General features: G+C 40.9%; 1 protein-coding gene and 1 long non-coding RNA gene across 2 annotated transcripts; both read left to right on the forward strand.

Moving 5' to 3' along the window:
• The first annotated feature begins 17,878 nt into the window (after positions 1 to 17,878).
• Positions 17,879 to 37,852, forward strand: LOC135245112 (uncharacterized). Its single transcript, XR_010327150.1, has 2 exons — positions 17,879 to 18,158; positions 36,670 to 37,852. It is a non-coding gene; the product is annotated as an uncharacterized LOC135245112 (long non-coding RNA).
• On the forward strand, positions 26,499 to 28,082 carry LOC135245004 (uncharacterized). Its single transcript, XM_064317745.1, has 3 exons — positions 26,499 to 26,595; positions 26,671 to 26,922; positions 27,116 to 28,082. The coding sequence occupies exons 2-3, from the start codon at positions 26,860 to 26,862 to the stop codon at positions 27,917 to 27,919; spliced, it is 867 nt and encodes a 288-aa protein (XP_064173815.1). The 5' UTR covers positions 26,499 to 26,595; positions 26,671 to 26,859; the 3' UTR covers positions 27,920 to 28,082.
• Positions 37,853 to 60,948: the final 23,096 nt, after the last annotated feature.

Consider the following 60,948-nt stretch of genomic DNA (forward strand, 5'->3'; position numbering starts at 1 on the left):
ACAAACTCCTCCTGGTTCTTCATGTGTTCTTTTTTCCTTTTCCCTTTTCAAATAAAGGCCCACAACTCTCTAGCACAGCTGCTTTGAGAGGAGTGGGCTTGGGGCTGAGGGCATGTTTGGTTGCAGACTATCAGTGCCCCCTGCTGGTCTGGCAGTCCAAAGGCCTGGAGACATCTGCCCTGTGACCCACCCTTAGAGCATGTGATATATAGACAGCGATGCCAATAGAAACCTATGGGGAACAATTCTGCCACACGGGCCACCAGGAAGCATAATAGTTTAGCTGTTCGTGATTGCTCACTTGTGTCCTTGGTCACATGCCTAGTCACATGCGCAATAAGGAAAAGGCGGCACAATGATGTGTAGACAAGGCGCTCAGACTTTCGGTCAGGTTAGTGTAAAACATTATATTAGCGTACAAAAATGTTTTTTTTTCCTCTTTCCAATGAGTGTTCGTTTTGTATTGTTGAGTTACAAATTTGACACCGAACAAAGCTAATGTGAGAACTCTAACTACGGTTAGCTGATGTGCACAGTGTTGGCCAATCAAGGGTTTCAATATTAGAATAAGCCATAAACTCTTTGAAAGTGGTCAAAATACTAGATTGATACAAATAAAAATAAAATTGCAAGGCACTTTTCTTCAATTTTCATATTAAATTACATAGCAATCTCCACGTAACTAGATGACCACGGAGAGAGGGCTGATATCTGTTGACTGTCAGTTTTAATCCTTGAAAGGTCTACATGTGTACAGATGTGAGTGGAAAGATGACTGCTCAAAGAACACCTACTAACGTGATACAACCATGAAATTTTATTGAAAGCAAACTCAGAAATTCTTGAGATCTATACAATCTGTCAAATTGCAGCATGTATTGCAATGAATCGCAGGTGCTCTTGAAAGCAGGGAGATTTAGATTGTTACCATGGGGGGTGGAGGAATAACCCCAACACTGCAAGCCCAGTGGCAACAGTGGGACAGGTTTATGCCTTGCATATAGTCAGATCAAACGGTTACTGTGTTTTAACTGCTGAATTAATGGGGTGGCAAGGGGGGCAATAAATTGATCATATAACTGCTGAACATACTTACCAGAACAATTAAAGTGACGCTATAGGAAAAAGAGGACCAATGAATCCCGGACTAAAGAGCTGAGTTGCCATCTTACATCTGCAAGACGATGACACATCTGCCCTCTGGGCCTCCCAGCGAACCAGATGTCTCTGTGCTTGATGTCAGTTGTGATGAACCCACAGATTGTGTTGCATCATACGCGGGGAGGCTTACCCCTCTGTTACCATGGAAACAGGGTCACAGTGTCATAGCTACGTACTGCAGTACACTCATAGGTGAGGTATTAGGAGGCTCTCTTCTTCAATCATATTGAAATGGTACTGATTTACTTTAACTAGCCTTCATTGATATTAATTTTATGTCAATCATGTAGAGTCTCTTTTAATGTCATCAGAAGCGCCTCTCGCTAAATACCAGTGGCTATTCTTTCAGTTATTGTTGTCACTGTTCATAATAATGTTGCACTACAGTTGAAACAAGTAATTTCATGGATTTATTATCCAATTTATTTATACTAGACAAAAAATAAGAAATGAGGGCTGTCTCAAGAGCATGTTCCATTGACCAATTTCAAAATGTACAAAGTAATTTTCAAAAAATCTTCAAAGTGTATTCTCTTCGAGTTGCTGGACAATCTAGAGTATAATGACTATGTTTCTTAATTATTTCCATTTGTGTAACACTGGCATTCGAGATACAAAAGACGTAATAAGACAGAGAAAAATGACATCGAAGGGCCATAATTAAGATGAAAGGATCCTCTGTAATAGTTAATGAAGATGCCTGCCCATATTTCTCAAACACAATGCTAATTAGAGACCAAGACACTATTAACAGTCCATGAATTATTAAGCTCTATTAACCCATGAAGACTAAAAAAAAAAAAAGTTAACATTACTGTGTGGGCATTCTGGATCAGGTAAAATACAATAATATTGTTAAATTATGCTGAACCAAAAATATAATACTTAAGTGAATGTACTGTTCACTATCACTGGTAAGCTCGGGTGTACCAAGAAAAGTCCAATCAAAATCATGTGTAGACCTTTACCTTACCTTTACCTTACATGTCAACAATGGCAGCATTATGGCTGTTAATGTCCATAAATGTAAGCAAAAAAATAAAAGAAAATTGGAAAAATAGGGACAATAAGTAGCAACACTAGTTCTATTTTATGTGAAGGTAGGAGGATTGCCCTGTTATCTCCATGTAGTGTATTCATTTAGCTCTCAACATTTTCAAAAAACTCATGCAGGTATAATAATGTAATAATTTGTAATTCAGTGATGTGTGAATATAAAAAAATGGAGGTATTCAGGGACCAGAAATAATTCCCTCTTAATGATGAATTTTGAAAGAATATATTCAGTACACTCAGTACCACTTTAAAGGCCACTTTAATAGGTACACCTGCTCATTAATGCACATAGTCTGCCCCTCTAAACAGCATATGATTTGGCTGCAACTCAAAGCATGCAGACATGGTGAAGTGGTTTAGTTGTTCAACCAAATATTAGAATGTGTGACCTAAGTGTGATCTAAGCAACTTTGGCCGTGGCATGAGTGTTGGTGCCAGACGTGATGGTTCCAGCATCTCAGAAGCAACTGCCCTCCTGGAATTTTCATGCACGACAGTCTCTAGACTTTAAAAGTGCCTAAACATACAAACTACGAATAAGATGTACAATATATTGCATTCTACAAATGTCCTCTTATGACGTATACGCAATTGCACAAAGCACTTAGACACTCACGCCCTCAGATCGAATAACACGCTAAGCATTTAGCTTCCATTAAGCTCTATTTGTAAACAGACCGTAATGAGGGTCTTTTGTTTTTCTCTGTAATTTCAGAAGCAATATTAATTAAGGTGAGAGGGTTTAAACGCGGGCGATAAACACGAGGCGTGGCGATCGGATGTCTCCCCTGCTACGCGAGGTTTGGATCCAGGGGCAATAACCCTGGGTATTAAAAGATTAATCATTAATGCGGGCCCGGTAATGATCTGGAAATTTGGCATTATTGGTAAATGATAATGGATGACGCCTCAATCGCGCTCCACCTCAAAGAATCAAATTAAGCGGGGAAGGGCACCAGCCAGCGAACAGACACCCCTGGAATAAGAGGAGGATTGATTTTCCTGTTTTCCTTCGGTCGGACTCACCCCGCAGACGGAGTTTTAATTCTGGACGGGACGCTTTATTAAACTCCTTGTTTAACCGTCGCTTCCCAAAAAAAAAAAAAAAAAAGAAAGAAGAAAGGGTGAGGAAGAGAAAAGGCGGTGAGGGGCAGACGCGGCGTTGTGTGGCGCTGAATGGCAGCTGTCGGGCGGTGATTAATGGCCTGCTCCGGCCCACAGGCCCTGCCGCTGTCAGTCAGGTGACAGTCGTTAATCTTCATCGCGGCCCCTGTCAGGTCAGGGTGGGCGGGCGCGCGCGGGACCGGGACCGAGACGCGCCGTCCTCGAGCCGGAGGACGCGGCCCCGACAACAAAACGATATTCTCATTGTCGGCTTAATGCACAATTTGCATAATTTATCACGATTCGCAAATGGTGTCCTCCCCACCGCCATCGGCCCCCCCCCCCCCCCCGCAGTAGCGAGAGGAGGGGCCGGACGGGGGGAGACAGATGGAGTGCAGGCCGGGACTGGCAGCCACGGAGACCCCTCGCGGCGCCCGGCGAGGAGCGGCGCATCCCGGCGAACCAATCAAAAAGCTGGCAGTTCAATTACACAGTAATAAAGGGACATTCATCATTCAATTAGGCATCTGTCACGAATTCACAAAAGGGAAATGTTCTAACCGGGGCCCAGAGAGAGAGGGAAGACAACGCGAGGGAGGGAGAGGAGAGAGGAGAGAGGGAGAGGAGAGAGGGGAGAGGGAGTGAGAGGAAGGTGCTTACAACTGGAAAACAAAAAGGGGGAAAATAAACACTACTCTTAATTACCACACTGTCGCAACAGAGACTCCTGTTCCTGTCCCACTGCAATATGAGGGGAGGGAGTTCGTCCGGAATAGAATCATTAAGATATGAAACTATCTCTTGGTTTTCTTTTGTTTTCAAGCAGAGAAGAACAGGAAAGAGTCAATGCAGGTCTGACCTTGGCCCGCTCTTCTTAATGCACAGGTTACTCTTAACATTTATGGCCTGTCTTTCCTCTGTCAGTTATGAAAGTTCATTGTCCTTGCATCTTTTTGGAGACTCTGGATATTTCTGTATTCCACAAATACATGTCGTTGTACAAAACTGAGAATAATATTTAGAGGAAATTATTCATCGTAAATTTTGGAAATCCAGTAAGCGGCAGCTTAATTCACTGCTGAATATATCTTCACTAGATGAAATGTTTGGGGAAACTGTGCTAATTATTTGTTTACCTATTAAAATAGTCACACCAACTAAACCTCCTTCAATAGTCGCATCTAATTCGGAGTGGCAAAGCAACAGACAATCTAGAGACGGGCCTAGACAATTACTCTGAGCACTTCCCTCTAATTTACCTGGAGAGACAGTGAAGATGTATCAAACCTCCTGCCAACACCCTCCACATCAGCATCTCAGTATGCAGGTGTTTCAGAGGAAGTAGTTTTCAAAATCTCCAGTGATTTTCAACAACCTGGTTTATTGTTTATTTCTGCCTACTAAAGGCACACAAACTTGAGTTATAAAATTAATAAATGAAAAGTTATTCAAATACAGTGCCAAATGCCACCATTCGTCCATTTGCAGAAATCATATTTTTGGACAAGCAGCATTTTGCCAATTTTGTTCACACTTGGGCCTGGAAGCCTGTTTGTTGAGTTTTGTTTGTCCCTCTTTTTCCCATCCCACGCACCCCTCCCTCCAGTCCTTCCCCTTGAAACGAAGAGCAAGGTGCCATGCAGGAGCTGGAGATAAAAGAGGAAGAACAAGACGTAAATTTGGTGAAGCATCCATCTGTTGAGAAAAGTGAAGGGATAACAAGCAGGGGCAGCCTAAATGAGAGAAAACAGATAGAAAGAAAAATAAGAAAGTAAACTATTGGGAGAGAAGACCGAATAAATAATTGATTAGCTTGGAGGCTCTTGTAAAGAATGCTCATTAATATCCTCAAGCAGCTTCATTAAGAAGTGTGCATGGCCTCCTCTCCTGTGATGCACCTTGGTTCTCCACAGACAATGGCAGAAATGGCAGGACTCTGGTCTCCCTTAGTGATGGCAGCTGTCTGACACACACTACAGGCCTGGGACTCCACCCTCCCGGTCTCCCCAACACCCCCCCCCACCCCCTTCCCCACACACACGCACACACACACACACGCAAACACACACACACACACACACGCCGCATAGCACATAGCCTAGGCCCCCCCATCAGGAAAGTGAGACCTCGTAAATAATATATCAAGATAAATGATAATTGCTCTGTCTTTTTGTTCGCCTCCTTTAATGAGTCCCATAAATAAAAAATGAAAACAGCAGCAGAGTGTTTGCAAGAAAACACTGATACGGCTAAGAAGAAAAAAACATTCTAAGTGATACAGAACAACACAGTTGTTCAGACACTATAAAAATGACCGCAGAACTGTGTCACGCATATTCCATCGAATATGTGCAGTCAGTACAGAGAGGAGAGAAAAACAGGATATGAAGTGTTTGGGGAGGTAGCCATTTTCTGACCGAGCAGCAAAGCATTCTAACTGTCCCTCAGGACAATTAAGAAGGAGCTCAATTTTAAAAGTCAACTTGAAGAATTGAGTTCAGTCATAAATGAATCATAAATGCAATAGGTAATACATGAAGGGATTTCCAGTTTTACAGACTTTTTCAGCACTTAATTTCACTGCAGATATCTCAGGCATACAAAACTTTCAGCAGTAAAATGTTTCAATAACTGAAGTATGCTAGTTCCAAAACAGCATGTGAGTCTCTATGTAATTTAATTTAAGTCAATTTAGAGGACTCCTATTCTGGCTCTCATTTCTCATGAGATCACAGTAAACCCACATATAAACCTCAGCCTGATTGTAGGCCAATCACTGACAAATTACGGCCAATTGAATCTGTCTTAAGGACCTGAGCGGTCTGTGTATTCTCACTCTTGTGTATTCTGTACTCTGACCAACCATAGTAACTGAAAATGCAGTACTTCACGACATTCATGAAAGTTGCAGATTACATTTCTTCAAATATCAAGTATATGAATTCCCACCAGAATACACTCTGAAAACTATGCTGACTTGTCAAGGATAGATAACTTTCTTAAATGATGCATGATTTGATTTATTAAAATAAAAATAAAACCTTATACCAGAAACTAACTCCGGGAACAGATTTTCACTTAGCTCACTCAAAAACGAGCTAAGTAAAATTTTGTAAATATTTCACACAAAGGTTATCACTCTGTTCCATTGTGAGGTGGTAGAGGACTAATTTGCAGATGTCCTAACCTGAAGTCACTAAATTAGCCACATTGTTAAAGAGTGGAATAATCCCTGAAATCCGTAATTAACTGCAGCCTAGCAGCAGAAGCAGAAGGGCTAATTCATGGAAACTGCTGCTCATATACAATTATTGTAGAATTATAGCATTTGGATGAACTATACCTTTATATAGGACTTATTTTGGCATGGGAAAAACTAACGAGAAAAAATTGCGAATCAAATTCTGCATGTTTCTGTCTCCGTTCCTCCATACGCAGGGGTTCAGGAGCCCCGTTCTTAGCACCTGCTTTTCCCAGACATTAAAAAACAGACGCAATTACCTTTGCCCCACCAGCCACCAGCCATGATAAATCAGCTGTAGCAGGTCATATGCATACATTTCCATTCCCTGCTCCCATATGTTTGTGGTCTACTATCATGACGGCATAAAATACATATGCATTAACCAAAACACGCTCATTTTCACTCTGCGCAAACCTCCGATGTGGCACATTAGTAAATATGGACAAGCACTCTTTGTCTCTTTAGCTATAGATACCCTGAAAATTCTTAGTAAATATAGCCCTAAATGTGTTATTATGACATAAGACATGAATAGTATAAACAGGTGGCACTCGTCTGACGCATGCTGGTTTGTTTGACCTTAATACAACACCACTACAAATAACAGGTGTGAGTTACATGTATAATGCTTTATGATCATTGTGCGGGAAAACAAGCAAACTCGGCTCCGACTGGTCCATTCTATTACATTTGCAAAACATGACTATCTGCATCATTCACCATCGTTATTACCCTTATTCTGGTCAGGGTTGCAGGGGGGCTGGAGCTTATCCCAGCATGCATTGGGCGAGAGGCAGGAACCCATCCTGGACAGGCCCCCAATCCATCGCTGGGCATATGCACCATATGCACACAATCCTACCTACGGGCAATTTACACTCTCCATTTAGCTGCATGTTTTTAACCTGCATGTTTTTGGATTTTGGGAGGTAACCGGGGTGCCCAGAGGAAACCCACGTGCATACAGGGAGAACATGCAAACTCCACACTGCAAGGACTGAGCCATGGTTTGAACCGGGGGCATTCTTGCTGTGCGGCAAAAGTGCTACACTTGTGACATAAATAACAAAAAACAAAATAGAATTGTTTTAGCTAATTAGCTGGCTAATTAGCCATTGGCATTATACTGAACTGCTGTGTTTCACAAAGTGTGTGAACTTCTTGCACACTAGCCAGCCAGCCATTGGAATTCTGTAGTAATTTAATAGCCCAGGTAGAACTTGAAATATATAACAGAGATATATATTTATAAAATGCTAATTTTTATTGAACAGCCAAGTAAAACTGGAAAGTATTTTAAACATCTTTAGCTCGTAAACTAACAAACCACATGTTTGTGAGTAATCAGCATCACAGTCATTCAACAGAGTACATTATGGGAGGTGATGTTAAAAGCTTGATATTATTAACTATTTTTGACACTGTAAATTGACTGTTTCAAAAATAAGCTTCCCACTTGAATGCAATAGGGATTTTGTGACAATTGTTATGACACTTCACTGTCTAATAGCTCTATATATGTGTCATGAACAAATACATATGTCATACCATTGTCATGACAACTGTTTAAATGAGTTATGACAGAGGCTGCCTGGTGGCTCATCCTGTTAAGGTCCTGTTCCCATGCATAGTTGGATTTTACCAATGAAGTCAGTGTCCTTACCAGGGGACAGCCACAAGGATCTTCTGTATTTCTTTAATAACCAGAATTTAATCTAAGAATTAAAGGAGGTAATTACATTAAGTCATCTTACCTGGTCACCTTACCTTACCTAAATTAATCTCATTTCAATGAGATCGCAATTGTAGAGGGAGGGGGTAGATGGGGGGGGGGGGGTTGTAGAACAAATTGTCATCGTGGATAAGCAAAACCATAATGATCTGCATTACACTAACTTGCTTAAAGCCAATGACAGGAGGGGGTGGAGGGGAGGTTATTGGGGGAGCAAAAGGACTTGCTGAGAGGGGTGGGCGCCCCCACAAAGCCACCTTCCTGCCCATTGCAATGATCACAAACCTCTCCTTCAATTTTAGACAATGGAAACCAGCCCCCACCCTAAAAAAAGATAAAAAGACGATTAAAACAGACCGAGATATTGTCTGATAAACTCCTTGAAGGCAGTACTGGCTCCCAGCTTCATGTTCTGGGAACTGTATCACCCACAGGTGGACAAATGCCAGCGCTTCCACGCTGTCACTGTCCCTATCAGACTTCAAACAACCTTTGGACATGAATTTGCACAGGGACCCCAGGGAGACAGCTGATTGAATTCTGGCAAGCAGGACTAAACATCTGCTTCAAACAAAAGACATCTGCATATTTCAGATTTGTTTTTCATAAATTAGAGGCACAACCTGCCAGAACACGAGCAGGGGAGAATATACCAGCGCATAATTAGATAAAGTTTACAAGCTTTTGAAAGTTAGAAATTAGCATGAAGCACGAGCTCACCTGGGAGCCCTCCTCTCTGTAAAAATGAACGTTTTCCCCATCTTTACACTCCCTTTGCTGCAGTGGGAGGGGCAACAGGAAAAACAATCTTATCTCATGTCTGTTTAATACTTGGGATGTGCGTGTGTGCGTATGCATGTGTGTGTGCGTATGTGTGTGTGTGTGTGTGTGCATGCAATAATCTGTCATTCCACTGCATTCCTGAATACAGATGTTCATGTCTACATAATTATTATGCAGTGAGTATTGTTGTAATTTACCTTTCCAATTAAAAAAAAAAGATATCTTATTTAAATCTATGAGGAGATGCCCTCATTGTGAAGAAAAAATCCTGAAATTAGATTAGATTAGATAAGTTTTTTTTCCAGAGAAGCACTGGAACATGTATTTGTCATAGTAGTTTAAAGGAACCTTCTGCAAAGAGAACAAGGGAGATTGAAAGACACAGAGAGGTGGGAGTGAGAGAATGATTCAGGGAAAGTGAGATATCTATTCTAATACTATTTTGTAATCATTCAGAATGTGGCATAACCAAGACTAGCTCAATGGGAAAAAATGGCAGCCCTGTACCTTACGTATTGCAAACATTTTTTTTCTGCTCAGCCAGATGCTTGTGATAGTCCCCTTTAATGCCTTCATGAGGTCATACAGCGGCTGTAGTGCTTCTAAAAACTGCTTCAATTATTCAGTGAAGTCAAGCTCTGGTTTATCTCCTCCCTGCTTCTGGGATTGCTTTAGAAAAAAAAAAAAAAAAACGAGAGAGAGGGTGGGAGAGAGAGAGAGAGAGCGCAAGCTTTTGTGTTGTTTGGTCTATTTTGTTATTTATATTGTGAAAACTGACATGCATAAAGGGTACTCAGTAGGTAATAGGGATGTATCCGAATCTGAATACTGTATTCGGGAAAGCACAAATAATGCGATGGAAACAGATATTTCTTCTACCTGAAGTTGCTCGTTATTATTCGGATTCGGGGGGAAAAAAAGTCAGCTCCATGTCGAGTTCTCATAGCCTCTATCTAACGTTACACGGGCAGAGAGAGAGAGTATCTGGAACTCCGGCACATAGCAGCTGCCTCGTGACGGCGAACCTATCATAAAGCTAGCTGGCATTCAAAACCTGTTTCAGAGGGTCTTAGAAAGATGTTATGTCTACACTGCGCGACCACACCATTTAAAAAGCAAGACAGTGCTAGGGAGATTAATTTGATTGACTTATGGTTCCATGCAGGTTTATTAAATAATGTAATGACAAAAAATGCATGGTATACATGGTATAAACTAATTGTATTTTATAAAATGAGAAGGAACTATTTTTTTCTTGATAGAATCATTGTTTTCATAGAATTAACGACCAGAGGTTTTTGCTTAACAACGGTGCAAATAGAACTACCAACCAGAGTTTCTGCATAACGACGGCCCAAATAGAACTACCAACCAGAGTTTTGCTTGACAACGGTAAAATAACATGCCCAAACGCCCGCGGAAGAATATTTCACTTTCAGCTGATTAAATCTATAAAAATCAATAAATATAAAAGTAACCATATATAGTCATTGTTGGTATCACTAACTCACACACACACACACACACACACACACACACCAACAAACTTTGAACCACTGCGCTGCAAAACATTTAATAAATACGTTCTGTGCGTCAGCCATTATGTTTCTTCAAATTGATTCATATCATTGTGGATGATGGCCACAAGATAAAAATGCCCATTCTGTTTGCAACATAGGACTTTGATTTCACTAACTAGTTGTTTAATTTACTACACATTATTGAAAATTGATCGCTATATTCTGTAGTCGCCCCCACCGAGTCAGCGCACAGAAGGCAGCGGGCTGAGAACTGACCATTCCCGGCTATCATTCAGGGAAACTCCCGCATTGAGGAGGCGGAGGTGTCAGGTGTGGGAGCTAGTGAGACAAAAGCCTGGTGTGGCAGCTGGATTTCTTTAAAACCCCCGCAATTTCAGACAGTTCATAAAACTTAATTTAGTTAAAAATAAAAATAGAGAGAGAGAGAGAGAGAGAGAGAGAGAGAGAGATGAAAAGTACAGTATGAGGATGTGTAAATATATTTCATAATTAATTATATGCCAATATTAAATCAATTTGATGCTTTGAAGGCACAAAAATTGCATTGCCAATGAATATTAGGTTAGAAAATACAACATTTGCCCGATTTAACGTGACTTGCGGTATAAACCACGCCCACGTCTGGTCTTCTATCTGAATACAGATACACAGACAGATAATTTTGTTGGTTGAACAGATACAGATACAGATAGTGACATCTCTGCACACCCCTAGTAGGTCATAGTATCTAAAATATATATATTTTGTTTTTTATTTCTTTTCAAAACGTTATATACAGTATTTCAGTATTTTAAAATTAATTTTAATTAGTTTTTTTTTAATCCAAATGTCTAAATTGTGATTCAGGGCCTTCTCCATGAGCCATCATGAGAGTCACTTTTTCGAATGCGTTGACCCCGGAAACGGGTCAAATAAACCTTCCCACCATTTTGGTTAGACTACCTACCACATTCGAAGGACAAAAATCTATAACCCCACCCTCATCAAGATGGCTGACAGCTTCCTCTAAAAACTATGAGCCCCTTTCCTAAAGATTCAACTCGCACAAATCTGTAAAGAAATAAAATTTTAAAATTAAAAAAAAAAAAAAAAAACCCACCCTGCCCCTGTGTAGTATTCTGATTTCTGGGTTCCAGGAAGGCTGAATTTTTCAGCTTTTTCTTTTTATTTTTTGTATTGGCATCCATCTTCAATTACCACGATTGTTCTAAATTAACAGGACACTAATTACTGGAGGGAAAAAAGTATGTGCTGTAATTAAATCTATAAATTTAAGCGACTGTGGCTTCACAGCACAATGTTCACTGTGTCAGCTCAGAGCATGTGATGGTGGCACTGAGAATCAGTGATTTTCACGGGGCTGGGATACCCATCGAATGCACTCTCCGTGTCCCAGGTGATTCGCAGATGTTGCATTGTCCACACTGGAGGGGGTTTGATCTCTGACTGCTGATCAACAGGCACTCCGCACCAGGGAAGCCCAGGATGTTTATGATGCTGATGGTTTGGCCAAAGATGACAGCGCAACGGTTCAAGTTCCACCAAAAAATTAAATCAGGAGATTGGAGCCCCTTGGAAAGGAGTGTGCTGATTTAAAAAAAAAAAAGAAAAAACTGGAGAAGAAAAGAAAGAAGGGGGTGGGAGTATTCTTTGCCCTCCCCAGTTCAGGCTTCACTCAATACAACCACCCCCTTTCCAACCCTGGCCTCTGCAGCGTCTTTGCAGTATGGATGCAGCGCATGATTTACATCCTGTTTAATTAACTGTTTGAGGGCTTGAACAGTAAAAAGAGGGGAAAAAAGAAGGGGTTTTGAACTCAGGTCATGTGACAAATGCAGAACACGTCTCTTTAACCCAACACGGAGGAGGAGGAGGAGGAGAAGAAGGAAGGCGCAGGGGGTGGGGGTGCCCTGGGATTGGCAGGCGGCAGGAAGCAGGAACGGGAACGCGGCCCATCCTGTTGCTGGGCGGGCCCGGCGAGGGTGGCTGCCATATGCTCGTCATTTCCAAGGGAAAAGAAATCGGAGGATAAAAGAGTGAGCAGCGGGGAGAGGGAGCTCCCTTCAATGCGTTCAAAGCCCACATGAAAATGACTGTACACAAGACTTCTACAGGGGCCAATTTTAGATCAAAGACACTCGAGGAGGAGCGGGGGGTGGGGTTGGGGGGTCTGCACATGATGGAGCACACAGAAAATGAAGCAATGGGGTTGTAGTGTACCGAGCTGCACCGACTTTGGCTGTGTTGTCTGCCTAAGAATGTGTCTTGCGTTCTACGATCTATGAATAATCAAAAACAAATCAAAGCCATTATTTCCCCCGTTTGAAAAGAACCGCTTGGTGAAACTGGCACCAAACACGTTTTTTTAGTTTAATAGAACAAGACACTGCATGCTGAGTATATGTCAGAAATGAACACAAAAAACAGTGAACTGGTTGAAAGGAGTATAACTGTCCCTAAAGTAGTTTAAATGCCCCTCTGGACGGAGACAGTTGCCGGACTCCTGTCCCCACCATCTGCTCCGGTCCCTGCCACTCCGTCTCCAGGAAAGGGTGACTTCGACAGGACCGCGGGAGGAGACGGCAGACGGACATTGAGCCATTCTGTGCTCACATACAGATATTACTGTATACAGCACACACCAAGGACCTGGGCAAAGAAGGCTGGCTGATAGGGGAAACATATAGAATCTACAGAAATCATTAAGTGTAGGTTCAAAACACTGTGATTAACACTGTTAATCAAGAATGCCTTTTCATTTTAATTATTTTAAACTATAATTACAGCTATGCCCAATAATGCTAAGAAGCATATTCTCAAAAAAATTTTAAGTCAATAATTATGACAAAAAATACAGAGGAAACACAAATAAAATATCAGCGCAGCTAACCTTTGACTAAAAAAATTATAATTTCAGATTTTAGGAGCTGGAGTCTCGCCATTGGGTCCTCTCCTGTGGCCGCATCAAAGCTTGGCCCACGTTATTTTTTTTTTACTCTGAAAATTTTAAAGCAACAAATTACAGGCGGAAGCAAACGCAGAGCGGATTAATCTGCATGTCCTGCCCGCAGATTGTGTAACGCATAAATAACGCGACTGTCACCGCGGCTTGAATTTATCGGTTTTCCTCTTTTGCAAATGAAGAGTTCTGCTTTATGAATATTTTATCACGTGCTGCGGTGCTCGGGACATTCATCACAGGCCTTTGCTATTATAAAGAGAATAAATGAGCAGTCAACCTGCCAAGCGGCCGGACGGCTCTCCCTCCAGATTAATGGGCCCGGGGCGGTTCTGCCTCCTGCAGGACTGTCCCAGGAAGCTCGGCCTGCGCCGTCTCTCCCCAGCCCTGCTGCAGGGGCCCCTCCCGGGCGAGGCCCCCCGACAACCGCGGGAGAAACAGCAGAGGGGCGGGGGCACCGCTGAATCCCGTCCCCTAATGCCCAGGGCCACATTCACAAAACTTATTCTTACTTTTGTTCATAAAGAAGGTTCCTACGAAAAAACAATATGGGATTCATGACACGTGCAGACCTTTGTTTTTGTGCATATCCCAGGTATATGAGATGATAAATGTTGACTGTTTATAAATTGTATGCGTAATCATGTTCATGTGATTAGCATAAGGAAACAGCCTTGAACAAATACTGATAAGAAAAAATGATGAATGCCGAAATGTTCTTGGAAATGTTCTTGCAAACATTTTACGATCAAATGTGATCGTACACATGTTTTGTGAATAAGGCCCTACTGTCCTCAGAAATCATTACAAAAACTTCTGTGAAAGTTAGAACGTTCTACTTTTTTTTTTTTTTGTTCAAATCAAATATATATCAAACCGTAAATATACAGTATACTTTTAAAAAGAGAATCCACTTGCATACAACTTTGGGGCAGAATAATGTTTGGGGAACTGGGCAGGTAATGCTGCAGCTGTGTGGCACTGCCACTGCACTCTTGAGTAACGGACATCCTGAACCTCTCCAGTTTAAAAATAAAATCCAGCTGTATAAATGAAGAATATGTAAAGCTTAATCTGCTTACATTGCTCTGGATAAGAGCATCTGCTAAATTCCAAAACACAATTCTGACAGGATTTGTAGAATCAGGTGAAACACAGTTTTTAGACTGTTTTAAATGTCTGATTCTCATCTCTTTGTTGTCTGCTCTTCAGTGCAATAACCAGCACAGCTCTTGTTTTCTCTGAAGCTTATATTACAATCCCAGGGTGGTGGGACTGTAACACAGTGCCACAGAAAAACAGCACACAGAACTGTACTGACTCCTACTGAGTCCATCGTGCTGTGTGTTCCTGAGAGATATGGAGGGAAAGGAGGGGAGAGCAAATGAGAGGGGGCGGGAGAGAGTGATAGAGATAGCTTTTTACTGATAAATGTAAGGGGTATGCAATTAAGCACTCGTACTGTTTGCTGTTAAGAGCTTATGTTTCTTGTTATTTTCTGTTTTTGAAATTATTTAGCAACACAGTCCTGTTTATTAAGTGAAATAAAGAGACAGAAAGAGATGGGAGAGAGAGCAGGAGAGAGAGATTTTGGATGGTGGAATTAGAAGAGGAAGTGAAGGTGGCTTCAAGCCCACAGTTTGCTGGAGACTTTCTTTCCCTCCTGCAGGTAAAAAAAAAAAAAAAAGAAAAAAAAAGAAAAGGAAAGAAAAACATATAAAACAAAGCGCTTAATGTGACCCAGTCCTGATTCTGGAATGGTCTCATCCAAAACCAGCCAGCTCTGAGAGCAAGTGCAATCACTTCGCTGGCATGCCCGCGCTCCTGCTTCCTGGATCATTTCCACGTCGCGGAAACCTGCCACATGCTAACTGTTGTACGTGAGCCGCCACTTTGCCCACGGGGGTAGGAGGAGGGGGTTGGGGGGGGGGGCTTCATAAAGAGGGGGGAACCGGTACAGCCCTCTGAGGTGATAATTATTTGAGGGGGAGCGGCTCTGGGCTGGCCCGCGCGGCGGAGCTGGGATCACCTGGCTCTCTCCCAGTACCGCTGGCCCCCGGATCACAGGCACAGAGCAGCGGCCCGCAGGGTCTCGGCGCTTTTCATAAACACCAGCAGCTGCTGCCGCAATTAGCGATACGCTTTATACTTTTACAACAATGCGATCCTCAATGATCTCCACAATTAGTCCCTTAATTGGGTCTAAACAACCAAGGCGGAACAAATAAATAAAGACGCGGGGAAGGACTCCTGCGCGGGTTTCTGGCTATAGGAGGAGTGGCGCGAGAGTAATTTGGCCCCCCCGCCCCAACCCGTGGTTGCGCTGACTTCGCCACACGTTGTCAAGAAGAAAAAAACAACCGACAAAAAGCGCAGAAGCTGGAAATACTGAGTTGCTGCCTCACATTTAAACAGAAAGTGACACATCTGTGCCCTTTATTTAATCATCGAAACCGTCAGCTCTGGGAAATGCTAGCATTTGTGACGACGGAGGCTAACACCTGACTTTTAGACATGCTGTTGAGTGCGACTTCTGGCCTCTCCAAGGCACAACCTGAAAAAATACGTTCGGCAGCCTCATGTGTTAATGACCAGCTGCCGTTCAATTCTGTAACGCAACAGCAGCTAAAAATAATGATAGCAGTTGAGATTAGTGTTACTGGAACACAACTGAAACGGCAGGAACACAGGTTGGTGGCAGTGCATTCTGGGTCCCTGAGTCCATAACAAGCCTCTGTCCTTTTATCGCTAAGTTTCAGCTGCCCTTTAGCAGTCTGCAAAAATCAAAGCAAACAAAGAGCAAAAAGAAGCATTCCTGTTACGAATCTCTTCAAAAGAGTAAAAATAACCATGTCCCAAATTCCAAAACAACAACAACACACACACACACACACACACACACACACACAAACAAACTAAACCACAATTGACCACATCTTTGGAAACTTGTAGGACCAAAACTCCAATTTCAGATGTAACAAAAGTCCAGTAAAGAGAGAAGGTGCCGCTGGCATAAATAACAAAACTGTATAGACAGTAGACACGCACACACACACACACGCACGCACGCACGCACGCCACACACGCACACGCTGTTTCCTTTTACATTTCTGATTGCTGAATGTAGCAGCCGTTGTTTCACTCTAGCGAGGGTTCAGGTGGTGGTGGTGGTGTTGGGGGGACGGGGAGGGGGACGGTGAAACACACTTGAGTCACACCAAATCCTCTTAGCATCAATCCCCCTCTCAGTCACACAAACAAGAAACTACAGAGGAATAGAGGCACCACCTAGTGCTTTATCCAGGCAAATACTCAAAAGCAGCCAAAGCAAAATTCACACATTCCGTCTTCCCTCAGCAAAATGCCCAGTGTCAGAGACAGCACCTTTTACACTAATACAGTAAGATTACCCTTTATACAGTGCGGCCTGTTAACCATGATGTAACTCAGCTCTGATTATGGCTTCACCGTGCATTATCTGTACTGTTGATGTACTGTTCCATGTCTAAGGGTTCAATACAAAAAAGCTGGATATGATAGCTGGATATGTAAAATCTACCTCACCTTCCTGTTTTTGCAAGTTTGTGCAAGTTCGAATTGAATGACTGAAGGAAAGAATGAAACATTGCATTTATTATATATATATATATATATATATATATGTATATATAATATTTATTTTTCAGACACTCAAAGTGATTTACAGTGGTCAGGGGGAAACTCACCTCAGCCACCACCAATGTGTAGCGCCCATCTGGGTGATGCATGGCAGCCATTTTGTTCCAGAACGCTCAGCACACATCAGCTGAGGTGGAGAGGGAGAGAACAATTTAATTACTCAATGAATCATTTTATGTGGGAACTGAAGCAACTCTTCATCCCAGGGTTACAGGGTATAATTCTCAACCTGAAGATTCTGGCTACCACTCCTGACTCCAGGCAGTTCGGTCACCTGGTCAAGTCAATCACATGCAGGGCCATGACTCCACTGTAATAAAGCACCCAGGGTGACATCAGTAGAGATTTCATCTGTTTGATTATTGTTTGGCCATTGCTCTCACGTTTGCACAGGTTTCAGAAACAAATATGAATACAGCACAGAGAGTTGAGGTGCCAAAAGTACAAATATTGTTATGCATTAGTTCACATAACTGCTCAGCAGACCTGGGTCAAATACATATTTGTTTTGGATTCAAATACTTTTCTACACTTTACTGATCTTGCCTGATGTATTGTAACCAATGAAATACTCTCAAAAAGTGCAAACCCCGCCTTCTGGTCACATTGGCAGGCTGAATTACACCAGGCAAGATCAACAGAGCACAGAAAAGTATTTGAATCCAAAACAAAAGCATATTTGACCCAGGTCTGCTGCTGAGTCACGGAGCTCTCTGGCCAATAAGAAGTCCATCCAGGCTCCCTCGGGTGAACGGTACCTCGGAGACGGAAGAAGTGACTCGCAGGACCGCGGTCAGCAGTGAGTGAAATAAATGCCGTGTCATCGGAGGGAATCTCTGTAATCTCTCGCTGTTCTTCCCCCAGGACACATCTGCCATGCCCAGGACACGACCGGCGATGGTGAGTATAGTGCCCCTGCACCTGCCGCAAATCACGTTAGCGGCTGTTTACACGGATCGCTCCTTAAAGCGGATTACTTTAATCAGGTTGTTTACTTGACCCATTAAGCACTTTTCATTAGAACTGGATTCATTACGGGTTGGATAATGAGATGGCTGTTAAATGGGGAGCCCAAGAGGAGAGTTTGCTTAAAAGCTGATGAGTCGCACCGAAGGCCTTGATCCCAACTTCAGTTAATCCATCACAGTGCTTACGTGCTAAGCTAACAGCTAGAAAGATTGTCTTTTTTTGTACAGCATGTGTTTCAGCATATCAACCCCGTTTTTCTGTCACACACAATATTGAAAAGTGTGAATGTACATATAAGTTTGTGCTTGTGCAAGAATGACATATATAAAGTCATATAGCGACATAAAAAATTAATAACATGCAAAAATGGAATATGCTGAGAATATACTGAAATAAATATCAAGCTTTAACAAAATGTCATAATAAACACACTGCTGAATAATACAAAAACATGATTGTTTCGTTAAAAAAAAATTATATCCCATATTTACAACATATTGCCTCATATTCCATTTCTGTAAGGGCAGATACCTCTGCCAGTAGTTATTGTTGTTACAGGCCTAACCTCCTTTCTAACAGAGCCTTATATTCCGCTCTTTCATGATTAACTGAACAGCTGTGAAATGTACAGATCCACGCGTAGCGCATGAGGGGTGAGAGCGATGGAAGCAGAATGCAAACAGGCCAGAAACGCTGAGCTCAGATCTGCGTGCTGCAGCAGCCAGCTGCGGTGCTGAGCAGCTAAACCAAACTACAGGAGGAGTTTCCATGTATCCAGTCCCCTAATCTCTGCTTCATCTGATCTCTGGAGTCCGATGAGGCGGGGGTTAGATTACTGCACTGAACGCTGTAAAGCAGAGGTTTCTTAGCTTAGATTCAAACGCATCATAGCAGGCTTTAATTTAGATTAATATAAAAGTGCCAGTAGTTTCTTTGCTGATTCTCTATAGCATATTTGTCTATCCTTTTAATTAAATAGAACATACTCAGTACCACAAAAACCCTTTCCTGATTTCTTCTATTATTTATTGTAATAATAGTTTCAATGTAATATTCACAAGAACCATAACACAAAAACATTTAATTATTTCATTTATTTAAGTGAATGTTCTGGCCAGCCTCACTCACATTAGACCTTACCATCTGAAAAACTGCCTAAAATGGTACAAAGGCTGTCAGTGGGGCGGTACCCTATAAGTACATAAAATTGTACCCATAGGTTTAATAATTCATTGGTGTGATTTCTATTTGTGAAAGGTACTTACAGTACTAGCACCCAAATAACAGTTTCGTACCTTTCGGGTTACATTTAGGAAATTTGTTCCTTAAAGAACGAAATTGTACCTCCACCTGTACCTTTATTTCTGTGAGTGTACATATACGCTGTATATTATCTCATGAGAGCTTCCAATGCAGGTGTGTGCTGCAGATTTTCTCTCGGCCTCTGGGGATTCCGAGTGTTATGTATCTCCTGCAGAACTGCAGCAGCCTGCAGTCCCAAGCAAAGGCTTCCCAGGTTCAGAGGCCCACAGGTGTGGATACGTAGGCTGGGCAGACAGCACAGAAGTGGCCAGGCCTAACATCGCACAACACAGCCACTGTAAACCGAAACGGCGGCACAATTTAGAAAGTATATGAGCGGTTATTATTATAACAATAATAACTGCGATGACGGTGATGGTAATGATGACGATGATGATGTCGCTGCTGCTGATGATGACTATGATGATGATGATGATGATGGCTACAATTTGCTAAAGCTGTCTGATGAAAATGGTGGGTCCAACAGGTGTCGAACAGGTACAATATTGTACTTGGTGAAGGATTTTGTGGCATAAAACCAGAAAATTGTCTGTGTGCTCAGAGTGGATATTTTCATCAGATTGTACATGCCCCAAGGAATTGCAGTTTCTCAGAATTGAAACAGACCAGACTGAAACAGAGTCTGTATTGTTTGGGGTTTGAACTTTCCCAAGTAGAAAAATAGAATTCCTTTTAAATTATATGTCTCATTCTAACTGGGTTCAATCTTTTTTTCTTTCATTATTATTATTAATATTATTATTATTATTATGAAATACGTATGCAGTACAGTATGATAAAAAAAACACATTTAAAAAATCTTGTTTGGTCTGCCTGACCCCTCAATTCTACTCCAAAGCAAAGTTTGTCCTTAAGTGAAAATGACTTAGTGTTAGGGAATGTTACTTTTATTAATTACTGACAAACCAAAAAATTTAATTGAAATCGTTATTTAAGGTTATGGCCACTTTGCCCTGAGATTGAACTGCCTGTTCAGACTTGCTGATAGGACAAATGCATGACCTTTGACTGTGTGTATTAACTCAATGATAATGATACCATCTGGATGGTTTTTGTTTACATTGCCAGTGCCCGCGTTACGCGAAAAAGAAGGAAGCTTAGGGTAAAAACCAGCAAATCATGGTCGAAGTGTGCTGTACAATTATCTGACCTGTACACCGCAACGATTATTTATGTAGCTTTGGGTTTTTATTGCTATTTCATGTAACAGCACCATCATTCTCAGCTCATCCCCTAAGCCCTTTTATTCTAGCGCTGAACTTTGACAGAGGGTAGCCTCTTGCAGCAGGCTGATTTGATCATTTTGCCGTGCGTTAGGAGATCCTGGAAACAAACCTTGTTTTCATTGCATGTCCCTCGCAGATTACCGCTCTAAGTATGACTAATACATAAAACAGTTTGCAGGGGAGGCAGAGGGGAGGCAGTTGTCATCAAGGTAAATGAACTGTGAATATTTTCACAAGGCATGTCATTAGCAGCTTAGATTTGTTTCAACACAGCTTACCCAAGCGTTCCCCTGATGAGCCCACAGGTATGACCAGAAAAAAGGAAACGGTTTAACACTACATTATTTATTTTCAGATGCTTTTATCCAAGTAAAAAAAAAAGAAAATAAGAAAAATAATTCTCACAGGTTATCCACAGTGGGCTATCTATAGAAATTCCCTTAAAGAAACAGGATTTACTATTAAATTGAATATCTATGAATGAATACCTTGTGCTAAGGTACTGAGACAGTCATTTTATTGGATAAATAAAATTAATCTGCAACATCCTGGTTCTGATTCCAGTTTCCTATGAACTTCAGCAGTTCAGCCTTATATTATCAGACCTTCATACCATTTCCTTGCAGCTTTTTGAGACAGGTTCAAAAGATTTGGAAAATAAATACCTCACCTGCTGCCAAAACTCAGCCAGTGTTTTGCTTAATCTCTGTTCTGCTATGCCTTTCTAGGTAATTCTTTGTTGTACACACTCATAAAAAATATCCGCAAGAAATAACGACGTAAAGTTTGCCTCATTTCATTTGCTGATGGAAAGAACGCAGCTACAGGAGAAACCAGCCTTACTCGCGTAAAAAGGGATGCCGTCCTGCACCAAACCTAATATGTGAACACTACCCTGGCCAACCATGGAACGATAAAGATATGAAATAATGGATTATTGATTATGCTCTTAACATAAACAAAAAAAATGACTGTATACATTACAGCAAGTTGAAAATAGATTAGAATAAGCCAAATCATATGTGATTGGAGAAGTTTGAGCCATCGGTTGATTTTACTGGTATACCCCTGTACCAGTATGGCCTGTGGAGTACGCCATGTCAGTTTCCCAATCTCTTCCTTCCACCCACTCCCTCCCCGCTGGCCACATTTAACTAGAGAATGGAGCAACTCCACCCTCTCTCCTCATCGCACTTTGTGTTAAAATCTTATCGAGCCCTTCCATCATCTCTCGCTATTAAGGCCTACTGATAGGAACCCACACATTAAATTGTTTTTAAAGGAGGATCTACGAGGGGTGAACTCTGCTAAATAAATACCCGTGTAGCAACATTCCATTTCCTTGTGTCTGCCAACACCTTTGTGCTGCAATGCCTCTTGTGTTTTTCCGTCTCATAACACGGCAATGTGGGCCACAGTGGGCCGTTGACAGATTTGGTCTGAGGTAATTTTGAGACATTTCACAGCTCGGAGCAAAAACCTGCCCTCGCGGGTGGGCGGTGAGGGTGAAATGTTGGCTGTAACAGTCACAATTAGTGTGTGTAGGGGGGGGTAGTAGAATTAACAAAATACAACCAGCCACAATAAAACAGTGAATATTGCTACTTTAATGAGGGCTTTCAAATGACTGTATACAGTGTTGCAGGGCTGGGGATGACCATGGACGGCATCCCGTGGTGAACAGACAGACACAAAAAGGTGGATAATAATCTGATTGCTGTTCATTTGGCCTGGAACTCAAATAACAAAAATACTCATCAAAATAATAAGTGGGAAACCAAGAATCAAAAATGGCATGATCCAAACAACTCCAAGCAGTTTCTCAAGAAAAGGTCATTTTAGGCCTGTGAGCAAGGCACTTTTATCCAGACCACAGCTTAGGCATTGGGTAACAGCTGAGCTCATTGGAATGAGCCTCAGCTGCTACCCTGCCTATGTGTAGGGCACATGCTGTCCACCAGTTGCATTTTTCGATCGATTTTGTACTATATGTACATTTTTGAACGTAGAAGCTTTAAAAAAAAAAAAAACAAGTAACTGAAATGGCACAAATGAGGCATTTGTTGCTGTGCTGTAGTGGATTTCATTCTGTGCCCTGACTGCTTAAAGGACCTGGCACGAGTGAAATTCCATCTGCTCGTGTTTCTGTGGTGAACATACACCCCGTGGAAGACTGAAGGGAGGCCACAGCATGGCCTCCCAGTCCAGCATGCCGAGCAAACAACCCAATGTCAGCTGACCCTCTCCCACCCAAAAGCTGGGGTGCTGTCCCGGCCTCTCATGGAAACCATCCTTGAGTCTGCCCCTCTGACCCCCATCTCTGGGTAGTACGTGTTCAGGGACCCTTTCCCCTCTAACAGCCATTGCTAATGACTGGATTTGTTATTGTCAGCTCATCTGGCTTTCATTTAGCCAGTGCATCCAGCCTCGCCGCCCCACACTGCCTTGTAGCCAGAATTTATGAACCAGAACATGTATAAGTCTACCTGTTTTATATATGAGATCCCTCGGTGTTTCATTTCAAACTAAAAAAGAACAACTTCATTTTTGCATTTTCATCAAGATAATGTGGCACTGATATAAATAAAGTAACTGTGGTATTTAAACCATTTTGCAAGCATTTTGTTATGTTCACATCTGGAGGTATAAAGCCTTAAATGGAAAACTACCTAAATGGGTGAGGATTGGTCAGATTTGGCGTCTTTCACAAAGGGGTTAATGTTTATTGCTCTTGGCGTTCTGCCAAAAGTTTGCATGAATGGATGTGGTTAATTAATCCTGAAGGGCCAAATGCAGAAGCATGTATGGAGAAGAGAAGAACAGCCAACAGACATAAAGAGGTGAAAAATCTGCTGCTATGTGAAGGCTTTATTGACCAGAGGATTGGGACACCCCTGTTGAGTTTCATAAGCTGCTGAAAAAATCCAACATGCATTAGCAAATATAGAAAAAACTAAAATACATTGTTCTCATTGTGGGACTACTGAGGGAATGAACATATGTACATTTGGAGTACACATTAAAGTACCTGCTCCAGAGCTTGTAGACTCAGGAGGAACATAGTCAGAAACCGAGAGATCTCTGAGCCAAAATGGAGATTTTACCTCAAATGAGAGCAGCTTCCATGCTGTAATGAGTGTTATAAATAACCTGCTTAAAACTGACTCAGCTACTGACTGCAGTGCTGCTGTATCTGGAACATAAAACTGATGGAATTTATTATTCCTCTGCAACATGACCAAGTGTGCGTATTTACATTTAACATTAAAGTGTGGCCTCTGATTTACTGTATGCCATTTCCAAACAAGTAGCTGAGGTATAATTCATAGGTAGTAAAAGACTTTATGATGTATTATTAAATTGTCATTTTTAAACCTCCTACATAGACTTGTTAAGAGTGAACTGTGAGATGGCTCTGATTTCAGAATATTTGTGGTTGACAAAACTCATCACTGCAATACATGAGGGAAAGAAATAAAAAAGTCTAAACTGTTACTTTTAACAATTGGGATTTGTATAAGATCAGTGTTAAATAAAAGGATTAACATCTCAATTCATGGTTAGATTTCACTATCTTCTGCTTTTCTAAGCATTTCAAGAGAACTCAGAACAATAGGCATCTTGTCTTTCTTTTGATGTTAAATCACCATACAGTACTATGACAACAACTCGCTGGATTAGTTACTTTTTTATGTTTTTGGCAGTCAGGAAAGTGAGTCAAGTTACCAGCAAAACCTGAGTTTTAACTTTAGGTAGCAATGGAAATTTCTTCTTATTCTATAGAAATTTTGTATGATGAAACAAAATTTTTGCCTTAGTTTCTTTAAATTAGTCGTCTTTGCTTGTTGCGTCGTCATATTAGTGATTTGTAGCCAGCTGTTTTTACCGGTTAAACTCCTAGTCTTGATTGATTGTCAGCTGTGCAATATTGGTAGTAATTAGTATCGCGTAAGTCTTTGATCGGTAACTTTGTTTCATCCCCGTTTTATCTGCGCAGCTGTTTTGGTTCAAGGTATTGTAAATTGCTTGTATTTGATCCGTTTAGAGCCGCTTATCGCTACATTATTTGAGTAATTACGCGGCACTTCAAATAGTGTTTCTGAGCGACGCTAGCGTCGCTCCTCCTCAGTTTTATGCAAGCTCTTCCCATCTCTGTCTGCTCTCTGCCCTACAGCACCCGGTTCCAAAGACGTGGCCCCCTAAGCGACGGAACCCAGCTAACCTCTCCTACCCCCAGCTGTCTCCCTGCAATAACTGCACAGTTGCTGGAGGACTTTGGAACTGCCAGTCTGCTTCAAAGAAGGCTGATTTCATCTCAGCCTATGCCTCCCTGCTCTCCCTTGATTTCCTTGCCCTCACTGAGACATGGATCACCCCAGAGAACACTGCAACCCCTGCTGCCCTCTCCTCTTTCTTTTCATTCTCCCACACTCCCCGACCATCAGGCCGTGGTGGTGGCACTGGTCTCCTAATCTCTCCCTCCTGGAAATACTCAGCCCTACCTCTCTCTGACCTACCCCGATTCAGTTTTGAATACCATTCTGTTTCAATCACCTGTCCAACTAATCTATACATTGTTGTCATTTATCGCCCCCCAGGTCCACTGGGAAACTTCATCGATGAGCTGGATATCCTACTCAGCTCTTTCCCTGAGGACGGCACCCCACTGATCCTGCTTGGAGATTTCAACCTCCACCTGGAAACATCCCAGTCTTCAGCTGTCCTACATCTCCTCCACTCCTTTGACCTCTCCCTACAGTCATCTCCCCCTACCCACAAGGCGGGCAACCTCCTCGACCTGGTTTTTCTGAGGAATAGCCCTTGCACCGATATCACTGTAACCCCTCTGCACACCTCTGACCACCACTTCGTTTCCTTCTCCCTCCCCCTTGCTCCCTCTCACCCACCTTCTCCCCCCACACCCACTGTATCTGTCCGCCGCAATCTCTGCTCCCTCTCAACCTCCTCTCTTGCTTCATCTGTCACTGCTGCCCTCCCTCCTCTCGAATCCTTCACTACCCTCCCCACTGATTCTGCATCCACCTCCCTACTTTCCTCCCTTACGTCTGCTCTTGACTCCCTCTGCCCCACTGTCTCTAGGCCAACACGTCCATCTCCTCCCCGCCCGTGGATGTCCAATGCCATACGCACCTCCAGGGTTGGACTCCGTGCAGCAGAGAGGAAGTGGAGGACATCCAGAGATGCTTCAGACCTCTCTGCCTACCAATCCCTCCTTGCAGCGTTCTCCTCCACGGTGACTGCTGCCAAGGTAAACTACTATCAAACCAAAATCCATAACTACCGTTCTAACCCTCGGCAACTGTTTTCTGTCTTTTCCTCTCTCCTCAGCCAGCCATCTGCACGCCCTCAGTCCTCGCTCACTGCTGACGACTTTGCAACCTTCTTTGACGAGAAGATTGCAGTCATCCGCAACTCCTTCTGCACTCCACCTCACCCTATGCTCCCCTCCCTTGTCTCTCCACTCCTCTGCTTACGGTCACTGGCTCCCAACTCCCCACCCCTCAACCTGTACTCTCCCTCCTCCCTCACCATTTCCCCTTGTTTCTCCGACTTCTCTCCCTCACCGATTCTGAGGTTTCACAACTCCTACTCTCCCATCGCCCCACAACCTGTGCCCTTGACCCCATTCCCTCACCACTCCTCCAGGCAATCTCACCCGAGATTCTCCCATTCATCACCTCCCTGGTTAACTCCTCCTGACATCCGGCTGCTTCCCGTCAACCTTCAAGAAGGCCCTCATCTCCCCCCTCCTGAAAAAGACCACACTAGACCCCTCCATCATTGGGAACTACAGACCGGTATCTCTCCTTCCATTTCTGTCAAAAACCATTGAACGTGCTGCATCAAATCAACTCTCTGTGTTTCTTTCACAGAATGAGCTCCTCGATCCCCATCAGTCTGGATTCAGACCAGGCCACTCGACAGAGACCGCACTCCTCTCTGTCAACGAAGCTCTCCACGCAGCCCGAGCAGCCTCCCTCTCCTCCGTCTTATTACTTCTGGACCTATCGGCAGCCTTCGACACAGTCGACCACCCCACCCTCCTGTCCTCCCTATCTGCAATGGGGATCTGTGGCACAGTCCTCAATTGGATTGAGTCTTACCTCTCAGATCGCTCCTTCCAGGTAGCCTGGGCTGGTAAAGTATCTGCGCCACACCCCCTCATCACCGGAGTCCCACAGGGCTCGGTCCTTGGTCCTCTCCTCTTCTCTCTACACCCAGTCCCTTGGCCCTGTCATCACAGCTCATGGTATGTCTTACCATTGCTATGCTGATGACACACAACTGTTTCTCTCCTTCCCACCCTCTGACACACAGGTCTCAGCCCGCATCACTGCCTGCCTGAGTGATATTCAGAGCTGGATGGTCCGCCACCATCTCAAGCTCAATCCAGGTAAGACAGAGCTCATTTATATTCCGGCTCTTAACTCCCCTCTCTCTGATCTCTCTATCTCCCTAGGTAATACCATCCTCACACCATCACCCTCAACTAGAAACCTTGGCGTGGTGATGGACAACAGACTGTCCCTCACCGAGCACATTTCAGCAGTGACACGTTCATGCAGGTTCTTCCTGTATAACATCCGGAGGATCCGCCCCTTCCTCACAACTTACTCGACCCAACTCCTCGTCCAGGCAGTGGTCCTGTCCCGCCTGGACTACTGTAACTCCCTGCTTGCTGGCCTCCCAGCATCATCTATCAGACCCCTGCAACTCATCCAGAACGCAGCAGCGCGTCTGGTCTTCAACCTCCCCAGACATTCCCACGTTACCCCCCTGCTCACCACCCTCCACTGGCTCCCCGTGATGGCTCGCATCAAATTTAAAACATTAGTGCTTGCCTTCAAAGCAGCCAGGGGGTCAGCCCCTCCCTATCTACGTCAACTCATCAGACCCTACACCCCAGCTAGACCTCTCCGTTCTGCTGCCACATGTCGCCTGGTCCCTGCCCCGGCTCGCACCAGCACCCGGTCACGCCTCCTGTCTGTTCTAGCCCCACGGTGGTGGAATGACCTTCCTGTGCAAGTCAGAACAGCAGAGACCCTGGCCGTCTTCAAACGTAGACTGAAGACTCACCTCTTCAAGCTACATCTCACCTCATCACCCCCCACTACCCTCTAACATTTTTTTTTTCTAAAAAAAAAAAAAAAAAAAAAAAAAAAAAAAAAAAAAAAAAAAATTAGGGTGTACAATTCACACTTATACCTAAGCAAAGTTATACCTATTGTAGCTCTCTTGCAGGAATGTTGTAAAGCGCTTGTCTCTGAGTTTTGTAATGCACTTCTTGTAAGTCGCTCTGGATAAGAGCGTCTGCTAAGAACCTATAATGTAATGTAATGTAATGTAATGAAACTGTTTCTGGTCCAAAAAGGAAGGTGCTGTGATTTGCACGTGTATAAAGAATAAATGAGACTTTAAAAAACACCTCACACGTGAAAGCTTATCACGTTTGTACGTGCACACGGTTATTAAAATGCATTGTATTTACTATGCCCCATGGCTATTATGGAAAGGACAGACATTTAATTGGCAGCGGTGAATGATAGCTCCAACAGACAACTCCAGGCTTGTTCTTGCGGTCTGGCCACATTTTTACTTTATGCTTTAAATAAAGACTGTTCATTCAGCCGTAAAAAAAGGGAGACAAAGACCAAAAAAAAAAGGCCTGTCAGAGGATGATTGATGATTGGCCATCAAGCCGGGTGTGACACCTACCACTCAGTCTGTACTTTAACTACAAAGTCACCACTGTGTCACCAGTGTGCTTGCTGCAATACATCCGATCAATATGGAGAGCCACTCAAAGCCAGACTCTGATACTGCTGAGTAGAGAGAGGGCTAACCGGCGCTCGTTTTACATGCAGATTAAAATCCTCCAACAGCAACCTTCACAGGGGCAAAGCAAGCCCCCACGTATCCTTCGCATTAATGCGGAAAGAGACTTGAAAGGATTTTCAGTGAAATAGGCATTTTTATACGGTCAAATTTAAAAATTGAATATAACAAAAAATAAATCTTAATTACTAAATGTCTTTGTTCAGAAAAAATTTGTGAACAAAAAGTCATCCATGAATGAATGAGTCACTCCGAACGAAGTCTTTATTTATTACTGTTTAATTATTGTCTGCTTAAAGGCAAATGTTCTTCCTCAGCGTGAACAAAATTTAAGGACAATATTAAATCAGAAATGACAATTTGGCATCAACACAAGGGAAGAGAATAACTCTGTTCTCTTTTTTTTTAAATTGCCAGATCATAAATTGTAATTGTCTGCAGTTCTGTTAGCTCATTTCCTTTCCTCTTATTTCCTTTTTCTGTGATGCCAAGCATTGTGTGTGTGTGTGTGTGTGTGTGCATGCATGTGTGTTGTAATTTTATCACACTGTATTCTGAAATATATGTGTGTGCATGCGTGCATGCGTGTCACAATTTTATCACACTACACCCTGAAATATGTGTGTTCAGTTACCACTGAGGAATGATGGATGACAAGACAACTAATTCAAAGGTTGAGATTCATTCTGAAGATTGTCTTTGTGCATATGTGTGTTTTTGTGTACGTGTGTGTGCATGTGTGTATGTGTCTGAGAGAGAGGCAGAGAGAGAGAGAGAGAGAGGATGAAGGGTAAATCCATTCAGAAAAAATATTAAGACCAAATTGTGCAGCTTATTGTATGACAGCTGTGAATGCTATCCATGCCATATTGATGACCGATTCACTGAAGTATTGATACAAATAAAGTAACGGCACAACCAAGCCCAAATACTTTCACTTAATGATGATATAAACGTACAAGATCTAGATACGTGGAAATGAGTGAAAGCAATGTCAGGAAGAAAGAGAAAAGTTATCTGAACAGGGGCTGGAAGTCTTAGGGAAGCAAGTCAATGCTTACTTTCCATGACTACATTTGAGAAATTTGACTACGAGAGAAAGGTCTCAGACATGCGACTCAATCACGCATAATGTCAGTTCTGCAAAGCTTGTTTGATGTGATGGGGCAGTTGTAAAGGAAATATGGAATGAGCTTAATAGGATGACCAAAGAAAAATGGCCTTGGATTCAGCTCAGGCATGAGTTAAGCACCGATCTGATTTAGCTCCTTGGACTATTCCATTGTTTTTCAGGAAGCTGCATTCAACTGCTATCGATATTCTGCTGCGATATCGGCTAAAGCCCTTGGTTTGAACACAAATGTGGTCTTAGAGGGGGAGAGAATACAACGATAATAATATGTTACTCCTTTAGTTATAAAACTAAACGTCTCAGCTCAGATCAGATCAGCCAATATCACATTATTTGAGGGAGAATTGCACAAAGATAGATCTTCACCTGCATTAGAGAATCTTTTTTGAATAAGCAAGGCGAAATTAACCTAAATAACACGCTTCCAAATAAATTGTAGATAGTCACATTCATACACTACTTCTGAAACCAATTAAGCTTTCTCATTTTTTTTAGGCACAATTAAAATCTTATGGCACAAATTTGTATGCTTTATTTACAATTTATTTACCTGTATCCCATTTAATGTTAACCAGAGTGAAGAGATGCAATGAACATCACAAATGAGGTCTGTGCTGAAATATTCAAGAATGTTACCACCCACTGTATGGGCTGTGAATTAGTACAGATTAGTTTACCTGCATAGCCCTGGACGCAAAGCTGCAGCGCTACCAAACTTGCTGGCGTAAAACATTCTGACTGGATCAAAACACAGATACTGACTTTAGAAAGTAATGCAATATTGTGCTCACAATCAAGAGTCAACAGCAGAAAACCAGTTCATAATTTAAATTTACTCATTTACTTAAATATTCCATTCCACATTTTCAGGGGTATTTGTATTTCATTTTATCCGTTGTCTTTTTCATAGGTTTTACAATGTCTCGGATTCTTTGATCGCACAACCCTAAATCATTGGTTCAGAACGCACTGAAATAACTATGGGACACAAATGGAAAATATGAAGCAATCATCTCTCTAAGACCAGGGGAAAACAAGAGACGACTGAAAGGTGTGCAATATCAAAATAAAGAGTGGCTTGTATTTCAATGTTAAATTCAATAATGTACAGAGGGCAAGTCCACTTCTTCCACAGAGCCCTTTCCCCTCTGGCTCAACGTTTCACAAACAGGAGGAAAAAAACAGATAGTAATGAAAACGGGTTTCAGGTTCAAGTACTAAATGCGGTGCTGCCGTTGAACCCTAGAGCAGGGCATTTAACCCGAATTTCATCAGGAAAATATCGAGCTGCGTGAATGGATAATGCGCAAATCAAATTTCACCCATGTAAGTCACCATGCAGTGGGATATCAGCTAAAGCAAATTGGTACTGTAATGAGAAAATTACATATCCGGGACACTCTTCCTCTCCCGCGTGTCTTCCCTTCGCTGTTCGCCTTGAGAGATTCTATGCGGGATAATCATTTCATCGAGCTACAATAGTGACATCTAGTGTGTCTGTAGATTTCAGAGGCATCCGGAAAGGAGAGGTTAGGCTCTGTGTCCTCTCTGGGCGTACCGCAGAACACAGCGCAGACGATGGGATCGGAAACACAGAGAATGCCGACGTCAGATTAACGCACTGCGCTAATTATGCCTGCTTTACAGTTGATATAATTATTTGAACTGCAACCAGAAAGCTGTCAATCTGAAAATCGCATGGCCGAAGGATCCGTAGCTTCTTTTTCCCCCCTGCTTTCTTTATCTGTCTTTTGGTTTTGTTGTTGGTTTTAAATGAAAGATAATGTAAGAACAGCAATTTTACAAGATAAAAAGGAATGACTAATTTATAGCGGCAAAGGTCCTTTCTTGGAACATAAACTGATATTTTAAAACCCACGAAATGGGCTCCATTCAGATAAGTCATGCACTTCTGACAGAGGTGGGAAATTGTGATTGGAATAGAATGGAGCTTGTCTTTCAAGGCTAGGAGAAAAGAGGATTGTGGGAATTCTTTCCTGGCATTATTTATACCAGTACTACTTATTTCACAAGAATCTGTATGGTGTCCTTTATAACGGAGACTGACTATTAATTGAATTGTCTGAATTTTGTTTTTAAAAACTAAAACAAACTTTTGAAATTAAAATTTATGACATGAATTGAATGGATGGATGACTGAATATGTATCTATTGTGCTCGTATGTACGCTGTTAAAGTTGAACTAACACTGGACATTTCAATTTTGCATTTAGAGTAAAATTTGTTATTTTTGATATATACTTAAGGCATTTGGATGCAAGATCAAAAGACGAATATGAAACAAAAGTTGAGACAATCAGCTTTTATTTCATGTTAAGTACATATGTATATGTTTTTACAGAGACACCCATTCTTGCGTTTTGAGTCCCTCCATTTTCTGATGCGCAAAAGTTCACAGATGAACTTGGAGTAAAAGTAGAACAAAGCAATGAAATCAAACATTTGGTTGCATAGCCCTTAAATGTAATAACTGTATCGAGTCCACTGACAGGGGGTTTCTGTCTTCATTTTCCACTACAGAAAGTGAAATGCATGCATGGTCGGATTTAAATCAGGTGACTGACTTGGTTTGTCCGAAACATTCTGACTTTGGTCATGTAGACAGTGTGTTTGGGGTCATTGTTTTGTTGCGGGACGAAGCACTGGCTGATGAGGTTGGAGGAATTTCTTTGTACATAGCCAGACAAGAAAAACTCATCCTACTGTTTCCATAATTTGTTATGTCATCAATAAAGTGAGCCCGTTCCAGAAGTAGCCATACATGCCCCAGCCATGACAACACCTATTCAGTATTTCACAGAGGTGGTATGCTTTGGATCATGGGCTGTCCCTTCCTTTCTCCACATTTTTGGCTTTCTGTCACTTTTGTAAAGGGTTATTTTGGTTTTATCTGTCAATACAACTTTGTTCCAGAACTCTTCTAGCGGATCTGTGTATTTTTTTGGCAAATTCTAATCTTGCCTTTTGATTCTTGTTGTTGTTGAAAGGTTTATAGCTTGTAGTGCATCCTCTATAATTTTGCTCTTGAAGTCTTCTGCATAGGGTGGCTTGGGATACTTTCACCCCTGCCCACTGGAGACTGCAGGTGATGTCACTGACCCTTGCTTCAGGGCTTTTCCTCACAGCTCTTAGGATGTATCTGCCATCAACTGCAGTTGTCTTCCTTGGCCTACCTGTATGGTGTTTATTTATGAGTCCACCAGTGGTTTCTTTCTTTTTCAAGACTTTCCAAACTGCTGTACTTGACATACCAGTTTTGCTGCTATCCTTCTTAATTCATTCTTCTCTCTTCTCAGTTTACAGATTAGTTGTTTTTCAGTCATACTGTAGGTAGTCCTCTGGTTTTCATGTTGGTGTATGCCTCTGACTCCAAATGCAATCTCCACTGATGAAAACAAAAGGCTAAAACCAAGATTTGACACTCGTTGCTCTCATGTGTGAATAATCCATATAAAAGGAAACAACTCGACAACAGTTAACACCTGTCAGTCATCTGTTAATTTACTTTTGCACAGCTGAAAATGAGGGAACATTTCTGTAAAATGGTAAAACATATACAAATGTAAATATCATGAAATAAAAGCTACCTATAATTGTCTATACCTTTCATCTTTTGATCTCAAATCCAATTTGCCTTAAGTATATCGCAAAAATAACTAATTTCACTACCGTTACCATACTCTTGGTGGGCACAATATACCCATACTCTTGAGAGTTATGAACACAAACATCGATTTTTTCTCCTTATGAAATGCCACTTAAACCATTATTTTGGTCAAAATCTGAAAACATTTTTCATCTGCTGGTTAATTCAAACCTGACCATCAGGAAACATATGAATAGAGATTAGTCTCATTAATATTAAAAAGTCTCAAAATAAAAAAAAAGAAGAAAGGAAACGCACAAACTTATGTCACTGAATGCAATTCAACACTTCACAAGCCAATTTTACATATGAGAACGTCTTATTGCAAAAAATAAATAAATAAAATACACGTGGAAATTGGAAACATATTTTTGGTTTTCATATACAAAGTATTAGGTATTTGTACAAAATACATATTCACAAATGTGTATGCATTTGTACAAATCAGTGCATATTAATTTAAACGACCGTTTACAAGGCACAAGTTAAGAGATATCTGTTTGTGGACAGTGAGTCACATTTGTGACTTGTCTCTAGTATATGGATCATGATATACGCATTTGTCAAAAATTCTAAGGCTAATCTCTCGCCATAGAAACAGAGTTATGGGCGCTCTATGTTCATATGTGTTCCCTGATTTCCCAGACAGGAACTGGCTCTTCCTTGATAATGGCAGAGGGTGAGAGAGGTGGAATTTGAAAATGTGGCTCATTTGGCTGGCGGATTCCAGCCCCCATGAATTAGTGTGGTATGTGGGTGAGGGGCACTCCAACAAGGCCCCCTTTCATGGTTTCCTCTGGGAATATGAGTGCAGCAGTCTCTGTCTTAATGAAACTGCCCCAAAAAGAGGGATTCTGTTTGTTTGTGTGAGTGTGTGTGTGTGTGTGTGTTTGATAGAGAAGAAATAGAGGCTGAAGAAAGACAGATTTTTATCAGATTCATTTGTACGGGGTGAGAGACATGGCATCATGTGATTGCTATATGAGTGCATTCCGTTCTCACACTCAACCTGCTGAAATGCATGCATTATGCCATTCATAAACACAGGCTGCTGAAATGCATGCATTATGCCATTCATAAACACTCAACCTACTGAAATGCATGCATTGTGCCATTCTCATTAACTCAGACTGCTGAAATGCATGCATTATGCCATTCATAAACACAGACTGCTGAAATGCATGCATTATGCCATTCTCACACACTCTACCTGCTGAAATGCATGCATTATGCCATTCTCATACACTCAACCTGCCAAAATTCATGCATTATGCCATTCATAAACACAGACTATTGAAATGCATTATTGCCCTGCTCATTACCGCTTGGCTCTGATTTCTGGGAACACTGAAGCTTGCTCATATTTTCATCTAGATCCAAATGCAAAGCGCAAAAAGCACTGCGGTCAGGCCTCCTAAACACACCACACACACCACTATGTCTGGACTGGCTTTAATTCTCTGTTTCTGAAATGGATTTAACTAAGACAATCAGCCCATTGAATTGCAGTTTTACATGTCCTAAACTGAGCCTTGTGAAAGATGTGTCCAAATTATAAATATTTCATCAAATCTTAGTTATGAGCTGCAGTAGTTTTATTTGCTCTTAATGGCATACTTTACCAGCCGGCCTTTACATACATCATTAAACAGGGTCTAAAGCTCTTATTGGCTTCGATTTATGAGAAATAGTTAGCTTCTAGACACACAATACACATTCACACAGGTACACATACATACACACACACACACACACACACCCATTCCAGTTCACACATCCACACATTGTAAATATGCAAAAAATTGTGCGTGTGTATGGGTGTGTGTGTGTATGGGTGTCTGTGTGTGAATTCGCACAATGCAGTTCATCTTTGAGTCCAAAATTATTTCTAACTGATAATTTATAGAGAATTCATAAACTATGCCCAACTTACATTGTTCAAAAGATGATTCACTCCAGAATGAGGCAGACAATGCTTGAAATGGATTGTCTGATTAGCTCACAGTTTTGTGTGGAATGAAAGATACTTACAGAAGTAATGGTTTTGGGGTTTTTGTGAGTTTGCGGATTAAGGCAAGAAAGTACTCTTCAAGTAACTGCAAAACAGTGTGTACATTGATGTCATACCATGAGAGATTGTATCTGTATATACTGCCAGATTATTTTAAAAAAAGTTTTTAGTCCTATGGCACATGCAACCAGAGACTTCTGCACTCAAGGAAAGACGTACTGACATTATACAAAAAGGGATATTTAAATTTCTAACTGTGAATAAACACTACAAAATTAATGTTTCTCTATGAACTACCTTTGTAAACATCCCATCACAGCGCAAGCAGCTTCGGAGTTACTTTAAATGTATTTTCTTGCTTTAAACCACAAACTGCAAGCATATTGCTGCAAGTGCGAAGCCCAAAATGAGCAGAAGGCATGTTGAAGTTCATGTTGAAGAGAACAAAAAAAAAAAACCTATGAATAATTTTATCACTTACTTGGGTGTTAAAATGAATCCCTCTATCTCAAAGATTAAGGATAATTTCAATGGTCTACTTCAGAAGGTTAAAGCTGACAGCAATGGATGTGGGTTTTTCCTAGAACTCAAACACTTCCAGGTCTGAGCCCACTGCTGTTTGAGCCCTCCCCTCATGTGGTGTTTGGCTCCTCCCCTCACATGGTGTTTGGCTCCTCCCCTCATGTGCTGTTTGGACCCTCCCTTCACATGGTGTTTGGCTCCTCCCCTCATGTGGTGTTTGGCTCAAACCTGCAGAACCTGTTAGTAGAGGTTGGGGAGTAGGCCACTAAAGCTGATTTCCTCATTGCTTCAATGATGTAGCAACGCACACTAAATACACATACTCCAGTCAAGACCATTACCATATTAATCAATTTGTTCAGGTCAACAATATTTTACTCATGATATAATCTCGCTTGGCCAGTGCATTGCTCATCTAGTCTTTTGTATATACTTTTGTAAACTGCCTGCCCTCTCATTTTATAGATGCCAACCCTGGGGACGTCTGACTTTTTCTTTTTTTTTTTTCAGTTGTCCTGATTTACCATAAGCAATATGTTACAGCTCCCCCATTTTCTCTCACAGGACAGCTCCCGACAGTAAATCTCTATTACCAATATTCCTCCATATGGTTGCATGAAAATTTTATTGCGCCGAGCCCGAGGCTGAAGGTCGCAGCTGAAGAGTTCTGGTTAAGTGTGCCGGGGTGTTTTTGTTTTTTTCAGGGGGCTCCGGCGGTACATCTGTTTTCCGGGACGCTGACGCATAATCGGGGTTTTGCGCCGCTGATTTTTCCGGGGGACCGGGGGGACTCGGGTGCCATCCCGCCGGCGTCTGGCCCGGGAAGATGAAACGATTCGCCATGGAGGGAGGCTGCGGCGGCTAGTGCAGTGTCGGGGAGCCAGCGACCCAGGCAGGGGCAGGTCTGCTGTTACCGGTCATCTGGCTGAACCAGTATGAGCTTCATCTACACCAGCCCTCTACTGGTGCTCACATTTATGCCAGAATTTCTTCATGTGTCTGTCACTCAATAGCTAGTGTGGAAATTCAGACAGTGCTATGAGCATATCAGATAGTCTGCAGAAATCTGTACTGTTACATCCTGTTCATTTAGAACAACATTAAAATGGATAAAATCATTTTCATTGAGGGCTTAATCCTGATTAAAGTTACAGGATACGCTCCACAGAAGTTCTGAGGGAAGGGTTCTGTCCTGTCATCTATGCTAGCCTCAATGGGAATACTAACCCATCGCTCATTCCAGGAGCCCACAACGCTGTTTTCTAAATGAAAAGACATACCACTGGGTTCACCCAAGAAGGAAATGGCTCACAGACATAGCTGCCCTCAAAATGATGCAACCGCAGTCAATAACATACTCATAATCGGTCAATAAAGGAAGAGCGTCATGACAAAACTGCAGAAGGTTTGGCACACTGTTCACCGAAACATTCTTTCCACATCATGGAAACATGGTTTGGAAACAATAATTTGGGAGCTAGAAACAGAAAACAACAACCAAAAAAAGACAGCTAATCTCTACTGCTTTTAGATTATAACATATAGATTATAATATATATATAAATATGCATTTGTTGACTGTATTCCTGAAGTTACACATGAAATCTTTTTGTGCTCTGAAAATTATGTGACTGAATTGAAAAATAACTGCACTGGACTTTAAAAGGATAACATAACCAAAATTATATAACTTATCTAAGTTTTTGAAGAATTTTCCTTCTCCTTTCATTAGCATCTGAACATTTATTTTAGAATTTTGATGAGAAAAGTTATGATTTATTGGTGAGTCTGATGACTAAAGCTGTAAATAAGTCATAAAACAAGTGTTGAACATATTGCTTGTAAATAATATTATTCTTTGAGACCATAAATGTACTAGTGTTGTTTTTTGTTGTTGTTTGTCATTTTTGAATAGATGTCACTAGAAGGGGAGTAAGGACCAATATCATTGCTCATACTTTAACATTCCTGATCTTGTCCTTCCAATAATGTGCGTATGCCAAGCCACGTCAACAAAGTTGTCAGTAAAAATGTACGGTGATGTGGAATTCGGCACGCTCACTCTGAAAATGAGAAAGTTGAACAACAGGAAAAGCAAGAGCAGCAGGTCGGCCCTATCTTATGATATTACAGCCCAAATATATAAATAACTTGGCTCAGGCATAGATATGCCATCTATTCTCTGGCTGTATATCCAGAGCAGGACCATGGCCAATGACACGGAAGAACAGAAACACAGAATGTAGGTTAAATAAAATAAAAACAGCCATAGGCCAGGATTCAGTTAGTATTTGTCCTTAATTTTGATTCACAATAAAAAGCATACCTGATTTTTTTGTGTTCAGCAATTACCAAAACAAAGTTACAGTACAGAAATAACAAATCATCAATTTGTAAATCAAATTTAAGGATGGTTATTGATTGAATCCGGACCAAAGTACTTAATAACTGTATTAATAAAGCGCCAGGCAGGTTGCTCATGATTTCAATACAAGTACGGTTTGTGATATTGTGATCTGGTAGTAATTCGACTCAAAACACTTGGGGTAAACATAAGCATTTCTACGCTTGTATTTGAAAGTGCTGAACTTCAGCGATATTGCAGGCATAGCTCGTTGCCGCCACACACTGATGGAGGCGGGCCCTGCACTGCACCCTTTTCCCCCATGTTAGATTTCATTTAACGTGGATCAATACCCCGAGGCGGACCTGGCGCAGCCAACCACAGACTGGAACGATGAGCCCCGGAGTTCACTTCATTAGTCTCCTGGCAGCTGTCTGATTGAGATACCTGCAGCGCAGAGGAAAGGTGAGAGGCTTTATCGGGGAGACAGGTGTGTAACTGTAGCTAACCTACATAGTTGCAAATCAGAGACTGTGAAATGTTACCTTCCCTACTTAATCATGGCCTCTGGTGCTTTTAAACATAAATGGCTTTCCCCCTTCTCCCTGTCTCTACCTCTCGGGGATGCTTTTTATACACGGCGCAGAGACGCGTGTGAGTTACGACCCTCTCCGCTGAAAATATTTACCAACACCCCGCACCTTCATGAATATTTACACGCGGCCCAGTAAAATAATAGATTTACTGTTTGTTGTCAGAGACATATTATCTCCATGACTGTTGCTCTCCTCTGTCTAAATCCATATTCCATACATGCTGCATATACCTTCTCTCAGGTATATATGCAACGCTTTCAGTAACATAATGTATTCATATGGTTTTATAAAACTTCTTTTTATCTGAGAAATACCTCGCATTTAAATCAGCCGTGACAGGAGACTCTTCAAAAGCAGCGATTTAATGGCCCGCCTGACCCTTCAAATAGGATGTCTGAATGTGTTATTGAGGATATTGTTTCCTATAAACATCTAGAACTCCAGCAATAACAATCGCATCAGGCAAAATGAAGTTATCTGAGAATAGAATTAAACTCCAAATGACCCTGTGCTCCGCTTCACAGACCTCCATTAATAATTCCTAATATAATCAGGGAGGATAAATGTACTATTGCTGCCTACACCAGGCACTTTGCCAGAGAAGGCCCATTCAAACCGGAACTCTTCTCCGGCTGAGGACAGTGGGGGGAGAAAAGAGAAGCGTCTTTTCAGTGTCAGGCCACCGCCTGATTTCCTTTTTGGTTATCTTTCTCCTGGCAAAGTCATGTCCTCGTAACTGATAGACACATTTCTTTGTAAATAACCCTGGAATGACTGATAAAGGCCAGTGGTGGGGAGGGGGTGCCGGGGGGTGGGGTTGGGGAGGTGGCGGGGGGGGGTGGGGGTGGTGGGGTAAATGCCGAATGGCCGGACATTACTCACCACCAGAGTCCCTGAGGAACTCAGTGTCACCCGTCCTCTGATAAATCTTTCTCTTATTTTTGTTCAATCCTCACAAACACTTTTTCCCAGCATTCTGAAGGCCTTCCTGGCATTGCATCTTGTGCTACATGCGGGCATGTGACGTGCCCTTCAGTTCCATGACATTGAACAATGCATTGCTAGCATCTCCTCACACCACCCTTCACACTGGCCATTATTATTATTGTTATTATTATTATTATTATTATTAGGGGTCCAAGTATGTAGGAAGCTTATTGTTTTTGCTAAGATTTTTATATTTTGGTCCAAGCACAAAGAGCGCAGGAATCCTATTGTTTTTGCTAGGATTTTTATTCAACTGTCTTGTGAGGTTACAGTTTACTTAGGGTTGCTTGTGCCTACAGTTGGTTATCGTGTCCGCAGCTTGGACCCTGTTGTAGCTGCCTGCAGCTATAGTTTCATTTTAGAAATGACTAAACATGCAAAATTGTAATAACAAAGGAAAAAACTAACACCTGCATTTCATTGCCAGTGAAGGACACATGTTGACTGAATCCTGGCCTGTTTTCAGGTTGTCGGCATATAGCACATAAACATGATTTGTATGGGCTCTAGGGACTGAAGAACATGAGGGCTAGTGTGATACCCACTGTTAGAATCTATAACATTAAACCTGTTTTTCAGGAATATAGTTGGGATAGTAAACTTAAATAACTAAATTAACTGAATTTTATAAATTGTAGAATCTTTCTGTACATATTTGCATGTGTTTCTTGCCAATATTTTAAAGCAGGATATATATATTTTTTAATTTATGGCTTTGGTATTATTTTAATGTCAGAAATCAGAACCTGCAGGAAACTGGATTTCTCTGCATATTCCAACAACTTTGTTAACCATCCTATTATGTTTGTGGTTAATTTAACCCATTCACTGTCTGCCTTCTATTAAATATCAGTTAACCTTATTTTTTCATCTTAATGCTATTCAACTTTTCCTAATTTTGTGGGATTAAATAGTAAACATGTAATAAACATAATGCCATTCTTTCAAAAGTCCTGTACTTGTATACAAAGGTGTTATGTAGGGTCATTTTGACCCCAGGCTCCCAAGCTTATAAAATGTGAGAAAACTTTTTTTTTTGTGGATAATTTTGATAGCAACTTTTAAACATCATGAACTTTCACTTACCCCAGGCACTAAATTGAGAAGTTTCTCACAGGATAAAAAGCTAGTCAATTAGGAGACATTAATAAGACAACGCATTGTAAAAATATTTCTGTTCCAATAATTTTGCATCATTTTAAACTGTTGCAGTCAATTTGATTTCAACATAATATGATGGTTAATTTCATGTTTGGTCAGTTGTAGTTCTTAACATTTCTGTCCATTGTAATGCTATTCATACTAAATTGGGTAACATACCAAAATTGGCTTTTCATATAGAATTTTTGATAATTATTATGTATAAAACATGAATGTACTACATTCTTTTAGAATTAAACTATTGGTGATTCATGCTAGACGTATGGACATTCAAATTGATCTGATTCTTCAGTGCAATCTTTCTCCGGTTGGTCAATAAACAAAACATGCTTGCGTGATGGAGGTTTGATTGCTATTAATCTCCAATTTACATCAGTACAAGAAGCGTAATCCATAATGAATTTTGCAAGCCTGTTTCTTTTGCTGAGAAGGAGTGAGAGAAAATGATGGATCCAGAAAAGATGAGATGATTACTGCTACCAAATTTTGTCCTCACATGAATGTTTAATAGTTTGACAATTGAAATGTTTAATTTTATATTGAAACTAATCCTTGTAATCTGTCTCTCCTAATTCCTACAGTCTTGTAATCAAGGGCATGTTGAAATATTTGTCTGTAATGAATTTTTTATGCTTGGGGGTGACACAAAACATTGCTTTGTCGACCGCAAAACAAGATAACATTGATGATCGCTATAATATTAAATTCATGAACATTCAAACAAAATTAAATGCTTTCAATCACTGTATGTGATAAACACAACAAGCCTTTTGGCTTGTCCTGTGCTTTGTCCTCAATGCAAACACACATTTCTGTTATGTTTATACATTTTGCTCCAGTATTCATTTAATCTTACAATTTGTGTGCACAATTTTCAGTACTAATTTCAGTCATGGTATTGTTCAAGCAAACGCAATTTAAACAGAATACAGAAAGGCTGCACTTGCTGAAATGGATCACTCAAAGTGTATTATAATAGATTCAGGCAGAACTGCCTGCTCCTTGCTTCATCCGCAGTAAAACAGAATTTTGCCATTATAATTAGATAAGGTGATGCCACTTGCTCTTAAGTAGTTCTGTGAATATCATGCCGCACATCTACTCATAAGTTTGTTTTTACAACGATGAAAGGATAACCCCGGAAACCGTGTATCGTGAAGCAGCACAAGAGCACTCAAAATGACATTATTATTTAATGACAGTTTAGTCAACAATGTTCTGTGTGCACTGAGAAGGCAACATTCACAAAGTAAAATATTTAGCAGGGATGATCTAAGGGTTAATTATGAAGCATAATTATGCGCAAACATTGCATGGTGTGGGCTCCATTAACATTGTTTCAAACAGGCCATATGGAAAGCTGTTTATTGTTTGATCTCTTTATTTTTAGAACTTGAAAAAATGAAAAGTAAAGCATATGGACACCACTGAAAGCTGCCATCACTGCCTCTAGACCCCTTGAGAAAGGTTCAAGAGGGGAAAGAAAACCTGATTGATTTTGGAAGGGAAAAGTATGCAAGACAGAGAAAAAATAACAAAAAAAACCCTTCCATAGATATATTTAAAGCCTTCAAAGAAAAATTGATACAACCCCTTTTGAACATGTTTGAAGAATCATTGGAAAATGACTTACTTCCTCCGTCACTAAGAAAAGCATTGATTACACTTATACCCAAACCAGATAAACTGCCAATCAAATGTGAATCCTACAGGCCAATTTCATTAATTAACACTGATGCGAAAATTCTGGCAAAGGTTTTGGCATTAAGATTAGAGGAACACCTGCCAATACTCATTAACAATGATCAGAATGGATTTGTGAAAAATAGACAAGCCTTTCATAATATACGGAGAGTACTAAATATTATACATGAAAAGCGGGATGAAAAGGATACTTGCATTCTGTCTTTGGATGCAGAAAAGGCATTCGACAGAGTCGAATGGCCTTATTTATTTGATGTACTGTGTCGTTACAGATGTGGCCCTAAATTTTGTCGGTGGATTAAACTACTGTACTGTGAACCATTAGCTGAAGTTATTACAAATAATATGATCTCAGAACCCTTTGGTTTGTCAAGGGGCACGCGCCAGGGTTGTCCACTATCCCCTTTGTTATTTGTGATGACTCTTGAACCCCTGGCAATTTCAATTAGAAACAATAAAGAGATAAAGGGCATTCATAGCTTAAACCAAGAACATAAGATTTCGTTATTTGCTGATGATATATTATTATATCTTTCAGACCTGAAGAATTCAATACCAGCCCTAGTTGATTTCATCCAACAATTTGGAAAATTTTCAGGTTACAAGGTCAATCAGTCTAAATCATCAATACTTTTCCTTAATAAACAAGAAAGAAATAACCCAATAATCCAACATCCTTTTTCAGTAGCTAAGGACGGGTTTCAATACTTAGGGATTACTATTACACCTCTGATTAAAAATATAATCCCATGCAACTATGATCCCATTATTGCTGAAGTGAATGATAATTTGGATAGGTGGATGTCCCTTCCCTTGACAATAATTGGTAGAATTAACATTATCAAAATGAATATTCTCCCAAAATTTTTATATTTATTCCAATCAATCCCTCTTACACCCCCGCCAGGCTTTTTCTGCGGCTTAAGGAAAACATTCACCAATTTCATATGGAACAAAAGGCGATCAAGATTACGCTTAACACTACTATATCTACCATATGACAGGGGGGGTCTCCAGCTACCTAATCTCTTATGGTACTTTAGGGCAGCCCAGCTTAGATCGGCCTTCTTCTGGTTCTCTGAACCCTCCAACTTACCTTGGGTTCAGATAGAGAGGGAAAATGCCAGGGGACTTACTTTGGACAGGTATCTCTATTCAGATTCTTTGAAAAGGCTTAAGCAGAAAACAATTAATCCATTTCTAAAAACCACAATTAGAGTTTGGTATGAATCACAGGAGATGTTTGGAGAACAACTGGGAATATCACAATTTACTCCTATTTGGGGCAATTCATTATTTAAACCGGGTAAATCTGATCCTGGATTCAAGCAATGGGCGCAGCTGGGATTGCAAAAGATCTCAGACCTTTATGAAGATAATGTTCTTATGTCTTTTGAAACTCTTAAAAGAAAATTTGGGATCCCTCAAACCCATTTGTTTAAATATTTTCAGATTCGTAGTTTTATTCATTCCAGAATGCAATCCTATCAATGTCCTCCTTTAAATATTTTAGAAGAAATGGCAACATCAGACCCTTATAGTAAGGGAAAGATCTCTATGATATATAAAAAAATGGTAAACGCATCTAAAGAGTCCTCAAATTATAAAAGATTAGCATGGATAGATGACCTTAAATCAGATATTACAGAACTGGAATGGGAAAAAACATGCTCCCTGGCACAAACAATATCCATTAATAGCAGATTTAAATTGATTCAATATAATTGGCTTATGAGAACCTATATAACTCCTGAAAAACTTAACAAATTCAACCCCAATATCCCAGACACCTGTATAAAATGTGGAACCGAAAGAGGTACCTTGTACCACTGTATTTGGAAATGTGAACATATACAAGAATTTTGGAGAAGGATAATTAACATAATCTCCAATATTATAGACAAAAAATCCCAATATGCCCAGAGATCTGTATCCTGGGCCTTATTCCAGAAACTTTATCACTTAGAACTCATGAAAGTAAGCTGGTGAACCTCTGTCTAATACATACGAAGCGTCTTATTGCTAGACAATGGAAAAGTGTTCATTGTCCATCGGTGAATTCATGGATTGCCGAACTTTCAGCCTGCATAGCTATTGAAAGGCTCACATATGCAATTAAACGGAAAACTGACACCTTTCACAAGATATGGGACTCATTTCTCAACTTTTTAGAATCAAGACCTGAAACCATCACCTAGGATGCAACCTACGAAGTAAGACCAACCACCCTTTTTTATTTGTATTATAATTATCATTATTATTTTTATTATACTTTTTATTTTTTATCCCACTTTATTCATTTATATACATATAATTTTTGTTTTTTTAATTTATTTATGTTTATTTTCTATTAAATGAGGGTTGATTATGTATGAGGCATATGAAAATAGATGTAGACTTGTAACCAAGTTACAATTAGCTATTTTGTCTGTCAATTAGTATTTTGTTTTTATTTTCAAAACGATGTCAGAATTCATAGGTGGCTGAGGGAGGGAGGTGGGCGGGGGTCATGTTCAAGGGAATTCATGTTAGAAAAGATGTTTAATATGTAAAAGTTAAAATTCAATAAAGATAAGTATTAAAAAAAAAAAAAAAAAACCCTTCCATTTGATTTCATTCTGTTTAAAATAAGCTTGTATTTCCAGGGTAACACATGGCCATCAAAAGACCGGCCTGTATTTACAGAGCAGAACCCAGAGAGCAATGTTGGATGAAGCTATTTACAACGAGTGGAAGTTATTAAGTCAATTTGGTGCAACAGAAATGGAATAGTTCAAAAGCAGTTTGCAAATTGCTTAAATAATAACCGTGCTTCCTGTGTGAAGTTATTGAATGGAAAAAATGACATCTGTGCAGCTCTGAAAGATCTTAAGATAAAGGCAGTTGCGCCTCGGAGGCACTATCTCGGTCAAAAATGGTTAGACATTTTTTTTCCCCCACTTCTGTCCTCCTTTTCTTGCTGTCTCTATATTAATGGGCTTTAACTTCCACATTAAACAATTAGTATTTACACACATCAGAGCTTCAATTTTCAGCTGGAAATGGTCTATTACAGCATCCAAACAAGTCTGTTTCTCATTTGCGTGGAATTGCTTACGGAGAAGATTCGTCGTGCTGGAACTGAGCTGGATGAAAACACCAGGCGGGACGTATTACCGCCCCACCACCCCCCACTTGAGGCCTCCTCTATTAAGAAAGTGAGGCTAAATGTAATGCTGTTTAGAAAACGAAAGGAGAAGAAGAGTTTTGGAAGAAATGAACAGGTAGGGGGACAGACATGTTTATATAATCAGTGGATGACCCATGGCCATCCCCAGTGGCGCTGTGTTGTTGGCACAAGGTCAAATACATTTTCTTGTACCACAGCACCAACAAAAGAAATTGACACATGACATGAATCGTGAATGACATTAATTAAATGTTTTCAGTGTAGAAAACCACAATAAAATCTAGATGTTGATCAGTAAACAGAATTTCCCCAGCCCACTATGAAGGGCTCCAACTGGCTAACCCTCATGGCGGATTATGATGCTTTATCTTTAAATCATCCCATCCCCCATTCTCTCATAAGCCCAAAAGGCTCTTGGAACTTTGAGCTGTAACATTTCTCAATATGAAACAATGCTTTATGTTTTGCTCTTTTCCCCTTCTCTCCAAAATGGAATGCCCAATCGCGTGTATCAGTTACTACAACCTCCACTATTGATTTGGAAGTTAGGAGTCAAGCATGCACTCCCCTCTGAATCACACGACGCCAAGTTCCATTTCTTATCACACGGCCGGTGGAAATTCAGGCACCCTCTAACAGACATGAGTCGGAGGAAGACTCCTCATATACAGCTTAACAGGCAGACATGCAGACACCTGACCAGCAGGGGTCACTGGAGAGGGATGGCACGTGCCAACTGAAGCCTCCACTAATCACAGGCAACGCTGCTGCCAGTTATGCATTGCACTGTCGTGCTACCAGCCTCAGTTGGCACATGGTTGGGATTTGACCCTGGAGTGTGGAGCCCATCCATGCATTAGAACTACAATGGTTGCCTAACGAGATAAGCCATGAGGCCGCCCTTATTTATTTTTAATGGGAGAAAATAAACTGATGTCTCTTTTCTCTCAGTGATCTGATACCTGAATGAGATCTAAGTAGTATTTCTGCAATCTGTGGGTGAGGGTCAGTCGTTGCACTACAAAAAGGGGCTACAGCGATACACGGTGTGTGAGGATTTCACAGATGATTTCTCGACACCATCCCACCCCCACCCCGCCTCTGAGAAATTAAAGCCAACGGTGGGGAACATGCTCTCGCGCTCAACCTCAAAAGAAAATCATCCCCACAAAGCAAATGCACTGACCTTTAAGGGGAATGGAGAAGAGCTGCTCGTGACCACCTCGCTGAAAGCAGGGAGCAAAAGGTTCTCACCTCATCCCTGGGTGGAGCAGCCTTTTCGCTGTATGCCTCAGCGGTAAAAGAATCATTTGACTGGGTCAAAGACTGTGAAAGCAGTGTTATGTTTTTTTTTTTCTTTTACTGTTATATGTGCAGCACAAAGTTCAAGTCTGTTCGTAGACATGTCCTTTGGAATTCCAGAGCTCCTTCAGAATTGACTGTTCGCATTACATTGTTTTTGACCTAATATCAAACGCTGGACATTTTAATGAGAGACTACTGCCATTTTCCCCTCGTTGAAATCTGTTGCTCGGTAGTACATCGGTTACAGTTTGTATTAATAAACTTTAATTAAATCACAACATAATTAATCATGGAAAAACATGCTTCCTTTGTAATACACACACAAGTATACGTACAGTCATGCATGATCACGCAGGGCAAGCACATTTTCGCTCCGAGCGTCAGCTTCAGTTTATCTGTCCTTGGTAACAGTTGCTTGTGATACGAGTGATCCGAGCCAACAGACATTAAAGTGACACGTTTGTTAACTGTTATGATTACGCATCGCTCAATTTTGTTCCCTGCTGTGACCGGACTCAAATTTCTGGAGGAGTCACTTCAGCAGTGTGAAATTTCAGTTGGCCCTTTCCATTATTAGTGCAGATTACAGATCTACCCTGAGCAAGAGGTACACGCGATGCAATATGTTCAAAACAGGATTTGCCTGATCACTATAAACAGTGTGAGTGCAATGAGACTATTCTTGCAGCTGTATTTTTAAATCATTTTTTGAGGTGGGGTAATATATTAAAAAGGAATGTTCTGTGAACATTATTTGGTGTTTCTGCTGCGTGAAACAGGTGTTCAAATCACCTACTCCCTCCACATCACTAAAGAGGGAATCAGACAGACGCAGAGCCCATAGCTCTTGTCTCCTCTAGTTAAAGCACTGGCTCACTGCAAACGGTATTGTCATTTATGAAGGATAATATCATTATTCAATCAGCGGATTGATTTTGTACTTCTGCAAGAGTAATAAATTTAGGCCCATCTTCCGTATTGACTCTTGCCGTCTAATTGTATTACAAAATCAAAGTCTTCTTCCTTTATTTCCTGGGGCCCAATGATGAATCCACTGTCATATCCGGAAGAGAAAGAAAAAAGACTAGATGGATGAGTCGCTACGGCTTTCGTGCACAGTGATTGCTGCAGTATCTACTTCATTACGATGTCTTTATCCGTTTAACTGCCGGATCGTAGAGGAAACAATTATGGAGCGTAGGGCTTGTGTCACTGCTGAGCTCGCATTTCCGTAGGGCCCTGACAGGATGGAAGGAGAGATAAGGCAGGCTTTGGCACACCGACTCACTGAGTTACCTTCAACCCACACACAACCCTACCGTGGCCTTCAATGCAATGTGACAGAGTGAGCAGACGGATGCAGAAAGAGCCCGAGGAGCAGGTAGGTAGGAAGTGTAAGCTACTGGTTGTGTAAGCTCAGTGATGATTTGAACCAAGACAAAGGGTCAAGACAATTTGAGACCAAGACCAGAGCAATTTGATTCAAGTTTGAGGCCACAACATTGTGTTTTTCAATGGTGACTGTATGACATGCAAATGACAGCAAATGAAATGAATTTCTGATATTGAACCAGACCCACTGCAGTATTTCTGGGCAATCAGATTTCAACTGTCTCCCTCTATTTCCCATTGGAATAAAGAGCAATGTTAGGTCATCATTAGTATTTACTGTTTATGTAAAACCACGCATGCATACAGTATAGTGGTTAAATGGTCTCGATTGGAATTAATGTGAATCTTCAATTTTCACAATATGAGATTGATTGCATGACCCAAGTCCCAAGCATGAACAAGACCATAAAAAGTGGCCCTCAGACTGATCTGGAGTACTATAGCATACAGTCATGCTTAGATCCTAGCTCTAGGTTCTGATATAAACACATACAGTGCTGTGTGCTTCAGTATTATACTTATATATTACTGTGTTCTCTCTGTAAACTGATTGGGGAATTTCAGTGTGACCAAAGTCAATCTCAGATATATTAAATGTATTTGCTTCGCAACAATATAGCCTTATATGTAAAGATCATATTTTTTTCCAATAAATTAATTCAGAGCAGAGGTAGCACAGAGTAGAAGCCAGATGGTGAAGGAATAATGACTGTTTTTAAACACATGAACAAATCTCACGTGAGAGAGGTACAGGTGCATCACTGATGACACTTTTCTAACTGAAAAAAAGGGGTGGGGGTGGGGCTGCCTAACTGTGCAGCCAGTGGCTGTCCATTAATATAATTAAATTCCATAGAAAACTTTCCCTTTGAAACAAATTAATTAAGATCCTATTATTTAGTCATTGCGAGGTTAATGAGCATCATTAGAAACAATGGCAACATCCACTATCATTAGCCAAACTTGGTTATTTTGTCAATTTTGGTTATTTACTGGCCGAAAGATTAATGAGGGCTGAAGCTGTCTTGGACGCTAATTAGCTTTAAAAACATAACACAATCAATCACCAGTGGTGATTGTTATAGCCGTAAGACACAATTCTCCAGTCTATTTCCTCCCCATGTGTACGAAGAAATTTACAAGCCTAATCAGAGACAAAAAAATATTTCCAACATAGTCACTTTTTCTCTTGTACCTACTTGTGACATTTAAAAAAAAATTTTAATAAATTGGAATAGCTTAAATAGAAATTGTACTATCTGCACACACATTAAGCATCTTGTAAGCTTGTAAGATTGCTAGCTGTAGCATACATGTTACTTCACAGTTACAGAAAATTATTTTGGATAAGAGTGCAGGTCCCTACTTTGGAACATCTAACAGGAATTAGAGAACAGACTTTTGAAAATAGGCCCATTTACCGCTCTGGTGTGGGTTCCATCTGCCTGTTGAGACCCTGCAACCTGTGCTAGTCATAGGTGTGAATAAAACCTTTGACCGAATGTTGAAATACTTCTATTATGCCTGGTTTGAAGAATGACGTCACAAACTGTAAATATTGCCACGTGTGTCGAGTTGAGGGGAAGCCAAATCAAAATACTTTTTTTTGTTGTTGTGATTTTGTGATTTCATTTCAAATACATGTGCTGGAGTACAGAGCCAATTTTTTTTAAATTGCATCACTTTCAACCAAATTCTTGGACCACATACAGTACTGTATGTTATAACATTAAAATTCATTTAAATTCTCACCTTGTATAGAAAAGAATCAAAATGATGTCATATCTGGGACATCCAAGTCAATCTTTTTAAGTGGCTTTTGTCGCTTGCCAGGCCACCACTGTAAATAAGAATTTGTTCTTAATGACTTGCCTGGTGAAATAAAGGTGAAATAAATAAATAAAATAAAGCGAGAGAGTTTGGTGGGGGAGCTGTGGCTTTAGTGAAATTCTGCCTCTTACTGCTCAGCTGAATGGAGGAGAAGAGGGTATCGAATAGCTTCATACTGCTGGCATGAGTAATGGTTTTGAATAACTCTTAAAGGGCATTCAAATGACATTGTGAGGATAACAGAACTTATTGTCAACCATTTATACCGGGATGGGATTTATGAGCCCATCATAAATGTTTATTGCCTTTTCTATTTATAACTATCTATTAAAAAAAACCATGATACTTCTGAATGTGCACTTGTGTCTTTGCATTTTATGATCTTTGCGCACACTGCAGAAGGAACACACCGGAAAACATTTGCCCATCTCAGCACCGCGGTCGCGGGCGATGCCGCGTTCAGGCCAGTGATTTAAGGCAGACGGGTCAGCGGCGGCCTTTCTTCTCCGCACCTCCATAACTCAAGTGTCCTTTACATCATCAGGAGGTAAAGGTCCTAAAAAGAGTCTGAACTCCCCCTCCTCCAATGAAAGGTTAAGGCTTAGTCAAAACACTACAGAGCAGAAAGGGCCGTCGGACATGTTGTGGTGGAAGATGAGGGATGTGCGTGCAGTTAGTGAGATGTTCTGCGTTTCCTGTTCCGCAGGCTTTAGCCGGGCCTGCTGTGTGCTTCCACTTCCTGCTCTGCACCTGCTTTTCCTACTCCAGGTAGGTGCACAGCTGTCTCCAGAGGATGAATAACTATCAGCGCAGAACATGTTCTCCACAAAAATAAATCAAAAGAGAGAGAGAGAAGTATTTGTTTTCTCTTTGAGTATAGTTGACAAGGTAATTTTTGTGAATGTTCATTTTGGTAGTATAAATTAACATTTTTGTTCAGAAATTTTAAGTTAAATCTAAGGACAAAAATTGATCTGTGCTAATACTGGGCCTGACCATTTCAATGGAGACAGGCAACAAAACATTCTCTGCCCCTTACTCACACAACAAAATGATCTGTACTAGGTACAAGTCCCTGTGTGTTTATACAATAAATCATGGTGATAGTGTGCTGCTCTGGGTTTAAAAAGCAAATGCAGAAATCCCACCCATCAAACTTACAATATCTCCACAACATTATGCGATTTAAATAGGTTCTGAACACAGACCCCAATGGTGAATGCTGGTCTTCAGCTGTGAAACAGACTGCCTTGAATGCAACTCATTATTTGACCTGTGGAGTGTTTTTCTTATTTACGATAAAACAATTTCAAATGGACAGCCATCTTCAAATCTCTTAACAGGCAGCCGTGATTAGTTTGTTAACAGAATGATGAAACGGAGCTCAGCAGTCTAAAAACAATCAATTCATTCTGGCAAAGCGTTTCAGATGCTTTAGCATCAGTCGTTGGCTATGGCCATCACTTTGTCATGAGGTGCCCTGACAAATTGGGGTAGCCATGGTATGCCCTGCTAGCCGGTCACCCGACACGGATATTCACAGTGCACCCTTTCAAGTGCGGGCCAAGTGCGGTAATTTGTGCCTGTGGAGGTGTAACTTTATGAAATAATTACTTTGCAGGCCTCCGGAGTATGTGGCAAGCTTAAAATAAACAGAGATGGCACTGAGAAAAAGGTTAGGCCCGCGGCTGAAATAGGAGCGGGAGCTGTTCCTGTGCTGGAGATTTATGGCGAACGTTCATGTGGCACAGGCTCAGGCGTAGCCGCTCTCCGAGCAGCTGCGTCGGCCAAAGCCCCCCGCCCACCACCTGCCGAGCAACACCCACGGAACGGGGCCGGCTGAGATAAATCAGTCAGCTCTGAGTAACGGCATCTGAGAGAGCACAGAGAGAGAGAGAGAGACAGAGAGAGAGAGTGAGTGTGAGAGAGAGAGAGAGGGCAAAGGAGTATGAGAGAGAGAGCGAGAGAAAGATAGAGAGAGCAAGAGAGAGAGAGTGAGAGAAAGAGAGAGAGCAACAGAGAGAGAGAATAAGACAGAGTGAGAGAAAGAATGGCAGCAAAGGTGTTCCAAATTTACAGTGTGGTAGTTTGACCCCTCTGGTATGACTCTTGTTGTCTATAATTATGCATGTCATTGTCCTGACTGTCTAGTGAAAAAAGAGCATCTTTACATTCAGGATGATTTACTAGTGTGACCTGTAGAAAAAACACGACAGCTTCCTGACATGGACAAGTTCAAAGAGGAGAACAGCATAATCAAAACAGCTCTTTGACCTGCGAGTAGTTGAACACTTTTAGAACTTTCTAGGTACTGTAGCTGCTATTGCCGGCTATTCACTATGTGGCACCTGCAGTTTTAGTTCCTGAGCAGCTATCATTTCTGGTACAATAACTGCAGTTCATAGTGGCTAGTTCTGAGAGACACCACATTAGGGATGTATCCGAATCTGAATACTGTATTTGGGAAAGCACGAATAATGCGATGGAAACAGATATTTCTTCTACCCGAAGTTGCTCGTTATTATTCGGATTCGGGGGAAAAAAACGTCAGCTCCATGTCGAGTTCTCATAGCCTCTATCTAACGTTACACGGGTAGAGAGAGAGAGTATCTGGAACTCCGGCACATAGCAGCTGCCTCGTGACGGCGAACCTATCATTAAGCTAGCTGGCATTCAAAACCTGTTTCAGAGGGTCTTAGAAAGACGTTATATCTACACTGCGCGACCACACCATTTAAAAAGCAAGACAATGCTAGGGAGATGAATTTGATTGACTTATGGTTTCATGCAGTTTTATTAAATAATGTAATGACAAAAAAATGTATGGTATACATGGTAAATTAATTGTATGGTATAAAACGAGAAGGAACTATTTTTTCTTGATAGAATCATTGTTTTTGTAAAATTAAGGTTTTTGCTTAACAACGGTGCAAATAGAACAACCAACCAGAGTTTTTGCATAACGACGGTCCAAATAGAACTACCAACCAGAGTTTTGCTTGACAACGGTAAAATAATATACCCAAACGCTCGTGGAAGAATATTTCACTTTCAACTGATTAAATCTATAAAAATCAATAAATATAAAAGTAACCATATATAGTCATTGTTGGTATCACTAACTCACACACACACACACACACACACACACACCAACAAACTTTGAGCCACTGTGCTGCAAAACATTTAATAAATACGTTCTGTGCGTCAGACATTATGTTTCTTCAAATCGATTCATATCATTGTGGATGATGGCCACAAGATAAAAATGCCCATTCTGTTTGCAATATAGGACTTTGATTTCACTAACTAGTCGTTTCATTTAGGCTACTACACATTGAAAATTGATCGCTATATTCTGTAGTCGCCCCCACCGAGTCAGCGTACAGCAGGCAGCGGGCTGAGAGCTGACCGTTCCCGTCTATCATCCAGGGAAACTCTCGCATCGAGGAGGCGGAGGCGTCAGGTGCGGGAGCTAGCGAGACAAAAGCCTGGCGTGGCAGCTGGGTTTCTTTCAAACCCCCGCAACCTCAGACAGTTCATAAAACTTAGTTTAGTTAAAAATAAAAATAAAAAGAGAGAGAGATGAAAAGTACAGTATGAGGATGTGGAAATTAATTAAATAATTAATTATATGCCAATATTAAATCAATTTGATGCTTTGAAGGCACAACAATTGCATTGCCAATTAATATTAGGTTCGAAAATACAACATTTGCCCGAAAATACAACATTTGACAGATAATTTTGTTGGTTGAATAGATACAGATACAGATAGTGACGTCTCTGCACACCCCTACACCACATAGCACTCATTATAAACAAAGGTGGTGCACAGTTCATAAAATCACATGAATGAATTACATAAAATTTATGACAAAATCAGCTATAGAGATGCATTTTCATTGTGATAATTGGACATTGCATGCACATTACATTCTTAGATATACAAATTGGTCCAATATAAAAATATATACAATACCGATGCTTTTTCAGATTTATTGAAATCTGCAATAATAGTGCCGGTTAATTAAATATGACTTAATGTGATACTTACACAGTGATACTAACACACTTACAACTGTATTAAGGTGTTTTGTATTAAAACCAGATAAGACGTGCATGGTTGAAAGATGTACTGAGAAAGTACTATAGCATAATATTTGAACAGTGTATCTATTGTTTTATATGCCTCCCTACAGCATCAGTGACTATTGGTGGTTTGAGTGTCTATGATGTGATCCTTACGGCTGCTTTTCAAATCCAAATCATTTGAACTTTTCCATGAATCGTGTAAAATTTGTATTAATTTAATTTCAAAAACTACTTGTTTAACTTTTGCTTTGACTTCCTGATTTGTGTGCCTGACATTTGTGCTAGGTGACAAAATAAATACATTAATTTTCACCAATGTGTTAATGAATTACAAAATGTTTGTTCACAGCTTCTTGTGGTAAATTCGGATGAAAATACATTATTTTTTAAATTCATGTGTCTTTTTTGTTCCTTGCACACCAAATCCAAAGTTTTGGTAGCTAGCAACCACAGTCAGTATTAGTGAGCTAGCAAACAAGCGCATATTATGCATGAAATGGCTCCCATTGAAATGAATGTATTCTGCCAGGTAACACGTATTTCTGGGACTAATGACAACATTGGCAACATGGCATATAGTGGAATCACTCCATACTCCGAATAAGGTGATACCTATTTAAAAAATCTCTCTTGAAAAACATAGTGGTAAGGATGGTTTGTATGAGTCATCATATCCATTTGATAGGCAAGAGGAAAGTATGCACACATTTCCAGCATACTGCACACTCACATACAAAATATGTGCTAAATAGTATGCCATACAGTTAATACGCAATACATACTTTCAGTACATGGTGGTAAATGCATAAAAGATGACGTGGTTTCAGACATGGCTAATGTCTTATATTGCAGGTTAATATCCCTTCTAAGTTCAAATTTAACATGACTGTAACATGTGGTGGGACAGACATTGGCTGTAGCAGTGCTGACTGTAGTCAGGGGCAGCATGTAGGTACTGTACAACTGGGAATGACATTGCTCAAGGAGGCTGGGTTCCTGTCAGCAGGGTATACCCCATCTCATTGCTCAGTAGGGACTTCTGAATTCTGCCCGCACCAACTATGCCTGTCCAGAATCACTTTGTAATAATTTCACAGTCAGTCACAGTGGGTCATTCAGGGACACCTCTCTCATCTCTACAGTAGATAAACAGCTGTGAACTCTGCAAAGTTCTGAATGCTGCTGCACCTGCTACTGTAGACAGGACACATTCTGTTTCACAATATCCTAATCCATCGCAATACAATTACATATTATTATTTAGTCATTAAATACAATAATTATATATATTTTTGGGCATGCCGGGTTATTATGAAAAAATGCAAATATTAAAATGATATAAATCAACAGATGCAGTTTTTTTTTCATTTTTTTGGTCTCTCATTGTATTCACCACAGTAGCTGGACTGAGAAAGGAGGGGAGAGAGCTGAAAGAGTGGAATGGAGGGCAGAGAAAGGAGAGAGCTGAAAGAGTGGAAAGGAGGGGAGAGAAAGGAGAGAGCTGAAAGAGTGGAAAGGAGGGGAGAGAAAGGAGAGAGCTGAAAGAGTGGAAAGAAGGGGAGAGAAAGGAGAGAGCTGAAAGAGTGGAAAGGAGGGAGAGAAGGAGAAGCTGAAGAGGGAAAGGAGGAGGAAAGAGATGCTGAAAGAGGGAAGAAGGGAAAAGGGGAGCTGAAAGAGTGGAAAGAAGGGGAGAGAAAGGAGAGAGCTGAAAGAGTGGCGCTGTGGATTCCCGGTGGCTTCTCTGGTGCCCAGCCTGGGTAAACTGTAAACAAAGGGAATATTTATGGAAGACAGAGAGCGGTGACTTCACACAGGCCCTGATCCTGACGGAGAGGCAGATGACTGGGAGGATTAGGGAGGGGTTGTGTGACCACTGGAATCCAGTGCTGACAGACCGGGCTTATTAAAAGGACAGGCCCGCATACGGCTCCCCATTGATGCCAGTGACGGGGCAGGACTACAGACGGCGAAGCCAAAGAAAGAAGGCACTGTAGAGCCCAGGCAAACAGCGAGGCCGGGGGGGGGCGCTTCTCTAATTTGTCTAAGTTAGTATCTAATTCCACAGAACAAAGTGGGGTGGGGGGGGAAGGAAGACCTGCAGTGATTGTTCATTCATCTTCCCAAGGCCCCCCCCCCCACTCCCCCTTGCCTGGCCCAAGGATGGTAGCAGGTATGCCTGCATCCCCTCTCCCCTCCAAAGAGGGATGTTGTAAACTGAGCAACGCTTGTTGCTACATAAAGCCACAGGGAGGACACAGGCAGCTCTGCGTGCTTATGTTTAATCAGATAATTCCTTCAAATATTAATGGCTAACATCAGCATACTTCCATAGCATGCCCTATGCCCACTCTGTAGAGGCCTTGCCCTTCAGTTAAAAGCCACAGCTACACGGGCAGAATGACATGGGCATAAGCGCAGGACGTGGGGGGGGGGATATGAAAATACCACGCTGTAAATAATGACTTATTGTTCCAACTTCAAAATATGACTGACCAGGCTGTCTTAAAAATTTTCCATAGTCAACAAAGACAATTAGTTGTTCACACTTAACTAAATTCAGTTTGATTAAACATAGCAATTCAGTAAACCTTAATTCCTTAATTTAAAGTAATTCAATATTACTTAAAGTATTTTTTTAAATGTATTTTTTTTTTTTTTTTTAAAGAAAGATAGTGGGGAACGGTCAGTTGGTAGCAATCATAAAGAGCTGTTTTGAGAGAAATCCAGCAGCCTACACTGTGTTTATAACTTCAAATTCCACGTTCATGAGGTGCCACACAATGCACGCAGGTAGGAATTCTCCACAGGGACAGGTACTCGCGCTCCGGAAGAGGAAGAATCACCACAGGTAAGGGGCTATTCCAACCGTTTATTTTTACCACCTTGCTTCCTTATGTTGCATCCTTTCCTCCCTCCTTAGCTTCACTCACAGGTGGATGCAAGGAAAGGAACTGAGGAAAGGACGCAAGGACAGAGAAATTGAGGAAACATAATAGGCAAAAGGAACACCTTTATTTAGTTAAGCGTCAGTTTGAAGCCACATCAGTTATAGTCATGGTAGATGGGTGGAGGAAGATCTACAGGTTGATCATCGAAAAAGGTTGCTGGCTACAAATCAAGACCTTGCTCCTCATCAAATTCTAGCGGTTCTACCCAATCCAGTTGCAATCTAAGAATTTTAACCTTCCTGTTCTGTTCATTTTTAGGTACAGCAAAAATGTTCCCGGGTGATATAAACATACAGGGGGGGTTTGCAAATACATGAAATGAACCATTTTCATTTAGAATGTTGATTACACTAATTAAGGCCAGTAGAAGAAGTTTCATACTGAAAAAATAATTTAAAGTATTTTTCCTAGATTTTCAAACTTTAAAAAGGGTCAATTTGACCCGCAACATAACAGGAGGGTTAACAAGCTATTAATTTTTCTTAATTAGGTGCTTGTCATGTTTAGAGGGATTATTTACCCTCTTAAACCTCATTATGTCATAAATAGCTTTTCATGCTATGAATGAAGAATAAAATTCTCATGGTCATATTATGCTTATTGTGTTATATTGCATCAAAATAGGTCAATTATTTTTAACAGGTCAAATTAAAGACTGAAGTAAATCAATAGGCTCCTAACTGGTGAAAGTATGGACACCTGGCCACAAAGACTAACCATCTGGAAGATAATGAAAAATTCAAAAACAAAGCAAATGATAATGAGCCAAACCCGCACTGTGTGTTAATACCTATAGGAAAACAAATATGAAATTAAGCACGTGTTCGGTAATCTAGTAGGGAACCTATCGATTAACCTCGGCCTTTCGTTTGTTACTTCTTTTTATGAAGAAATAAAAACCAGCATGCACAGGGCTGCCCAGGACCCAGTCTGTTGATTGATGCCCATGCCGCTCTCTACCCTCCTGAACTGATGGATGACATTGTGAAAGTGTTATGCCCTGCACCTAAAATAAATGATCATTTCATGGTGTAAAATCATCATGTGACAGGCATCATTGTTACAGAGCTAGTAACCCTGCAATTTCCTATGAAGCGTGAGTCAGTAGAGGAGGGGGTTATCAGATGAGTTGAAACCTGTTGCAGCACGTACTGCGGGACTTTAAAATCCACCGTCTGGTAAAGTGCACACACCCTTGGGCCTCTCTTTGCTGCGATTTCTCCTGTAACAGAATTTCAGCCAATGTGTCTTTTAACTGTCAAACCCCCAGGGTATGACAGGCCTTGGCACCCAGGTGAATTAGACTTTTCTCTCCAGAAGAAAAGCAGCTGTCAATCTATTATCAGCTGCGATGACCTGCAAATCCAGCAAAATAACAAATGCGCAATATTCCGAGACAGTGTTAACTTTAACCCTTTGTTGACTTGATGTGGCCTTTGGGTGATGTCAGCGCTTTGCACCAATAATACCTTTTGAATGATTACAGTTTCTCCTGTATTAAAATTACTCTACCGTTGATTGCATCAGGGTTATATTCAGTGTCACGTGTACTAATCCAGTACTCTCGGCTGAAGTGCAAGCGCAGACTCCATAAAGGCTGCAATTTATTATGTGCCTTCAGTTAACCCCCCAGTATAAATTAGACTGACAAAGCCTCCATGACAGGGTCACCCACTTCTTTACCCTATGAGGAAGAAACACTCAGTCTGATTCTCTGAATAAGAGTCTGTTCAGTTAGGGTTTCTGCTGATCTTTCACTGCTACTGTAATCCTGGCCCTTACTAGTGTGTTGTAATCACAGAGCTGCTTTTGAGAAACGCTTGTCACCTGAAAGTTGTGAAAACTGAGGCACAACCATATATCCTAGCCCATATCTCCATTTTCATCAATCACTCAATAAATTATATTACTGGTTTTCTCACCTCCTTAAAACACATTTATCGAATTTTAAATTAAGTAGTTTCATCAGGCCACTAATCTGTGTAAAGCACAGCATTTTAACACAGAGAAAGACAGAGAGAGAGGGAGAGAGAGATTCAAGTTTTAAGCTATTTTTTATTAAGCATATAAAATAATGGAAGACATAATTCTTCATCTCCTGCACATTTCCCTGATGATTTAAGATATGTGTAGGAAATTTATGATTTACGTTAAGTGCTTTAATGTTGTAGAAGAATAAAGTTATTATTTCCTTAGTTCTGTAAATGAAGGGATTTTAGTGATAGTTTAAAAGTTCAAATGTTTGAGCCAGTTTTTTTTTTTTTCATTTGGTATTTGGAAGAAGAAAACATTTATTATGAACTGGTGAGATCCTCTTGGGTTTTGAGCAGTGAAATGTAAAACCAGCCAAGGTTAATGGAAGGGCAAAAGAGGATTTATTTTAATTGCTCCATAGTAATTTCTGAATTTAAACAAAATGTCCATTTGTTGAATTCAAACACTAAGTTATCCCACATCTGCACCGGAAACTGACTTGGTGTATTTCTTATTTTTCTGGCTGAATTAATAGGGAGATACAATAACAGACTGTATGTTTCAGAAATCACTCAGGAGGAATAGTGATATGTGAATGAGGAAAACGTTACTTTTAGACAACAGATTTCATCGTGGACCATTAAATCTTATTCTGATCAGTTCAGTCCAAAAATAGCTAATTATTCTTTTTGTCTCTTGCATTTATTTTTCTTAGTTGTCACTATTAAGGTATATCACAGTGTGTGACCTGTCACTGAACTGTCTGGAAATAATGTACAAATTAATCTGTTTCACCTTTTCCCCCTTCCAACATCTGCAGGCATAGCCAGCACACGACGACTGAATTCGCAGTGTATACTTGTGCGTTTGGGAGAGTCCACAAGAATGCCATGTTCTTTGTGCACATTTAAGGTTAACCAGTATCACTTTTAATTTAACTCTCTATTATTTTACTTTTTGCAAACCATATGACCGAAGACACAAACTTCAGAATTGCAATCATTTTCCAAGGGAAAGGGGAGCTAAAAGGTGCAATATGAATAATAAAAAACCAATATTCACCACATTATGAAACACAAAAGGCATGACCAATAATGGCACTCCACGTAGAGGCTATATGATCCAGAAACAGACTTTTGTACAGGTATGTGGTGTACAGTATGCCTAATGGGTAAAAGCTGATTCTGCCATGTTAATATCTATTCGATAAAGTCATTATGCATACTGTCGTGCCCCATTGGGGATAGGGAGAATTGTACACTGTAAAGCGAAGGTTATATGAAAATGAGTAAAATTAGTTATTTCTGGCTGAGTCAAACCGAGTCAAGCTGGTACAGACCTACCATAGAAATGTGGAGGTTAAATGATTCAGATCCGTAGACCTACAGTACAGTGGAACTATAATGCTTCATAAAGCAATAAACCCCTTCACTCTTGTGATATTCTGGATTCCCTCCATGTTACTCTACTAACAAACT

The sequence above is a fragment of the Anguilla rostrata genome, chromosome 18, assembly GCF_018555375.3.
Source record: "Anguilla rostrata isolate EN2019 chromosome 18, ASM1855537v3, whole genome shotgun sequence".
Taxonomy (NCBI): Eukaryota; Metazoa; Chordata; class Actinopteri; order Anguilliformes; family Anguillidae; genus Anguilla; species Anguilla rostrata.

What these genes read in the sequence shown, in the direction of transcription:
- LOC135245004 (XM_064317745.1), top strand. Translation starts at nt 26,860, where the DNA reads ATGGGGATCTGTGGCACAGTCCTCAATTGGATTGAGTCTTACCTCTCA. An exon ending in TCTCAGATCGCTCCTTCCAG is followed by an intron (nt 26,923 to 27,115) that starts GTAGCCTGGGCT and finishes TCTGACACACAG; the next exon opens with GTCTCAGCCCGCATCACTGC.